Source organism: Beta vulgaris, chromosome 4 (genome assembly GCF_026745355.1).
Source record: "Beta vulgaris subsp. vulgaris cultivar EL10 chromosome 4, EL10.2, whole genome shotgun sequence".
Taxonomy (NCBI): Eukaryota; Viridiplantae; Streptophyta; class Magnoliopsida; order Caryophyllales; family Amaranthaceae; genus Beta; species Beta vulgaris.
Genome location: NC_079205.1, coordinates 14272433 through 14344521, shown reverse-complemented (window position 1 = coordinate 14344521; position 72089 = coordinate 14272433). Strand labels below are relative to the sequence as shown.

The window sequence follows — 72089 nt, the reverse complement described above, 5'->3', positions numbered from 1 at the left end:
GAACAGAGGCAAAATCATGAAAGTTCCTAAGTGGATTGAGAAACCACAGACCAAAAGGAAGGAAGGTCTTGGTTTTGAAAACTACAAGAAAAGGAACAAGACAAAGAAATATGTTGATCTACCTAGTGATAAGTTCTGTATGTATTGTGGCAAGGTAGGTCATTACATAAATCAATGTCAATAAAATCTGAGATGATTGGGAAAAAGTGACAATAAGTAAGAAAAAATGGGTTGTCAAAACAAATCCTAGTCAAGAACAGGAACCCACGAAAGATGGGGTTCCTTCAACTAACAACTAGTTGATTTTTGCAGGTTGGAGTGAGGGGGAACAACACTTGGTATCTCGATAGTGGTTGTTCCAAGCACATGACAGGAGACAAAACGAAGTTTCTCTCACTCACAACCTATGAAGGTGGCAGTGTAACATTTGGTGATAATAAGAAAGGTAACATTGTTGCTATGGGTAAGGTCGGTAAGTCACCATTACACTCCATTGAAAATGTATTTTTAGTTGAAGGTCTAAAACATAATCTATTAAGCATTTCTCAATTCTGTGACAAAGGAAATACTGTAAAATTTGATAAAGAAAAATGCTTAATCATCAACATTAAAACTAAGAAGGTTATTTGGAAGGAACAAGGAAAGGGAACACATACATTGTGGATCTAGACCTTGTTCCTCAAATCAATTTAACTTGTCTTAGTGTTATTGAAGATGATTCACTTCTATGGCACAAGCGTCTAGGACATGCTAGCTTTTCATTCCTTGAGAAACTTAGATCAAAAGACCTTGTTTTAGGATTACCATCCATAAAATTTCATATTGATCAAGTTTGTGATGCATGTGCACGAGGTAAACAAGTAAGATCCTCTTTCAAATCTAAAACGATTGTAAGTACCACTAAACCATTAGAGTTAATTCATATGGACTTATGTGGACCATGAGAATTCAAAGCAGAAGTGGAAAGAGATATGTACCTGTTATTGTAGATGACTATTCTAGGTACACTTGGGTTATTTTTTTCTCTAGTAAAGATGAAACTTATGATGAGTTCCTTGTCTTTGCTAAAAGAGTTCAAAACCTAAGTGGACATAAAATAATGCACATTAGATCAGATCATGGCAAGGAATTCGAAAATTATAAATTTGATGACCTAAGCAGAGATAATGGCCTAGATCATAATTTTTCTGCCCCTAGAACACCACAACAAAATGGTGTTGTAGAAAGGAAAAATAGAACTTTGGAGGAAATGTCTAGAACCATGTTAATTGCTAGTGAACTTCCAAGGAACTTTTGGGCTGAAGCTGTTAATACTGCTTGTCACATAATTAATCGTGCCATGATGAGACCTATCATTAATAAAACTCCTTATGAACTTTACTTTGGAAAGAAACCAAACATCACCTATTTTAGAACATTTGGATGCAAATGTTATGTGCATAATAATGGAAAAGATAATCTTGGAAAATTTGATGCAAGGAGTGATGAAGCAACATTTTTAGGATACTCCTCACATAGTAAAGCTTATAGAGTATATAACAAGAGAACTATGTGTGTTGAAGAAAGCATTCATGTAATCTTTGATGAATCTGACAAACATAATCCAAGCATACAGGTTGATGACTATGAGATAGGGTTAGCGCAACCAGTCAAGGAACACAGATTCACAAGAAGAAGAAGAAGTGAAAGAGGAAAGGAACGAGGAATTCGAAAATACAAGATATTCCTGTTCCTCAAGGAGGAGAAGATGCTCCTGTTCCTCTAAATGAAGGAACTGAGTCCACCGAGGCTAACAGAGGAACAACTGAGCAGAGTTCCTCATCCACTCAAGGAACTCATGAGGAACAACATGTTCCTATAAGAGAGTTTCAACCAAAACCTTGGAGATTACAAAAGTCACATCCTGTGGAACTCATAATCAGCGACATATCCAAAGGTACGCAAACTAGATCTCAGTTAAGGAACTTTTGTGCATTTCATGCGTTCCTATCAATGATGGAACCAAGAAATCATGAAGAAGCCTTAACTGACTCTGATTGGATTATTGCAATGCAAGCTGAATTAAATGAGTTTGAAAGAAACAAGGTATGGCATCTAGTTCCTTCATCTAAACAACAAAAAGTAATTGGCTTAAAATGGGTGTTTAGAAACAAACTAGATGAATATGGAACCATTGTAAGAAACAAAGCTAGACTTGTAGTAAAAGGTTATAACCAACAAGAAGGAATTGATTATGAAGAAACCTTTGCTCCTGTAGCTAGATTAGAAGCCATTAGAATCTTAATTGCATTTGCTGCTTACATGGGATTCAAATTATATCAAATGGATGTTAAGTGTGCATTTTTAAATGGCTATCTAAACGAAGATGTATATGTTGAACAACCCCCTGGTTTTGAAAATAAAATCTCCCAAATCATGTCTACAAGCTTGATAAAGCTCTTTATGGGTTAAAACAAGCACCTAGATCATGGTATGAGAGATTATCTAAGTTCCTTTTAGAAAACAACTTTAAAAGAGGAAAGGTTGATAAAACCTTGTTCCTAAAATCTAAAGGAACTGATATTTTGCTTGTTCAAATATATGTTGATGACATCATATTCGGAGCTACTAATGAAACATTGTGCAAAGAATTCTCAAGTCTCATGAGCAATGAATTTGAAATGAGTATGATGGGTGAGTTAAATTTCTTTCTTGGACTACAAATCAAACAAACTGAAAAAGGTATAATTGTTCACCAACAAAAATACATAAAGGAACTATTAAAGAAATATGGCCTCGAAAATTCAAAGATAAATCACACTCCTATGGGAACTTCAACTAGATTAGATGAAGACTCCATAGGAACAAGTGTTGATCAAACAAATATAGAGGAATGATTGGTTCACTTTTATATCTAACTGCTAGTCGTCCAGACATAGCTTTCAGTGTTGGTTTGTGTGCTAGATTTCAAGCAAATCCAAAGGAGTCTCACCTCACTGCTGTGAAGAGAATTCTTAGATACCTTAAAGGAACAGATGATCTTGGACTCTACTATCCAAGAAGTGATACATTCGAACTAAAAGGATATGCAGATGCAGATTATGCTGGAGATCTTGTTAATAGGAAAAGCACCTCAGGTATGGCACAATTCCTTGGTCATAGTTTAGTTTCTTGGAGTACCAAGAAACAAAACACAGTTGCTTTATCCACTGCTGAAGCAGAATATGTAGCTGCTGCTGCATGTTGCTCTCAAATGCTTTGGATAAAACAACAACTTAGTGACTATGGAATAAACTTTGAATGTGTTCCTATTTATTGTGACAATACAAGTGCTATAATATATCTAAAGATCCAGTGCATCATTCTAGAGTAAAGCATATACATATTAGACATCACTTTTTAAGAGAAAATGTGAAAAAGGTTTGATAAACTTGAGTTTTGTCAAACTGATTATCAGATTGCTGATATCCTAACTAAGCCTTTGCAAAGAGATAGATATGAAAATTAAGGCTTGAGTTAGGCTTAATAAAAATTAAATGATTGTTCCTATGTCAATTCCCCATGTTTGAATCAATTTGAGTGACTTTGTGTGCTAAAAATAATTGTGTTTAATTGCCTAAGACCATTGCAAATTGGAATGTTGCAAAACATAACCATGAAGTCAAAGAAACTAAACAACTCACAAATGTCACATAATACTCCCCTTACTGTTCCTAAGGTCAAGAAACATGCATAGTATGAAGGATATTGATATGTAGCATTAGTTGTTCCTATAGCACAAGTTCCTTAGCATTTATTTTCTTTCAAAAATTAAAATTCATAAAAATCCGAAAAATCCGATAAAATCCAAAAAAATTAAGGGGAACCAGTTTAATTAAATCTTGGTTCTTTTTATCTTTTCGTTTTCTTCTTTTTATTTTTTTATTTTTATTTTCTTTCCCGCGTGTCATAATTACTATTACATGCAAAACTTCCTTCTTCAATTCATCTAAGAAACCGTGTTCCTCTCAAACGCTTCATCTTCACCAAATCCGAAACCTCATCACACCCTTTGATACTCCATAAAAACCTCCAAACCTTCATAAATCATGGCAAAAACTTCAAGAAACTCACCTTTTCCAACACCAAAAACAACCGACACTTCAAAAATGGAAATTTCTTCATCTCCAACTAAAACCCTTGAAACCGACATAATTCAAGAAAACCCACAAGAGGAACACAATTAGAATCTCCTAGAAGGAGCATGAGAAGAAGAAAATTGATTGGGGAAGACGATGAAGAAGAAACCCCGGAACAATCTCAGGGGGAAGAAGAAGAAACTGCACCTGTTCCTTCCAAAGGAACTGTTTCTTCGTCTTCCAAGAAAAGGGTCGAACGAAGTGAATCTAGGTATGTCTTGGGCTTTTGCGTCGATTTAGAATGGGCAAATAAAATTGAATTTCTAGAATTAACCTCCATTCTAAAGGAACAAGGCATGGAATTCTTGTTTGAATTCGCCTTTAATAATGCTCTTGTTCCTCTAGCTATGGACGAGTTTTGTGCAAATTTTGTTAATACTAATGGAACTTGCACAACTGAAGTTAGAGGCAAGAAAATAAGGTTTAATCAAGCAACTTTAAGCAAAGTATGGGAAGTTCCTTGCAAAGGAACTGATTTGTATTTTAAAAGGAAAGGAACTGTTTCCTTTCCGAATTTTCCTCAAGACAAAATCTTAGAATATTTTGGAGGAACAGCTGGCCAAAACAAATTAACCATAACCTACTCTCTCCCCTTCACAAAGTACTGTTTAACTTGGTTTGGAGAGCACTCATTCCTCGAACTGAAAAGAGGAATGAAGTGGGTCTCTTGGATATGTGTTACATGTTTTGCTTGACCACCACATACAAATCAATTTCCCTTCCTCTTCATTCAACATTTAACTCACTGTATTGAGAACATTGTGTATTGGTACGGTGCCTAATAACTTCTTACTTCATCATTTTAAGTAAGACTTTCGGTTGGACCACCATAGGCATCAAACAAGGGAACATCTTGAATGAGAAGACCCTAAATGGACTTGGCTTGTCTGTCCAAGAAGGTGTTCTCATTCAAGGAAAATGGTTCCAGTTCCTCAGGAAAAAGAAAACTGCCCAACTGATTAGAAGAGGAAATGATGTAATTTGGATAACCTGTTCCTGTTCCTAACCGAGGAACAAAACCTAAGAGGCGCAAACACATTGCCACTAAGCCTAAACCCTCTGTTCCTTGAGAGTGAGAAAGAGCACTCGTCGAAAAATTGCTTCGTTCCTGTTCCTTCCAAGAGGACTCTCCTTTAGTCCTTTCGGATAATGAGGAACAGGTACCCTCACTCTCAAGGAACCTACTCCACACCATCTCCCAAACTCTCTGTTCCCACAAAATACCCTCCATTTCACCTTCGTCCTTCTCTGTTCCTTCAGTTTTGAGCAGTTGAAGGATGAAATAAAAGGACCAAATCCTTTTGCTTCCACCTCCACAACTCTTCCACCCACACCACCATTTCTTCTCCTCCATTTATCACCCTTCACCTTCTGTTTCCATTCCTGGAACAGATGAGCCTTCCACTCAAACCTCCCCAGTTCCTTCACAAATCCCCATCTGCCTCTAGTTCCAAGGTAAGGAACAGGAAATCCGGATGAACTAACTGGGTTAATGAAGTCTGCCTTCCTGCACAACATATGATAAAATTTTACAATCATCTTCATTGGACTTTGGATGCCAAAACTGATACTATGTAAGTCTTATGAAGAAATTGAGTGATACCGTGGTTGCGCAGCAAAAGAAGATGGACACTATGGCTCGTACTTGGAGGAGCTGAAGGAACAGGTTGACTACATCATGGGGTGGTGATGAAAAATTGGAGGATGTGGTTGAAGAAGAAGTTGTAGAGGAACACCATTCCCCTTCCCTTTCTTAGTTTCTTTTATTGTTTTGTTGTTCCTGTTTCTTTCATAAAGGAACACAACTTTTGTTTCTTCCTTTTTCTTTTCTTTCTTTGTTTTGTTATGGAACAAGTGCTATATAATCAATGACTTTTGCTATATTGTCTATGTTTCTAAATGCTTTGCATAATTTCTTCCTTGGAATGGCTAGTATTATGTGATTGATGTTTGAGCAAGTTTACTCTTTGATTTTCTAACTTAACCACTAATGGTGCTTGCATATTGGTCTTAAGGTGTTAAATCAATTCATCAATTCATGCAGAGTCTATTCTTTTTGAGGATGACAAAGGGGGAAAAGGATTTAAGGAACAAACTGTAATAAACTATAAACTTAAAAAAAATGAAAATAAAAAATTAAAAATTGGATAAGGTAAATGAAAAATCAAAAATAGGTTAAGGTAAATGAAAAATCAAAACTTCAGTTACTCATAATTGTGTTTTATTTTTCATTTTCTTCTTTATGTTTTTATTCATTCACTTATATTATTTGTTATTTTCCTTAGTTTGTACCTTTGTTGTCATCATCAAAAAGGGGGAAATTGTTGAACCCTAGTTTTGATAATGACAAAGAAACAAAGGAACAAACTAAGTAGTGAACTAATGAATTATTTAAGTGTATGGTGTCTAAGGTATCAATGCAAGGAACTGGGAGAATACAAGTCAATGAAGAAGTCAAGAGAGGATTTCAAAGGCTAAGTAAAGAAGTTTCTATGTTGATACTGGAGCAAGCATTGGATCAAGAATAATAGAAGCTAGGCGTTTTATTTTCTAGTTCCAATGTAAAGGAACAAAGAAAGAATGGTAAGGAACTGTGGCAGAATATTTGAGAATGAAGCGTTTGTTCTCTGTAAGGAACAAACTCAGTGGCACTTAGCAAATATGTTAAAGGAACTGAACTAATATAAGGAACTAGACTTAGGCGTGTACTTAGTATAACGATTAAAAGATAATGGAGTAAGTCATGCCTAGATTATAGGAAATTAGTTATTTCTAATTTCAAATGATAAAATCAGTTTTAAAAAGAAAATCTGTTTTGGAAAAGATTTTATTTTTCGAAAATAAGAAAATAAATATCCGGTTTGTTAGAAAGATTTTATTTCAAAGATATTATTTTCTTAAAGATTAGAAATTCAGATTTAAAGATAAAAGAGTTTATAAAAACTGATTTTCGGATAATGCTCAAGGAACTCCTATTATTTAGGAGTAATGGCTGCATTTTATCCACGTTCATTGTTAGTTCATGGGATCATGGGACATGATGTAAAACGTGTTCCTTAGGGGAAGGAACATCATGGGTAAATGGATTAAAAGTGTACTCTAACATTAATCCCACGTTCTTCATGATTAACCCTATAAATATAGAAGTCTAGATAAGTTCCAAATTGTGTCTGACTAAGTAATTAAGTGAGTTTAACTTATTAAGTGTCAGTGCCTTCATTCTCTCATAATAGCCATTTGTTCTTTGCCTTCTTACTCTAATTCCACTAAGCTTATTTCGATCAATTGTATTTTGGTTTTTGGGGTAAGGGAACTTTGAGTGAAGTTCTGTAAGAGAAAGGCTTTGAGTGAAGCTTGTATGTGTGAGAAAACTTCGAGTGAAGTTGAGAGGAACTGCTGTTAAGGGAACAGTGGTTCAGGAACTTGAGTTTAGGAACTCAAGGTAGGGCTCGAGTTAGAATTAGGTTGTAACAGAGTTGTTTGGCCTAATTAGTGAAAGTGTTGAGTTTAAAATCCCTAGTGGTCGAGGTTGTTTCTTCTTGTTGGGCCCAAGAAGTTTTTCCCATAAAAATCCCTTGTGTTCCTTTAGCTTGTTTATTCGTTTAAGTTTTAATTTCCCCAAAAAGTTACGTTTATTTCTACACCTACAATTCACCCCCCCCCCTCTTGTAGTGTTCCTAGGGAAATAACACTAGGGGCTACCACCACCCTTTTGGGCGGTTATAAACCTCTTTTTCTCCTTTTGTTACTAGTTTTTTTTAAGTTTATATTTATTATAAATTTCAGTCTCTCTCTAATGGAGAGTTTTCCTACCCATATATTGGGTTATATCTACCAATATATTGGGTTTTATCTTTCTCCATGTGAGAGTTTGGAGAGTTTGTTTTTGGATTTTTGTGTAATTCAAGATGTTGATTTGTTGATCGAAATTTGTGCTGAGTTGCAACAGATGTCAAGACTTCATCTAAAATCACTTGAATTAAATCTAGTTCTACTTCAAAACTACAAAAGATCGACAGACCCCCTTGCAGAAGGCTGCATCAGACAACGATGTGAAAGATGAGGGTTTTCAGAATTGTTAGATCTACTCAACGATCGTGGTTTTGTCATATTAGAATTGTATTTACATTATTTTGATATGTATTTGTTAAGTTTCCTACTTCTATTGTAGATGTTGTATGATTTGAATCAATGAATTAATGTTAATTTCAAAAAAAAATTATTATATTATGTAATTTGTGTATAACTTTTGCTATGTAATTCGAAATATTAAAATTTTTGTTTCATTGGATAGTGCTTGAAATATGCTTCCAAATTAGATCCATATACAATATAGTTCTAAACTTATGAATAGACCGCGCCACATAGGATTTCCATGTCATCAATTTTTATTTTTATTTTTATTACAAAAGTAGAGTTCTACGTAGATTTAAATACATATAAGGAGCTTTGGATAAGCGAAATAGAGTTTCGTGTTGAATGAACAACTTAAATTATTATATTATATAATTTGTGTATAACATTTGCTACGTAATTTGGAATATTATAATTTTTGTACCATTGGATAGTGCTCAAATAAGATCTATATACAATATAGTTCTACAACTTATGAATATAGAGTACTACGTAGGATTGTCATGTTACTAATTTTATTTTAAATATAATAAAAAAAAATAGAACTCTACACATATTTAAACATATAAAATGAGTTTTGAATAGGGAGAAATTTACATTCGGTTTTGGATAAACAACCTAAATTATTATATTATGTAAATTGAATATAACTTTTGCTACCTAATTGAAAACATTATCATTTTTTACAATTGGAGAGTGCTTGAAATATGCTTCAAAATGAGAACTATCTACAATATAGTTTTACAACTCATGAAAATACATTTAATTAGATGAATGATAAGATATTTTTTAGCCTTTCTTTTTTATAAATATATTAATAATTAAGCTATAAGTATAGTGTACAACATATGATTATAGCATTTTATAATAGGTCCAATTTACAGAATTAGATATATTATCTTTCAAATCTCTGCCTTAATTGATCCACTGAACCAAAACAATTTAGTATTACAACAAAATTTATTAAGTAAAATTTATTGTGTGTTACAACAAAAACTAAAATCTATAGCGATAAAGTTACATATATATTAGAATTTGGGATGATGAAAAAATTAGAGTTTGATTTTAAAAAACAAACTTAGAATATTATAGAGAGCTCTTGTTATTGTTTTAATTATTATAGAATATTAGAGAGTGCTCGAAATATGTTTCGAAATAAGTTACATATACAATATAGTTTTACAACTTATGAAAATTTATTTATTTGGATGAAAAATAACATATTATTTATTCTTTCTTTTAATTACATGTAAAAATTACTATAAAATAGTGTATTATATGTGGGACAATATCAATTATATCTTTGAAAATCATACTTTTAAAAATTGAGTTATATAAAGATAAAAATACATATTTATAATTTTGAACCTATAGCATACCATGGTGGCATTACATGAATCAAATGAAAGTTTGTCAATGACATTGCAAAGATGCAATTCACTAATTATTCTATTCATAGAATATTTATTATATATGTAATTACTCATTTTTTTTTCCCACATATATCTATATATCATATCTTATTCTTTTCTCCATGAACTTGATTCTACTAAACTAATTGGAAAATCAAGGTTCACGTTTCTAGACTATTTGAAGTCACGAATAATCATAAAAAAAGGATGAGAAAGTTTGATAAGTCTTGATATGGTCATGATGGATGAAGAATATTTTTCTCTTAAACATTATTTTTAATTATTAGTAGAGGTTAGTTTTATATTTAATTAATTATTTTTATGATACCGTCATTATGATATTTTTTCACTTTTTCATCTTCCATTCTATATGCGTATTTATTGGCTGACAGCCTGACACTCATGTTTTCTATAATTTTTTGTCATGCATCTATTAAATAAGTACCCTCTACTTTATTCAAGTATCATTGGGGGTGTTCTTCATGTTAAAATTGTGTTAACTATGTTAGTCATACCAATTTTTAGGATATATTTAATAATAGACTTAGCTACAATATTTATTTAATATTAAAAAAATATAAAATTTATATATCGCAATAAAAAATCTGAAAATAAGAGTATAATGACAAATACTTTATCCGTTCTTTTTCTACTACAACAATGGGTTTGGGCATGATTTTTAAGGAAATGTAAAAATGGGTAGTTTAGCATAGAGGCACCCCTTTAATTAACAAGTATAGGGATAAGTAAATCCTTAATAAAGTAAACGCAGCTTTATGAGGCAATTTGATGAGTAATTAATGATGACTTTATTAACAAAAAGTAAAGACAATATTGTCAATTATAGTAATTTTTTTCACAAAAAGACATAAAGTGAAGTAGTCCAAATAGATAAAACTATCCAAAGTGGGTATTATTGCGATATAAAAAGAACACAGAAAGTATGTAAATATAATGGTGTTGAAAAATTTTCTTTTATAGCAATACAAAATCAACAATGTTAACCAATTAGTGGACAGTGCACCTGGCCCAAACGACTGGAGGCGAAGAGGAAAGTTCAGTCAACATGGATTAACTATCCACTAGTATTATACGCTGATTAGCTTTTTTTTTTTGATCCAAGAGAGGTAACAGGTACCAAAGCAAACAAGCAAAAACAGAAAAACAAACTACTCACTACCCAACAAAAATAAAAACCAAAACTAGGGAGGAATAAAACGGGGAAGAACAACACCCCTCAAATCCTCATCTAAAATAGAACGAAGCCCAGCAGGAACAGTAGTAATAAAAGTAATGGGGAGGAGCTGATTAACTCCATGGTTAGCCAACCAGTCCGCAGCGCGATTGCCTTCCCGATAGATATGTGAGATCCTCACTTCCCAAGAATTTTGGTAGATCATTTCAATGCATCGTTTGAGCATATGAGAGCTTTCATTGCGACCCCAGTCCTTGTTATGCAACATTGTGATACACGCCATATTATCCATCTGCACTATCAGCTTCGAAATTTGGAGTTCTTTCGCTAATTCCAACCCTTTCATGAGGGCCACTACCTCAGCTTTGAATGCACTACAATGGCCAATGTTGATGGCAGCAGCCGACACCAATCCTCCACAATAATCTCTAATTATAATACCTCCCCCTGCTGGTCCAGGGGAACCTTTAGCTGCCCCGTCCGTATTTAGCGCATACCAATCACTGGGAGGATGTTTCCAGCTGACGCCCACTTCAAGTCTTCTACCTCGCACTGGAGGTTGGGTAGAGATCTCAGCTTGATTCTCGAAGCTACGACGAACCTCATTGTAGCGCACATGGATAAAAGCTCCCATATCTTGCGGCACCTCATGACCTCTTCCAAAAGTGATGCAATTCCGCCAACGCCATACCCACCAGATGGCAATACAGAAAAGCGTGGGCCATATCGGGTAGCCCTTATCATCTTCATGTTTAAGATTTGCAGTAATCCAATGTTTTAAATGTTGTTGGTAGAAATCTGGCTTGTCTGCAGGCCCTCCCAAAGTTCTCCAAACCACCCGAGGTAAGGGGCAATCCCGCAAAATGTGAAGCGTGGATTCCACCTCAGCGCCACACACATAGCAGCGCGCATCATCTGCTAGCTTGCGGTTGTACCGCAGCGCATTACTCATCACTCTGTCGTGGCATGCTACCCAAAGGAAAGCCCTTATACGTTGTTGAACAGGAGCAGTCCAGATCAAATCCCAGCAGGTTTCATCGAGAGTATTAGCCTCATTTCGCATAATACTTAAAGCTGATTTAATTGAGAATTTACCTTTGTTACCCGATTGCCAGTAGATCAAATCGCCTAATTCCGTATCCTCCTTGAGCTCAATGGCTTGGATTAATTTTAGAGTGTCTTGGTGTAGAAAAGGTGCAAAAGTTTCCCACTTCCATCCAGCTACAGAATCCCACATTTCATTCACCGTGGCTCCCTCCAATTCCCTTGGAACCGGGTGAATGGCAAGATTAGACAATGGCGTATTGGTGACCCACTTATGACTCCAAAACAATGTTCTATTCCCATCACCAACTGCCACCTTCATACCTTCGCAAAGAAATCGAGCATTATCTGTAATGCCTTTCCATACATTAGACATCCCATGTTTAGGTTGGAACATATCCACATCACATCTTCCCTTACAATATTTAGCCCGGAGCACTCTCGCCCAAAGCGAATTGGGTTCCGTTAAAGTTCTCCAGCCAAGTTTCGTTAGAAAAGCATCATTTGATGCCCGAGATGCAGCTATGGCTAAGCCTCCTTGGCTTCGTGGTTTTTGAAGAGTGTCCCAAGACAGCAGATGGATAGCACGATGTTCTTCGGAACCTCCCCAAATGAATCTTCGTACCTTTTTATCAACATTATCACATATAGCTCTCGGAATTTTTGTAGATTGGAAGGAGTAATTTGCTATAGTGGTAAGGGTAGATTTAGCAAGAGTGATTCGACCCGCGAGAGACAAATATTTCGTTTTCCATCCACCAAGCTTGCGATCGATTTTTTCACAAATATGCTGGAACGTGTCCTTAGTAATGCGGCTTGTGAGGGTAGGCATTCCAAGATACATTCCCAAATCCTTGGTGGCTTCAATCTGTAACGCCGCACTAATCCTTTCTTGTTCATTAGTAGATACATTTTTTGAGAAATAAACACGAGACTTAGGAAGACTCACTTTTTGCCCCGAAGCAGCGCAAAATCGTTTAAGAACGTCATGGATAATATGGGCTTGGTCGACAGTAGCCTCCGCAAAAAGAACTATGTCATCCGCAAAAAATAGGTTCGACAGTTTTGGACCATTACGACTTGCATATATGGGCTTCCAATGTCCCGTCACAATCGACTCTTCAATCGTCTGGTATAAACGTTCCATGCACATCACAAATAGGTATGGTGAGAGAGGATCGCCCTGCCTAATGCCCCTACTTGGCTTAAAAGATTGGGTGGGTTCACCATTCCAAAGTACTTGCAAAGAGGAGGTTGTCACACATTCCATGATCACGTTAATGAGTAAGAGGGGTAGGTTCATTTGTTGTAGAGTATCACGAATGAAACTCCAGTTCAACCGATCGTAAGCCTTTTCAAAATCTATCTTAATCGCCATATAGCCTTTTTCACCTTGCTTACGGCGCATGGTATGTAAAACTTCCTGCATTATTACTATATTATCTGTAATCTGCCTCCCAGGAACGAAACTCGCTTGTGTATTGGATATGAGCCCGGGCAAAATTGGTTTGAGGCGATTCACAATCACTTTTGTGATGATCTTGTACGCAACATTGCAGAGACCAATTGGTCTAAATTGAGAAGCGAACTCCGGATGATCAATCTTAGGTATAAGAGCAATATACGTGTCGTTCAAATGATCCGGGATTCCCCTTCCTTCCAAGACATCCAAAGCTAATCTGTACATCTTAGGAGCCACTAAGGCCCAATTTTTTTGATAAAACAAAGCCTGGAACCCATCGGGTCCAGGCGCCTTAAGAGACCCCATATCCTTCACCAATTAGTTTGCCTTTTATTTATTGTTATTTTTGATAAATTTGTTTTCTCTCTCCAAAATATCTTAAGATTTCATGTAAATACTCTCATTTTTTTGCCTTCCATCCATAGATTTTACTTGTAAGTAAAAAAGAAAATAAGGTCGTAATGAAAAAAAAATAAAAAAAAACATTATTTTTATTTGTTTTACACAATGCGCGACATAGGTCATCAAAGAACGTTAATAAATTAAAAGAGCATATTTCATAGATAAAAATAATACATAGTTCAAAACTTAATAAAAAAGAACATAGGTCATAATGGATAAAAATTTAAAAGAACATACTCAATAACATTAAACGAACATACCTAGGTAAGAAGAACACGTAGTTTAAACTTATCTCATTCCATAAAAAGAACATAGGTCATAATGAAAAAAATTAAAATAAACAACATATCTAATTACGTTAAAAGAACATATTTTCTAGGTAAAAGAACATATAGTTCAAACTCATCTCATTTTATAAAAAGAATATAAGTCATAATGAAAATAATGGAAAACGAAGTAAAAGAACAGACATAATTACATCAGAAGAACATATTCTCTAGGTAAAAGAAAAATGCACAAACATTCATTAGAACATCATCTTCCGCAACTTTCATAACAAAATTCAAATTTTGTTTCTTTCCATATTATCTCGAGATTTGAAGTATTTTTACTATGATCAACTATAATTTATTTGTTCATAATTGACATATATCTTTAAAAAATATTTTAAATCTATAAAAGAACATGTCTAGCTTATAAAAGATCATACAATTCAAATTTAAAGAATATATTTCTATGTAAGGAGAACATGTCTAATTTATAAAATAATATGAGTCGTAAAAGAAAAACAAATAGTAGAAGAAGGTACGATTAAAATAAAGATTATGTACTTTTATAAAGTCAAGTAAAAGAAAAACAAATAGTAGAAGAAGGTACGATTAAAATAAAGATTATGTACTTTTATAAAGTCAAGCGAACATACAATTCACAATACACATGTCTAAGAATATAAAAATTGCAAATGTATTTTGAAATAAAAAATAGTTGTCTCTCTATAATTATCACGGTGGTGTAATACCTGGTTTGAAAGCTAGAGTGGAAAAGTTCATTCTTTATGCTATTGAACTCAAACACGCACCCGACCATTATGAACAATAATATGTTCTATAAGTATATTTATTAATGTTGTTTATAAATTACTATTATGTTCTACTTCCATAAGATGTATGTTTTTTTTTTCTTTTATAGTTGGAAATTATATGCAATTTATTCATTAACTATATATACGATGTCCTTTTCATGCAAATATATATTTTTATTTAACTTGTAATATGTCATTTACATAATCACATTGTAATAATCAACCAAATGCAAAATAATAATATTTACTACTCCATTCGTTTCATTTTAATCTACACATTTATAGTACTTTTCACGCATGCCAATGCAAAACTTTGAAGACATATATCTTTAGTTTTGTATTTGTAAAAATTATAAAAAGTATATGTTAATAAAATACATGTTATGATGAATCTAACAAGATATCACATTACTATATTTTCATCTGCATATAAATCACAAATGATGGTCAAAGTAAAATTTGTGAATAGAGTAATATATCAAAGTGTAATAATTAAAATGAAACGGAAGCTAGGAGTATATAAGAGGAACAAGTGAACAACATAATAACTAACCCATATAAGTTAATTTCATATTATGTTCTTATTTACAAAGGAAAGAAAGAACATTGAATATATAAGTTAACTGCATATTGTGAAATGGTAATTCACTAACTATGTTAATAGTACAAAAAATAGTATATATTTTTTTAATTAGTGGAAAAATTCCTCCATGTAATATGTGGGAGAATATGAAATAGAAGAAATTTTTGTTAATATATATATAAATCTCCACAAATGCCGGCAAGGAAGATGCTTCCTTTTTTTATACTTCCTCCGTCCCATAATATAATGCTTGTTTCTTTTTTACACGGTCTCCAAGACATAACTTTGACCTTTACAGCCCGTTTGGTAGTTGGTTATAAATGGTGGTAATGGGAATGAATTTGTGTGTAAATATGTGAAAAATATCATTGTCCATTCCCATGGTAATGCTAATTTATCCTTAAGTGTCCACTTTCCTTCTTGAATTTTCATTCCCATCCAATACCACCTTGTAGGTGGTAAAGAGTGGTAATGAAAATTGCTTCCTCTTGGAGACAAAAACACAAGTTTAGGGGTGAGATTGCCTGCTCATGGAGAAAAAAAGTCTCTCCATGGAAATTTTAAGGGTGCTTCCCTAATAAAATTACACTTAAAATTCATTCCCATTATCGCAATTTATTAACAATTACCAAACGGACCGTTAATATCTTCAATTTCGTATTAATAAAAAATATAAAAAGGTGATATTATGAAACTATACATGGAGACGAATGTAACAAGATCCCACATGAATGTGTTTTTTTATATATACAAATGAGAATATCGGTAAAAGATTTTAAAGTTTGACCCATCAAAAAAAAAATAGATACTATATTATGAGACGGAAGGAGTATGTTCTAATGTAGGATTTCACAGGAATATCTCCAACAAATTTGTTTGATTTAATTAGCTGTGATCATGGGTCGGACCAGGCCGCGGCAAAAAAATTTTTGCCCATGGGTCGGTCGGGCCTAAATTCGGGCCAAAATTTTGTGCCCAAAGCCCACTATTTTGGGCCTAAATTAGCGGGCTTTTACGGGCCAAAATGATCAACTCTAGATTTAATAGTTATATCAGCGATTGATATTACTACCTCCATTTCATATTAATCTACGCACTTTGCTTTTCATTAGAACCAACGCAAAAGGTGAAAAGTAGGAGAGAGGGGCAAAAAATTCAGAAAAGTGGCAGGACACAAGTACAAAAGAACAATAAAAAAAAATGGAGGAGAGAGAAGTAATCAGCACATGGGATACTTTTGGGGAAAAAGTAATCAACTCAATTACCATTAATCTGCACGCGTTACATTTACAACTTTTGAGGGAAATTTCAATATCCTCCAATATCTAAATATTTAGTCCTTATTTACAATAGTTGATTTTGGAGGGAAAAAATTTCAAACTCTTTTACATTTCAACTTCCTCAATTAAAGGGACCATTTAACGCACAGTCATTACTCCACCCAACAACTTTTCTTCTCTCTTCCTTCCTTCCCCATTTATTGCCTCTGTTTTTTCACTCAACGAAATTTTTTTTATAAAAAGGGATGGGGTGGGTTTTTTTTGGGCCTCAGGTGCATTAAATGGTAGTATCACAAATGAAGATGTCATTATGCTTGATGAGCATCATCCTCGGCCTTGGTTGAGCGATGAACAAAGGCAACAAATGGCTGAGCTTTTACTAGCACAAGCAAACGGGGCTGAGCTACCATATGGGGCAATCACTAAAGCTGCTGAAAAATTTCATGTGTGCCGCAAAACTGCAAGTGTAATCTGGAACACAATCAAGAACCAAATTGGTGAAGAAGAGCAAATCAATGTGAAGAAGAAGATGGCAGGCATAGTGGGCAGGAAACAGTACGGTTTACACTTACAGAACAAATGTTAACTTCAATTCCACTTAGGGACAGAACAAATTTAAGAGATCTTGCAAACAAACTGGGTTTGAGTGCCAGCACTGTGTGGAGACTTGTAAAAAAAGGTAGCATACGACCACACAGTAATCCAATGCGTCCAAAATTATCACCAGAAAATCAGATTATAAGGGTCATTTGGATTCTATGTATGCTACAACAACCACAAGTAGAGGGAGGGTAACCAATGTTCAATGATTTCTTCAACTTCATCCACATCGATGAGAAGTGGTTTTACATGCATCAAAAAACACAAAAGTTGTATTTGCATCCAAATGAATTTAATCCACACAGAACATGCCAATAAAAGGCATATAATTAAGGTGATGTTTGAAACCGCGGTGCGTAGACCATCATACAACATGTTGGGTCAATGCACTTTTGATGGGAAAATTAGTATCTTCCCATTTGTGGAGGAAGTGGCAGCACAAAGGTCATCTAACAATAGGCCAGCTGGCACATTAAAGACAAAAGCAATCACCAATGTCACCAAGGAAAGAATGAGAGATGTGTTAATTAATCACATCTTACCAGCAATCATGGCTAAGTGGCCACCACACAGGAGCAAGGTAATATACATCCAACAGGACAACGCTAAGCCACATATAACTGCATCAGACCCATTATGGATACAAGCAGCTAGCAGGCAAAATGGGTTTGTTTTTCATTTGGTGCAGCAGCCACCAAATAGTCCTGAGCTAAACATGCATGTTGGATCTTGGTTTCTTTAGGGCATTACAAACACTCCAGCATAAGGAAAGGCCAAACACAATACTAAAGCTATTGCAAGTAGTTAACAAGTCATTTGAAGAAATGCAACCAAAGACTTTAGCTAATGTGTGGCATAGTTTTCAGTGCACATGATTGAAATCTTGAAAGTTAGGGGGAATAACAACTACACATATCCACATGTCAACAAACAAAGGTCAGAAAGTCTTGGCCAACTTCCCTTACAAGTTGAAGTACCCCCAAACACTTTTAAATGAAGCAAGAAATTGGTTACATGGGCAGGCAGCACCATAAGTACAGGCAACACCACAAGTACAGGCAACACCACAAGTACAGGGAACAGAACAAGTACATGCAACACCACAATTCGAGGCAATACCACAATTAGAGGCAACACAGGAATATTAGAAGTTGCACATGGAATGTATAATGAAGTTGCACATGGAATGGAAAATGTAATTTTTTGTCAAGTTTTCAACTAAGTTCAAAAACATTCTGCAGTAAGTTAGGAATATTTTGTAAATCATGGGATATCTTAGGAAAGATCAATGGCAGCCCATATTTTGTAAAGCATAGTTGCTTATTTTGTGAAGTCTTAATGAAATACAAGTATGAAAACTTTTGGTTCTTTTAATTATTGTCCTCTCAGGCTTATTAAGATTATGCACTGAATACAACTATATTCCATCTCCCGACTAAGTTACCATGTGCCTCGTCAAGTAGCATAAGCTGTTGGTGGCTCTAGGTTAACCTGGCACAGAAGGGTACATAGTTTATTCCTACAGGGGCTGCCTTCATCATTGAGGAACATAACTCAAATCAACAATTTCCAACATCAATTACACAAAAACAACACAACAACAACATGAATCAACACACTTTGCTTTTCATTAGAACCAAGGCAAAAGGTGAAAAATAGGAGAAATAAGCAAAACTAACAATTACCAACAAAACTTACACATAAACAGCAAAAGAGGACATGATTTAAGAATGAACTAAGACATATCAACAACCACCAACAACAATTACACAAAAACAGCACAACAACAACTAAAATAGGCATGATTGTAGTATATTTCACCCATAAACAGCAAAACAGGCATGGTGTAAGCATCAATTTAGACAAACCATAAACTATCAAACACAATTACACAAAAACAGCACAACAACTAAAATAGGCATGATTGTAGTACATTTCACCCATAAACACTTGAATACGCATGAATTAACCATGAATTAAGAAAACTCAAGAACTATGAACAACAATTAAACAAAAACAGCAAAACAACATAAAATAGGCATGATTTAACAACAAGAAGAAATCAAACAACCTAAACAGCATGCGAATAATTTTTCTAAGGATCAACAACAGACAATTCCCCCAGATAAGCAGATCTAAAAATAACTACTTAAATTTTGCCGAAAAAAGAAAAGGGAAAGGAAACTTATCTCATATGGTGACGTTTTATACATGGGATATATATTTTCAGTAGATCAAAAATGAAATCTTTGGACACAGTAAAGGGGTAGCAAACCTCTGTCTCCTCCACAACAACTTTTTCGTCACTTTTTTTCTCTTTGGTTTACATACATCTTCAGATCCATCTGTGACAGTTGAAGAAAATCCACACAACCCATAACTTTCGGCATCAGGAGTATCTGGAGCATAATATGGACCCATATCATATGGATCTTCTGTATCTTGAGCAAAATCTCAAGGAAATGGCGAATCAGTAACAGGAACAGAGATGGAAAGAAGGGAAGAAGATTTGCTCTTAATTCCACTACTCCGACGCTTAGATCTTGAAGAACTCGCCATGAAACACAACTGAGTTCAAGAATTACCCAACAACCCTAAAAAGAAACCCAGAATGTTGAAAAAGTTGGAGGAGAGAGAGAGAGAGATCCGAAAATAACTGGTAAAAAAAGGTGAAATTGCAAGCGAATTAATGTTGTTTAGCATAAATTACAAAAGAGAGATGATTTTAGCCGAGAATTTTAAGGATTAGTGTAGATCTAGAGGAGAGAGAGAGAGAAACACAAAATTACCAAGAACTTGGAGGAGAGAGAGACCCGAAAAACAAGAACTGGTAAAGAACTTGAATTTTTGTGCGAAATTGTGTTGCGTATTAGAAATTATGAAAATGAGAGATGATTTTTAACCCAGATTTTTTAGGGTTTGAATAGATCTAGAGGAGAAAGAGAGAGAGAGAGAAATCCGGAATGTTCAAGAACTTGGAGGAGAGAGAAATCTGAAAAAGAAGTTGGAAAGATGGAGGGAATATTAGGGGGATTAGGGGGGTTTAATTAGGGCCTCAGTTTATTAAATGGGGTAGGTGGGGGGTTAGGCTGGGATTAAATGTTATCTTTGGGAACCACAAGGGGGACCAATAGTGGGGAACAATCATTGAAAACTTACCTTATGTAGAAAAAGTAATAGTGTAACTATTAAAAAGAAACGAACTAAAAAGGAAACCGTGTAGATTAATATGAAACGGAGGCAGTATAATTTAAGTGGTTTCCTTTCGGTTTTTCGAGAAAGAAAATGGTAGACACACCACACACCAGTGGCGGATCCAGGAATTGAGTCACATGGGTTCGGGGTTGTTCGAACATAAATTCTAAATTAAATATTACTATTTAGAGTTAATTTTTTTTTCAAAAAAAGGATAACTTTCAACAAATATACTTAGTAGAGTTTCCATTCTTGATGAAATTAAAAAATAATAACTGTATATCTATGATATGAAACATGAAAAAAAAAAATTAGCGACTAGCACAAATGTTAAATATAAAATGACTAATTAGGAACGAAACAACACAATAATAATAACATCTTTGCATTTTAGAGGATATTGAGTTATGAGAAGAATTTTGTTTAGAAGTGATGTATTAAAAATTTTCCATATAAAAAATTAATATTTTTACTTTTAGTTTATAAAATGCACATGTAAATTTTTTAAAAATATATAAATATACAAGTAGTGAATCGAATGAAAAATGTAGTAAATTTTTTTACTAATTACTTAGTGCAGTTAGTACTCACCTTCCATGTATATTTATACAAGCATTATTCTTCAGACCAAGAATAAAAATGAAATAAAACTTCCACTGAAAGAAATCCCTAGCCAAGTATGGAGAAGGGATGGAGAATAGAAAAAGAATTAAAAATGAAATGAATAGAAAAAGAATTAGAAATGAAATGAATAGAAAAAGAATTAAAAATGAAATAAGACTTCCACTGAGAGGAATCGAACACGCGACCCTAGGTTCACACCTTGCACGCCTATAGCCACTGGGCCATATTAGTATATCTATTATATTTATGCGTGTTTGTAATATATCTTGTATTTATACTTGAATTGGGCCAAAGTAGGTGAAACGGTAGTGAGAGTTTAAAACCTAGCCCAATTACCCATTACCCACCAAAAACCTTATCAGCAGACAGAAGACAGCAGCAAGAGATTCACATGTGTTTCTAGTTTCTGTTTCTCTTTTCCCCTCTCTTCCCCCCTCTCTCTCTCTTCCTCTCTCTCCCCTTTGATTTTCTTCAAAAATGTTGACGAACAACAAACAATTTCAATTTCAATTTCTAAGATCTGGTTGCCTAATGCACCATGGAAAGGCTTTCTTTAATTTTGGTAGGATTCGACTTTTAAAGTTTCAGATCTGGAGCTTTGATGGTCGAATTCAACCATTTTAAAGTCAAAGTTAAATTGAAGGAAGTATCATTATGATTCATGAGTATGTCTTTTATTTCATTTATGTTTTTTTTTAATTTTATTTTCTCTATGCTTTTTTTTTCCTTACGTGTTCGATTTGAGCCACCACGCTTCTATTTCATGTTGAGTTGAAGCGAAATATTGAGTTTATAGCCAAATATTGAAATTACCGAAATACCCAAATATTTCAAAATCCAATAGACATCTTCATCTTTGAGATACACTCTTCCGATTCTCTCCTCTCAAGGTCAGTACACTTTTTTTGCATTTTTTTTATCTCATTTTTAAAACTTCTTTTTTTCTGTTCTAAATCAACATTAGAAGCTGCAAGAATCACTGTAGAAATCATCAAACTACATAGGTCAGTTTTTTTTGCTGAATTAGATTTTGATCTTCAAATCCTAAAATCTTGTTCTTATATTTTCAATCTTCAATTTCTGAAGAATTGAAATCAAAATTTGATCAGATTTGTTCAAATTAGTTTTATTAATCACGAATGATTCAGAAAGTAATGTTACAAGTTTCTTTCTTAGTTTATTATGATGGAGGTTTTTGAGTTGATTTTGGATGGAACAATTTAGGGTTTTAGTAGTGCCTATTACTTCTCGTTCGACGCGCCATCTTGTCTGCATCGTCGTCGACATCTGCTCGTCGCCGGAAGCGTAGACCACGGTCTATTTTCTTTGATTCTTGAATTTATTACTTCCTCCGTTTTTTTTAGATGTTACACTTTCTATTTTAGGAAGTTTTAAATTAGATGTTACACTTTTATTTTGGGTAATAACTTCTCTCTATCTCTCTCCTCTCACATGTTCACATGGGACCATTTTGTTTTTCATTCTCTCTATCTCTCTCCTCTCCAAAAATTACCTAGGAGTCCGTGATTTGAAAAGTGTAACATCTAAAAAAAACGGAGGAAGTATATCATATTTATTACATTGAATTCAATGTTTTTGCGGTCGGTTTGATGCAAAATCTATGTGTTGTTTGGCTTTGGGTCAAATTGGTTTCGAGTTGCAAATATTGTTCAAAACGTACATTATTCGAAGGGGTTGTAAAACAGATTTACTAAGACCTTGTCTGGTTGTATATAGGTAGTCATACTTCCTAGGAAGATATTTTTTCATGTATTTGAAATTCCTAGGAAGTGTAAAATTGTGTTTGGTTGATAATGGGAAGTAGAACTTCCTATGGGAAGTTCTACTTACCTAGGGGGTCCTAGGTAAGTAACTTCCTCCATTTTGGAGGAAGTAGAACTTCCTAGGAAGTGCAAATTCCCATGGTTTTGCCAACCAAACAACTTCATATGCTTCTACTTCCTAGGAATTTGCACTTCCCATGATTTGTTTTGTCAACCAAACAAGGCCTAACAATACTTCTGTTCTCCTTTTCATTAAAAAGCATTTGATTATTTACAATCTATACACTTCTGAAATTTACATGCTAATAGCATTGTCCCCCTAGTAGGAAAAACCTGACAACGGACAGGTTCTATTTTAAAAGCAGTTGTTGAATCAATTATTTACATGGTTGTTATTATTATGTGACATAGGACTTGAGAAATATTTACTTCTTTTTAATTATAATTATGATGGTATATCAGATGTCAAATATTAGAGAAAGAGGTTGTATTAGCCAGAAAGATGGAAATAAAGGAAAAGGCGAGAGGCAATTAATTGACACTTAGTGGTCGACTTGGAAAAAGAAATGATAGAAATCGAAAAGGTGTTACAATGTCTGCGAGAGCTAGGGCTGTGAAAGTTAGAGAAGAAGTTTTAGCCCCTATTAGTTGAAATGATCGAGAGTAAACTCTATGCATATAAACCTTTCCCAGTGTATATTATAATGTATGTGTAGTTTTTATTAATTAGGATAAGTCCCATATGTTTAAGATACCATAGGCGGCATAATCTGTGACACTTGGAGTTCAATAAAAGCCAAAGGACCTTATAACATTTGTTTATACTTGTCTAGCCAATTCTCTTCACCTACTCAAATACACGTAAACTTCTCATATATGGATTTATATGGATCCCCATTATAGTACATATAATCGCAGTCTGAAAAATATAAAATATAACCTACTAGTTTGAATAATATGACAATAAATTTGAAATTTAAACAATTGAGTACTCACCGAACTGTTGGTATTATTATTTATTAATGCGACCTCCATAGTTGCAGCGACTAGAGAGTAACAACGTGGTAGAGGGAAAAGTGTTTGTGGTGACTGAAATTAAATTCTCAAATTTGCTTTGGGGTGAGTAATAATTGTGAAATTATATTATGAAATTTAACTTATAGTAAACAATATAAATGATAAGTTTCTTTAAAAATCTCTATTGTGTAGCTTACCATCTAAATAGATAATTTAGTTTTTGTTAAGTTGAAGTATTTTGATCTCAACTAAAAAGATAAGAAGAAAAAATAGGATAAATGAATTATTTTTTGTAGATCGTCTTGCAACGGAAGGCGGATTCTTGCACTTCTCCATGTGAAATTGCCGAAATTGTAGTATCATATCTGGAAGAACATATCTGGAAGAACATGGATACTTGCAGGCGTAATTCGAGTTTCTCCTTCAAAATTGATTGTCTTAAAAAAAAGAGGGTTCGAGATGCTTAAGTCAGGATATCATTAGTCGCATTTATTAGTAATGGTTTTTTCACTGGAACAACCTATTTATTACTAATATGCATATATATTAAGTTTCATATAATCTTTTTTCTATGTCAGATGGCGAAAAATTCTTTTCGTCGTCGTGAGAGGCAGTTACAAAAAAAGGAGGGTTATAAAAAGTGCAAAATTTGCAACAGTTTCTTCGAGCCTGATGGTAGAGAAGAACATGTTAAGAGGGTGTGTTTTGAGCCTCCTTCCTAATCCTGAATTGATCATTTAATTTGCTAAGATTATAATTTGCTGAGTTTGAACTAATCTGAAGGTTTTTTTCTGAAATTCTACCTCAAATCTTTCCATTTCTTAAACCTGATGCATAGGTACATAACCAGAATAAAGTTACTGTATTTATATGTGAAGTATGTGATGAAGTTGAAATGATTGAAGAGCAAGTCAATCACGGAGATCAACTTTGCAAGAAAGAGGGACAAGAGGACAAAAATGAGGTAAAGTGTCTGCAATTAAATTTTCACTTTTACTATTTGTCATAGAAACATTTTCTGCTGGGTAGTGAGGTAGGTTGAATGATTGTTATTTTGATAAATATGCAGTGTAGGAGGAAGAATCGCAAGAGAAGTTAGCAATTAGAAGCATATGGAAGAACATGTCTCACACTTGATTAGCTATACACTGTTTTTTTTAACTTTTAATACCTTAGATGTCAAAGTTTATCTGTAGACAGTGGACAGGAGGACAAAAATGAGGTAAAGATAAGATTGGATAATATTAGATGTAAAGGGATAATATTATATTGTAAAGGGTAGAATGGTACTTTCATAGTCATAAGTCTGTATTGTAAACACTATATATATTGAATGCCAGGTTAACCTACAACAGGTTAATACAATTATTTCCCACACTTGTACATTGTATCACAGCCAGGGAGTTCCTAAAAGATTTTTTTTTTCAGCCAATATTCTTTTCCACGTAAAAAGGAAGTTTTTTTTCCCATCAATTATTTTACGCTCTTCTCTTTCCTGGCCATGGAACTCCAGCCTGCTTCCGCTAATCCCGCTGCTTCGCAGCCCTTGTCGGTTGTTCTCTCCGCCACCCTGCTGGCCTCGTCGGCTCCGGCCGCCGCCTCACCGGCCATCCCCGGTATCTCTGGCCAGCAGCACTATACTGCTTTTTTTTAGTTTTGCAGCCTCTGTTTGCTGCTGGTTCCTACTCGGCTTCTCCGTCGACGTACTCGTCGTACTTCACGACCCCACCGACGACTGCCCCGCGCGCCTCCCTGGCGCCCCTACATGGCTTCTCCCCCGCCTTGTAGCCAGTCGGCTCACCCGCCTCCTCATCGCGCACACCTCCTAGGTTTCAGCCGGGTTTTCCCCATGCTCATGCGTCGCCGACCACCGACGGTTTTGGTAACATGTTTTCTCTGCCATCATCTTCTTCCGTTTTTGCTATGCTGCAAATATCTACCCCTAATCTAAGTAATCTGGTTACTATCACCCTCTCTTCCCCTGAAGATTATTTACTATGGAAAACTCAGATTACTTGTTTATTACTTTCACATCAACTGCTTGGTATGGTTGATGGTTCTGCTCTTATTCCTCCTGCTACTCTTCTTGATGATAATGGCATTACAATTCTCAATCCTCACTTTTATGAATATTTACATGTGATCAACAAATAAAATCATGGATTTTTGCCACATTGTCTAGGGATGTTTTTGTGGATGTACATGATTTATCTACTTCTGTAGAAATTTGGACGCGTTTACAAACTAGATTTATGCATGCTAGTATGGTTAGGTCTATGATATTAAAGGGTCGTTTAACTCGTATTGAAAAGACTGCTTCTCAAACAATGGATGGGTATTTACGGAAAATTAAGGTGATTGTTGATTCCCTTACTGTTATTCAGTGTCCTGTTTCGAACCAGGACTTAGTGCAGTATACTCTGTTTGGCCTAGATCGTGTTTCTGAGTATGATCATATAGTCACTACTACTCTTCTGCATTATCTATTTCCGATTAGTTTTGATGATTTGCGTCCGAAGTTGTTACCGCATGAGCAGAGATTGTTAAATTCTAAGGATGCATCTGATCCCTCATCCCATCATGCCTTACTTGCCGTTAAATCTACTGGTACTGGATCAAGTTCCTCCTCGCAGACTAGTTCTGGAGGGAGAAATCAAGGAAGGAATAACAGAAACAGAGGTGGTAATAATAATCGTGGGGGCAACAATAATCAGAATGCTCGGGGTAATAATGGTGGGAATGGAGGAAACAATAATAATCGTGGCTCTGGAGGAAACAACAACAACAATGGTAATCGGGGACGCTCAAATGGTATGAGTAAATATTCTAACTTGTCACCCTTCAGTATGCATTGCCTAGATTATATTACTAATAATTTGTCGTCTGCAGGGAGTAATTCATCAAGTAGTAACAATGTTACCTCTACCCCTACTTCCGACACATGTGGTTTATGTTGGTTTCCAGGTCACCAAGCTGCCTATTGTCCTCAACGTTTCAATTCCAGCTTTGTTCCCTTCTCTTCTGAAAGTGTCACTCGAGCCTTAGCTGCACTGTCTATTGGTGGTGAAGCTAATGACTCGGTCTGGTACCCAGATTCGGGAGCTGCATCTCACATGACTCCTCAGGATGGTATGTTTTCTACTAAAACTCCTTATACTGGGTCTAGTTTTGTGTTCTGTTGTAGTTGGTAATGGTACCTTACTCCCTATTGAAAGTACTGGAAAATTAACTTTAAAAACTGCAAGTCATCCTCTCCAGTTATCATCTGTCTGTCATGTCCCTAATTTAAAACATAATTTATTATCAGTTAACAAATTGTGTCATGAAAATGATTGTGTTGTGAGTTTTGATAAAAATTCTGTATATGTTAAGGAGTAAGGACTAGATAATGGGGGGAAGTTCTGCTTCAGGGAACCAGTAAGCAAGGTGTCTACCCTCTTCAGCCCAGCATTGTCCCTCCTGAGCCTTCAGTTCCTGCTTTCCTAGCCATTAAGGAGTCGGTGGACGTGTGGCATGCTCGTCTGGGTCATACATCTTCTAGCATTTTAGGAACTTTATGTTCAAATAAATACACCATGTACCTCTAAATTTCATGATGATTGTGTAGGATGTAAGCTAGGAAAGATACATCGTTTACCTTTTGATTCTGTTGAACATATTTCTACATATCCATTATATAAATTTCATAGTGATCTTTGGCAATCTCTAGTTTTGTCAAATAAGTTATTTCGCTATTATGTTGTGTTTGTTGATGATTTTTTGCGCTATTCCTGGATTTATCCTTTACGTCGAAAATCGAAAGCTTATTCAAAATTCCTTATGTTTCAAAAGATGGTTGAAAATCTTTTTAATTGCAAAATTAAAATATTTCAAAGTGATGGGGGAAGGGAATTTGATAATTCTCCTCTTCTTCAACATTTTTCTGACAATGGTATTATTTTTCAAAAATCTTGTCCCCATACTCCAACTCAAAACGGTGTTGCAGAACGCTAACATCGTCATATCATTGAAATGGCCGGCTCGTACTATGATTATTCATTCTGACTTTCCTGCGGAATTTTGGGCTGATGCATCATATACTGCCACTTACACTATCAATCGATTACCCAGGTCGGTTTTAGGGGGTGTTTCTCCTTTTGAAAAATTATTTCATCGTCCCCCTTCCTATCAATTTTTGAAAACATTTGGATGTAAATGCTTTTCTTTGTTTCTGAACTCTAAAAATCACAAACTGCAACCTAAATCTAAAACTTGTATTTTTATTGGATATGCATTGGAATATAAAGGGTATCGATGTTCTGATCCTACTACCCAAAAAGTCTACACTAGTCGTCATGCCTTGTTTCATGAACATAAATTTTCGTACCGTGCTCTTGTTGGCTCAGCGTGAAATTCCCGTATAGTTCCCATTTGGTTTTCATTGTTGACTGGAATTTGACTAACGTTGCTAGTGTGTCTGCTGTTCCATCCCCCTCGCCTCGCGTTGTGTCTCCTGACCCTGAGTTTCTTTCGCCTACGCCTAGTGTGGCCTCTGCAAGCCCTCGGGCCTCCTCTCCGCCCACGCCAGCTTCCACTTCTCACCCGCTTGCTGGACCGCAGGCCTCGTCCTCTACCGAGCCTCGGCTCGCTGGGCCGTCTTCTCCCGTCACCTCGCCAGCTCGCCCAGCAGCCTCGACGGCTCTTGCTGGCTCGCCCAGTGCGACGGCTTCGTCCCCCGTGTCCCCTCGACACGAGTCTCCCCCCATTGCCTCTCCCCATTCCTCGCCTTCTAGTCTGATGTCTCCCGATCTCTCCCCTTGTCCAGCTCCCCTAGTTGTGAACCATCACCCCTTGGTTACTCGTCTTAAAGATGGAGTGTCTAAACCACGTGTCTTAATGAACTTAAATACTGAAATTGTTGAGTCTGAACCTACTAATTTCAAACAAGCTTCTAAAGACTCACATTGGCGTCAAGCTATGTTAGATGAATATAATGCTTTGATTAAAAATGACACATGGGAGTTGGTATCTCGCAACTATGATAAGAATCTACTTGGTTGTAAGTGGGTTTACAAGATTAAATATCATTCTGACGGTTCTGTGGAGCGTTTCAAAGCCAGACTTGTTGTTTTTGGCAATCACCAGCAGGCAGGTATTGATTACTTTGAAACCTTTAGTCCTGTTGTTAAACCTACTACTGTTCGCTTGGTTCTTACTATTGATGTTTCTCTTAAATGGTCTATTCGCCAGTTAGATGTCAAAAATATGTTTCTTCATGGTTTTCTTAATGAAGAGGTTTATATGCGTCAACCTCCGGGTTTATTCATCCATCTAAACCTACTCATATTTGTCGTCTTCGTAAGTCCATTTATGGTTTGAAACAGCCTCCTAGAGCCTGGTTCTCCAAGTTTAGCAACTTTCTTTTATCTATTGGTTTCAAGTGCAGCAGTTGTGACACTTCTATTTTCACTCTCAAATATCATGGTCATCTCCTTATTCTTCTATTATATGTTGATGACATTGTCCTTACTGGTAGTAGTCCTCCTCTTGTTGCCAAATTCATATCTGTCCTTTCTTCTCAATTTACTATGAAGGATTTAGGGGATCTTCATTATTTCTTAGGTGTGCAGGTTGTGCGTACCCCCCTGGTTTATTTTTGTCCCAACATAAGTATGTTTCTGATTTACTTCGTAAATTTCATCTTCATATTGTTAAACCAGTTACCACTCCTGTTGTCTCTAGAGTAACATTGTCTCTGCTTGATGGAGAACTTCTTGCTGATCCCATATATTATCGTAGTATGGTCGGTGCATTGCAGTACTTACCTATGACTCGTCCTGATATTGCTTATGCTGTTAGTATGGTGTCTCAGTTTATGCATGCTCCTCGTACTACTCACCTTCATGCTGTGGAAAGAATTTTCAGATATCTGCAGAGCACTCTGAATTATGGACTTTATTTATATAGTAGCAATTCTCCTACTGTTGTTATTGCCTATTCTGATGCAGATTGGGCAGGATGTCTTGACATACGGCGTTCTACTACTGGATAAGCTGTTTTTCTTGGGAAGAATTTAATTTCCTGGTGTTCTAAAAAGCAACCTAGTGTCTCCAAATCCTCCACTAAAGCTGAATACAGGGCAGTTGCCTACACAGCTGCAGAAACTATTTGGCTCAAGCAACTTATTGCTGACATTGGCCATTTTCTCCATCGTCTTGTGATTGTCTATTGTGACAATGTCTCTGCTACTTATCTCACTGCTAATCCAGTTCATCATGATCGTAGCAAACATATCGATGTTGACTATCACTTTGTTCGAGAAATGGTTGCCAAGGGAGGTCTTTTTGTTCGACATGTTCCTACACAGTCTCAGGTTGCAGACATTTTTACTAAAGGCCTATCTACTGACTTGTTTACTAAACATCGTACCAATCTATCCGTTGTTTCGCCCCGTAAAGATTGAGGGGATGTATTGGATAATATTATATGTAAAGGGGTAATATTATATTGTAAAGGGTAGAATGGTACTTTTATAGTCATATGTCTGTATTGTAAACACTATATATATTGAATGTCAGGTTAACACAATTATTTCCCACACTTGTACAGATAACTTGTCTGCAATTAAATTTTCACTTTTACTATTTGTCACAAAAATATTTTCTGCTGGGTAGTGAGGTTGAATGATTGTTATTTTGATAAAACAAATTAGGTTAGCTTCACATGAGATAAAATTTGATGATCAGGTTAGAAATGAAGAGAAGGAGAGAGTATGAACCAGAATTTGCAGAAAACGGAATAATCAATGATAAAATGACGAAAACCATAACCTAAAGCAAGTAGATTTGGTTTTGGAGAGAGAAAAAATGGGGAAGAAAATGAGAAAATAGAAGAAAAAGAGAGACAGAAAAAGAAGGTAAAAGGAGAAAAAAGGAGGGGAGAGGAGGTACCTCCATAATTCATTACGAAGAACGCCGTTGGTGAGGATTGCTTCTCCATCTTGACCACCACCGGCGGGCGGGCAAGCTTTCGATGTCGAATTATTCAATCAATACGTCAACAGTCGAGATGAAGATGAAGAAACCAAGAGGATCAAATGTCCGGTATTTGTTGATCTCCCAAATTACATAGTTCTTTGCAAAAATTCCAAAACCCAAACCCTAATTACACGATCAACCGTAAAAATCCTCAATTTCAGATCAACTTCACCCAAAAATCATCAAAGAAATCAATATAATAGTAAGGAAAGAATTACTAGTAAAAATTTGGAGGAAATTGACGCATTGAAGATATACGTGAAGAATACCTGAAGAAGAGGAGAGAGGAGAGAGGAGAGAAGGAGAAGAGAGAGAGAGTAAGAGAACTTGTGGCTCTCACGGAATTGGCCACATCTGGTAATCACGTGAAGGACGCGTGGGCCTGAAGCTTGCCCCATCACGCGAGGTGCACGTGCAACGGAAATGAACAGTGAATTTCATGGATTTGTGACTCAGACCACTATTGAAAGGAATAATGTATCATCTCCAACTTTTAAAAGGTCTAATATATTCTCATTAATATATACAAAAAAAAACATACTCACGTATGATCTTGTTAGGCTCGCCTCAATCTGTACTATCACAATATTAACTTTTTATATTTTTTATTATTACAAATTGAAGATATTGAAGGTCAAAACTCAAAGGTATACCTTTGATATCATACAAAAAGGAAACAGGGATTATATTATGACTATGGACAGAGGGAGTACATTTTATTTCTCCAAGAAGTTATCTTTGCATTTACTTTTCCCCTAATTTTCTCTTTCATAAACTAGTGCATCTTTTGTTTCTCTCTGAATCTGTCATTTCCTTAATTCGTGTGCCTTACATATATTTATTCAGGAACGTCGGACTAGGAAATAGTTAGTACTCCCTCTTTTTTCTTTTTAATAGTTACACTTTCAGTTTTGACACAATTAGCAAATATATGTTTGACTATCATTTGTGATTAAAGGATATGAAAAATATTATATCTTGTTTGGTTTGTCTCGATATGTATTTTTGTAATATCAACTTTTTATAAGTTTTACGAATACAAATTTAGAGATATTAATATTCAACCCTTTACATTAATTGACAACCGTAGAAAAGGTAAAGTATAACTATTAGAAACAAAAGTATATAGTATGTTATTGGGAAAACTAAGAACAGTGCCTACATACTCCCCTGATGAAAGTAGTCCAAACTTCAATTCAATACTCCGTCTCAAAATATAGTTCCCATTTTTATTTTGGGTGTCCCAAAATATAGATCCATTTCCATATTTGGTTCCACAATTTTTTCGTAATTTATCTAGAAAAACCGTGTCCCATCATTTATTTGCTTCTTAAATTTTGTTTATTCAACCAAAATGTTATAATTAATGCTTTTTCACCAATTATTCTCCATTCTCTCTCCTAAAATCATCTTTTTCCGTACAACATTTATTTAAATAAACAAAAAATCTTTAATATTTCTCTTAGATTCTACTTGTATAAATTACCATGAAAAAGGGAAATAAAAACTATATTTTGGGACAGAGAAAGTATTAAATAGTCACAACTCCCAACTTTGACCCCCCTTGTTTACATTGGTAGTTCGATAAAGTTAAAATAGGTAAACTTGGTTGTTAACTTTTTTTTCCTATCTTTTTCCTCCTCCTCCTATTTCTTCCAGCCTTCCTAACCTGCCACCAATTCCTCTCCCCCCTCTTTACCACCCCCTCCCTTTCCACCCCCAGAACCCCCTCCATTGACACCTCGAAACACCCCTCCATCCTCCTCTTTCGTCTCCCCTACAACCCCATTATTCTCTTCTGTCTCTCCTGCATGAAAACCATGGTTTTCTTGCCAATTACTCCAAAACAACTCAAATACATTGAATCAAGAAACCAAGATTTTAGGCTTCAACCGAATTTCTCATGTCCATGTTTCTTTAGCTACCATAATTCTTGTTTCTTCTTTCTCATTGAACCTTCATTTGACATTACAAAATTCCAATAACCATGGAAGCTTCAAGCTGAGCTCATGAATAACTTTAATGGTAGCCAATGACTATATAAATAAGGGCTACATATAAAAAGCTAAAAAATGGAAAAAATAAGCATTAACTGGTCATTTATTACATTGATTAATGCAAACTTTTGTCATAAATTTACAACTAAATTTCGTTTATTACATAGATTAATGCCCTTAGGAATTTGCTTAGGAAAACATTATATCTTGTTTGGTTTGTCTCGATATAATCATTTAAGGGCTGTATATAACATAACCCTATAAATAATATAGAATTTGTTCAAATCAACAATCAAAATCACCAAATTAAACTCAATAAAATTTATAAGTTTTCCATTTCCACTGTCTTCCTGTAATTACTAGAACCACCACTCCCAATGTCAACCACCGGCCTCCTAACTACACTAGTAGAATAATTGTTTATTGTTGCGGTGGTATTGCTGCAGTTTTACCCATACGCAACAATATATCACGTAAAAAAAAAAGGTAAAATATGAAATAAAGATATTGATGCGGTTTCGGCTTAAAACCGCATCAGTATAGTGTTAGTAGAAATTTTTTTGAAAAAGTTGACTATTTAACCAGACATATTACTGCGGTTTTTGACAAAAACCACAGCAATATCATTAAAAAAATTTAAGAAAAATATATGAAGGCGTGGCTTGTCACTTAGGGTTTTTTTTCATCTCACGCCTCTCACTCCTTTCATCTCTCAGGTGCCTCTCTCTCCTCTCTCTCTCCTCTCATCTCACGCCTCACTCCTTCCATCTCTCAGGCGCCTCTCTCTCTCTCCTTTACCTCGTCGCCATCATCACCGAACAACATTCTCTCTCCTTCGCCGCCGTCAGAAACTGCTTCGCGTTCATAGATCTCAACATTACACTTTTGCTCCTCCTTTTTCGTCTCTTACTTTCGTCTCTCAAAGATCTCGAAAGTTTTGCACAAATTTCAGTTTCGTCTCGTCGGAAATTGTTCGAAATAGATCGGCTTCGTTGTGCGGTTGTCGATGTCGGCGGTGGTCGATATCGGCGGTGGAAATTGTTCGAAGGTTTCGCGTTCTCTCCCCTCTCCTTCGTAGTGGTCGAATTCGGCGCTGGTAACGGGTCGCGCGGTGGTGGTGGAGATCTGATATTTTCCCTTTTTTTAATTTAATTTTTTTTTAATTCTGTAATTCTGGTTTATTTTAGATTTTTGTGTATCTCTATTTTTTTCTTTTTGGTTTCTTTTAAATTTTTTTGTATTAGTCTGTTTATATTTTTTTTTATTTTGTAATTAGGGTTTGTAAAATATTATTTTTATTGAATATATATATATAGTAGTTTGGTTTAGTTACTTTTGTGATGTTATTGTACTGCAATAGCCTCCTTGGATTTAAAAATGTTTATATTATAAGTGTATTATAACTCCCAACAATTCACGCCTTGAGTAATTGGAAAAAAAAATTTACCTGCCGTGCCTATATTGCTGCGATTTTGGGAAGAAACCACAGCAATAAACCTGTATTTTTAATATTTAAAAAACACATATTGCCGCGGTTTGGCCTTGAAACTGCAGCAATATAATTATTACCTATTGCTGCGCTCCCAAAACTGCAGCAATAGGCCACTTTTTAACTGCAGCAATGAGCATTTATTCTACTAGTGCTAGAGATGGCAATTGGTCTTCGACCCGACCCTTGGGTCTAGAAATTTTAGACACAATGGTTTTGGATCGGGTCTGGGTCCGAATTCGGGTCCACATATGCTAGATACAAACCCGACCAGCAGACCCGTTTAGATATTAGAATATTTTTTTACCTAAATTCTAAGGTTTTATGAGTTGTGATTTTGTGAACTCGTTAGTGTTGTAAAGATTTTATGACTGAATTTTTAAAATTTTATTTAGATAATGCTTTAAGTATGGATGCAGGATCTGTATATATTAGGGCAAAATTCATCAATTATATATATTAAAAAATGTGATGAAAAGTTAAAAATTAAGAGGACCCGTTTAGAATCTGTTAGACCCAGTGAATTTGGATCTGAAAAATCTAGACCGAACAGATTTGGGGCTGTAAAAAATTAAACGGGTCTGGGTCTGGTCCAGGTGGACTGGTCCCAAACTCACCCCATTGCCATCCCTACTCCTGATATCGCCTACCACTGCCAAGCCCTTCTCCCACCTTGCACACCCTACAACCCGCCTCCCTCAATTCTCGTTGCTACTTCTCGGCAGGGGAAAGGGTGGCAAGGGAGAGTGAAGACTGGAAGAGGAATTGGAGGGTGGCATAGGAGGAGAGGGGGTGTTTCGGGGTGGCTGGAGAAAGGGGGTTGTGGGGGTGGCAGCGAGGGGGAAGAGGATTTAGTGGCATGGAAGGAAGGAGAAAGCTAAGAGAAAGTCGAAAAGAGGAGGAAGAAGAAACCGGTAAAAAAAAAAGTTAAATGGGTAAATAATGGGATTATTTTTTTTTTCCGAGCAAGTCACTTGTCTACTTGTACCACATGTGTAAAATACTTCCCAAAATTAGAGTTACTCAATGTTAAGCTGAAGTTGAGACTATTTTTGTCAGGGGAACCATAGTTGGAACTATCCTTGTCAATTTTTCTTTATATATATCTGGAAAAATTGACATTATGGGTCTCAATTATGGACTATTGTCTAATATATAGGTCCCAAATATTGATTCTTCTCTGTAGAACCTAAGTTTCAGTTGTCGTAATTTTTAATAGGGTCTAAACTACTTGTAAGCGTTTGCATATGATCGAAATATCAACTATTGTGATTTTAATTCGCTCAGAGAATAATCAATAGTTGAGACTTATAAAAGACAATGACTTATAGTTAGGTATGAGTCATTTTTTCTTTAGGAAGTCTTGAGTTTTATAGTAAGTTTTGTATAAGACCGTCTTACTAAAAATTAAAAGAGATCACTTTTGAAATAAATTACTGATCACCCTCTATCTAAAAAAAGTCACTTATACCATATCATGTCATCATGGCAATATGGTGGTATATGACACTTTGAGTAAACAAGCTTGCTTGGTGGAGATGGTGGAGAACTCACCTTGTGACCTGTTCGAACCCTGCTATCTACTTATCCTTGAAAGTGGGGATTACTTTATATAATTATATTCTCCCTGTTCTAGGTGCTGATCCAGTAGGGTCCTTCTTCAATCTAGTAGGGTGCTAACACTTTTTAATTTTTTTTCTTTCGTTTTCCGCTTTCACAAGTCACAACATAGGAAAAATAATTGAAAGTGTGCTTTTAACTTCTTCCCAGCACACTAAGTAGGTCAATAAATAATGTCAAAATGTTTGTGGCAAATTTAATTATGTTCTGTCATTCAAAGAAAGGTTCAACAAATTAGACAGTGTGCGACTCTTCGTCCTATCCTGAAAAGTCAAGTTAGTTTGTCATTTAATTTTATCATTCTCTTGGTTTGATCATTTGAAGCTGTAGTTGGAATTATTCTTTTTCTCTCTCCTCTAAATTTTCAACATTTTCTAATATTTGAGCTCTTAAACCATCATCTTTACTACCCATCTTCATTGATTTCCCCTAAAATTTCTGACTTTGTCTCTTCAAACTCTCCTTCAAAATCCCAGGTAAGATTTCTTAATTTAAAAGCAGATTATGTATAAATTTTCAATCTTTTGGGGGTTTCATTTCAATTTTTGGCATATGCTTACTTCTTGATTATTGGGTAATTTATAATTTTCTAATATTTTCACATATACCCATTTAATTTACACTTAAAAGATGAAAAATAAGTTAGTATTTTAGATTTGAGCTTTTTGGGTGTCTGAATTTTTCTTAATATTGTTGGTTTAGTGCCTGCTTTTTTAAATTAACTTTTCAAGTGAGCAGTGAGTTGATGTCCATATCAAACTTTCTAGGGCTGAATTTTTTCCTGCTTTCTGCTTTATTTCCCTTTTTAGGAAGTTAATTGAGCTATCAAATTTAGTTGAATTTACTTCCTGTAGCAACAAGTTTCGTCTGATGTTTTAATTATCATTACTGAAATTGAATCATCACTTATTTTTTGTGCTCATTCTATGAAGTTCTGTGTTTCTAGTAAAACCATCCATGCTTAACCACTGCTTTGATTTGCTGCACCTGATGAACATTCTGTTATATGCACTGAAATATATGTGGATAGTAGCGAGCTTAGTTGGTAAAGTTTTAGGATTGAAGGATTAAATCCCGTCGATATCTCGATAGACAAAGAAATATATATTGGCATTATATTTGATTAATATTTGGAATTATTCTGTTCATGAGAAAGGAAATAATCTATTGAATATTCTACTTCCATTAAGGTGTTAGTTTTTAACAATGTCTCTTTGTGTGGCTAACACTATTATGTGCTGTCAAATGTAAGCTACTAAGCTCCAAAATTATGCAAGTTGAGTATTTATATGTTGTAATGAAGAACATGCCAACCGCGCTCGTTGTTTTGATACTTTTTTTTTTCTCTCTTAACATTTATGAAGGGAAAGATTGGTTGATTGCATTTGGTTGGAGTGAGATATAGTTAGTTCGGTAATGACTTGTTTCCCTTTCACTTGTGGAAAAAGAGCCACATCTTGTGCTGAACCAACTATACACATTGATGGAGGTAAGAAGCATTTTCTTAAAAGAATGTGACATTACAGTCATATGTCTCATACTCACCTCTTTGTTTTCATGGACTTTCATGTTGCTGCTTCTATCTGCTTACTTGCTTCCTTCCTTTGACCAATGAGCTATTATATTTTGCTTTGGCTATTAGTGGTCTACTAGTACCATTAATTTTAGACCAATTGATTGTGAACACTTCTCATTTGATAGTAAAGAGTTAGCATAGGTCGAGTCTTTTTGCATTACCATTTGTCTTCCTAATCCATAGTTCGAAAATACGATTTCGGTCACGGTTGAGGTAATGGTCACGGTGATGCGGGAACAGGGATGATGCGGTTGTCGTACCTCTGAATATCGGCTTAAACCATGAAATATCCCTAAAACCCGCCTAAAATGCGGTTCTTTTACACCTTTACGATGCGGGTAATATCGGTTTGATAGATTTGAAAACCTTTATGACACGGGCGATACGATGAGGCCTTCTTTTGACACCATATTTTAATCACTTAACTTGTGTAACTTGCGTCTCATCAAATTGCTGAAAGGCCCGCCTTTGATAGATAAGTTTTTTTTTGGTTAAGGAAAGCAATTGGAATCCTCGAAGAAAAATGTGAATATATATTCTTTCTTGATAGCTATGCTTTTGAAGCGCTTACACGCACACATACACACACAAACATATCTGTTATAATTAAGGTGTAAACCAAAGCTTCGAGTCGCCAATAAACTGGCGTGCAACGCGTAACATAAACGATGCCTAAAGGATGAATGAGAAACAAAGAGAGTTCAGAGCCCATGAACAAAGCTAAGTGATTAAAACCATTGCCAAGAGAAGGGTAGCACACGTAGGTTATAAACCAAAAGCTTGGACTTTGTCGTCATTGTGAGACGAAGTCTTCACACTTCAACCGAAGACATACATACGTGATGATTGGAAAATGCTTTTCTAATTTGTTCCACTATGGTGTGTTTTTAGATTAAAAAATGTCATTATAATTCTAGAATTGGACCAACCGTATGTTTGGCAAATATCATAATTTAAAATCGGTTTTTATCCACAATCTATGAAAATTTAAAAGCCCTTCAGAGTGAGTAATTGAAATTTAAATCTAAGCTTTCAAATAGTCATTTAATGAATTGGCAATAATTAGATCCAGCTTGTGGTCATCCGCTTCATATCAACAGAATAATTTAAGACACTTTCTTACTGCTTTACGGGATTTCGTACAATTGGTGAAAACTTATAGATCCTTTTGTTTCTTTATTTATTTATGTGAAATTGTCAACTACTTCCTCTCCAATAGGTCACATTGTGACTTACATTCCTCAAATAAAATTTGCGAATTTACTACCTTTTCAAACACTGTGTGTACCATTATTGTGTTTTGCTAGGTTTTGGCTGATTTTATATTGTATCAAAATAAGGTAATATTGTGCTTCTTGTGTATAGATGCAGCACTTTGATTTTAGTATTATCTATATACTACTTTTGACCATATCTTTTTACTTATATACAGAAAACAAATGTTATATTAGTCTCAATGTATGTTTTCTATATACCTCTTTTCTACTATGTTTACTGATAGATTATCAAAGATATCTAGTCAATGTTGTGCATTGACAAGTGTGGTAGTTGAAGTGTTGCAACTATTATGAAGCTGAGGAAGTATCTCTCAATTCATGAAGTCAATTAAGTTATTTTGTACCCAAATTGTGGTCTTGGCCTACCTTCTTTTTTAAAAGGTTATAAGTCGCAAAGTGACGTATAGAGTAACTGAGTAAGTAGTAGTTGACAAACTTCTCTTCAAATTTTATGATATCCCTTGTTTGTTTTAAATTATTTACAGCCTTAGCTTTTAATTTATTGTAAAATATATCTTCCCAAGGATATAATACTTTTCGTAGATATCTTTCTTTAGTGGGCAGTAAGCATCTCGTATTTACAAGGTTTATTGAAGGAAAAGCATTTTCAATATATCTGCTCTTCAGTGGAGGTGTTTATTATGATTGCAAGACTTCTCGAACACTTGAAATAGCAATATGAACTTTGTAGAATGACTAGAATCAGCACAAAGAAGCTTGGCATGAGGTCCAGATCTTTTTTTTTTTTTACAATTTACAACTTTATTTTTGTGGCGAAGTAAGATTTCATTTTTTAGGATGTAAAAGTTCAAAGAATTTGGCTAGCTGTGTTGTTTTACCTTAACTGTCCATGGTGATTATGCTAACGAACTAGGCATGATATTCCAATTTATCGAATTCAGAGTTGTTGCCCTATATTATGAATAGCGTGGAATTCAAAGTTGTTTTTCCAGAATTGAGTTTGATATATTCGATTTAGTTCAAGTGTCAAGACCATGGAAATAAAATTCAGCATTCCTTTACATACCGGTGATTATGTAACAGATTTTGGGCTTGCTGTTCTGAAAAAATGGCGTATCATTATGCAAGATAAAAATCATGTCCTTCTGGCCATATAGCCCTTTATGTGATGATAACTTACTGTCTAAAATGTTCTATTTCCTGTTACATCTGTTCCTTGTCAGAATTGGCTCTATAAAAAGGGAAAGGAAAAACAACTATTGCAACAGAAAGGCAACATGGACACACCAAATAAGGGAGAATAATGTGACATGGGGTTTTAAGTTGGGTACTGTATACTATATTATTGTCTATATTAGTTATATGATAGGGCATTAATCTTTTAAGTCTTTGTCACAAAATATATACTTCGGGCTGGTCATACTATGTTCAAAGAATACTTTCTACAGTTAGTGCAAGTTTAAGGTTAAAAATCCCTTAATGTGTTTTTTTTAAAAATTCACTCCGTATGTCTTCTCAATAAATCTGGGAAGATGCTTCTGGACCCCTAGAATGTAGATAGTACATTGTGCATCTTATTATTGCACACACAGTCAATTTCTCCTTGATATACTGGTGTGATTCAGAAGGAGTATCTTCAGTCCAAGCTACGTGCCTACGTTAACTAGATATAAATTCAGTCCCAGTGTTAAACTCAATCGAATCTTCCTAACTTAATGTGTTCCTGCTATAGCTTTTGGTGTACCAATGTTCAACACCTATCAGAAATCAGAGTATAAACAAAGATTAAATTTCATCTTCCAGAAAGTCAAAGACAGACTGAACTGAAGTCCCCAGGGCTAGGACTTGTTTACTCAGGTTGCAGCTCCAAAAATCTTAAGCATAGAAGAAGAATGTGTTTTAACCATATGTTCTCTCTCAATATCTGGCAGAAAGAGGAACTCATCTCATCAGCTCTTTAGACATCTATAGTACCCAAAGTTGTTCTTGTCCCAATCAAAGAATTGATCAATAATGCTAGATGATCTCAGACAACATGGAGGGAGATAGACAGGGGTAACCTCTACAGCTCTATTTGACTTATTGTTGTAGCTGCATGTACAGGAATTAAGGATTTTGAACTACCTGAGAGAACAGTTTATTGGGATCCAAGAGAGCTTCTATATTTTTTGGCTAGTAAAATGAGCAGGCTTTCCCATTATTTATATATCGGATGTCAGCTGCTATCGAATATTTTTAGAAAATTATTGTCTTTGAATTTGACTCCAATCTAACAACCCAATCCTCATTCTGGAATATGAAACCTTAGCGGAGTCAAAAGTCCAAAACCCTAACCTAGAAGCTAAAGCATTTGAAATGAAACAATGAAATTCCCCATTCAAGGGAAATATTTTGGATGACAAGAGTTTTGAAATTTTTAACCAAGGATGATTTTCTGGGTAAGTTTGAATGAACATAGGTAGATTTCAGGGCATCCACTGGATTTTTTTTTTTGCATAACAGTATAACCTTGATGAATGCAGATTATCTGAGGGAGGATTGGAAAAAAGATGAATGAGAATTCTAAATAGGATTGTGTTTTATAATTTTGTACTCCCCCCATTGTATCTATGTCTAGATTGGTAAAGTGGTACCGTTTTGGATTAATTTTATAAAACTGGTTTGCCGTACCCAATTTGTATCCTGAACTGTAATGGCAATTATGCAACACTTATTATGATCAATTGACCAGAGGAGGTTGAAATTCATGTTCATTTTGTTTTTTGATGAAGACAAGCTTGCACTCCTAAATTCCGGACACGATCCCTGAAATTCTTTGGGGGACGGGATTATTATCAGGGAAAATGTTGAATGACTGTTATACATGAATGTATGATTGGATATATTATTCTTTTGTCAATATTTTACCTTAGTTGCTATGTAAGAAAAAATCATTCTCACATCATTGCTAAGTAAAGCCTGAATTGCATGATTCTATAGAAGCAGTTTAGATCAGATAAATTTGGATCTTACTTTATAATCTGAGGTTGCTTGTTGTTTGGTGCGTCATAATTGATTTATGATCCTCAACTTCACTGTAAAGTTGCTGATTGCTCTTTCGTACATCATGAGTTGCACTCCTGCTGCAGTGTTTGCAATCTTAGATCATGTTGTTTTGAAAATATGCGTTTGAAGGATGACATTTTTATTAGAGGGTTTGAGCTTCAAGCCTCTATCACTCTTCTGAAATTTTCGAATATAACGTATGAATGAAACTATAAGATACTGACACCTGCACATGGTCAAAATGTTTGAAGAACTATGTTTCGTGAATGCAACTCCTTTAAGGCCCTGCTCCTTCTAGTTTCAGGTGTAGAGAATATAAAGTTCTATACTTACAAGGAAGTGCAGCATGCAACGGAGAACTTCAGCCAAGCAAATAAAATTGGGCAGGGAGGTTTTGGGCTTGTCTATAAGGTAATTACTAGAGATGCATAAGTTATAGGCTGCCATATATCTTGTTTTATCATAGAATAAATCGTAGTTGTAGAAACAGTGGTAATTATGAACTGGCTTTACATCAGTCTGTTGCCATCATGGCTTGAACTGACAAAGCTGAGAATCTAACATTCAATGTTGTACTTGAGTTGGTACTTATTTTAGTTTTTAAGCTATGTTTTCTTTGTAATAAAGTTTTTTCTTATGTTATTAATAAATGAGTACAAAATAAAAAATTATGAATTAAGAAATTTCCTATACATGAAATGCAATAGCAGTGGTAGTTGTATAACCGTTAATGACCACATGTAACAGCCTATGCTGTAATATAACAATGCAATTTGTCAAAGCATTTAGCTGATGGTCTATTATGTTAATGGAAGCTGAATTCTTAACATAGAAAGAGCCACTACTTTATCCTTATATAATACTGATACTGTAGATGAACACTTGGTTATCCCCAGGGAAAGCTCAGAGATGGAACCTTGGTTGCTGTTAAGGTGCTTTCAGCAGAATCAAGGCAAGGTTTGCGCGAATTCGTTACAGAATTGACTGTCCTTGCAAATATAGAGCATGAAAATTTGGTTAAGATTTTGGGTTGTTGTGTGGAAGGAAATCATAGAATTCTGGTTTCTGGATATCTTGAGAATAACAGTCTCAGTCAAACTTTACTTGGTAAGTTTCTGCTCTGTTGCTAATCTAAGGGCTAGAATACTATCTGCTTTTGCTTTTTCTAAATAAAGGTCCGTTGAGTTATAGGTCAGAATCCCAGCAGCATTGATTTCAACTGGAGAACAAGGAGAAACATATGTCTTGGCCTTGCAAGGGGGCTTACGTTCCTTCACGAAGAAGTCCAGCCACGTATTGTGCATAGAGATATTAAAGCAAGCAATATCCTCCTTGACAAAGATCTTACAGCCAAGATTGCAGATTTTGGCCTGGCGAAACTTTTACCAGCTAACATGACGCATGTTAGCACAAGGGTTGCTGGGACACTGTGAGTCAACTGATTCGTGTTCTTGTGTTTGGCAATTTTCTTGTCTTGCAAGATGCACTATTGTACTGAACTCTAATAAAAGACACACCTCGTTTAAGGCTTAATGAAATACTAAAAGGCTGCTCAGATGTGAATTTTCTTCATCTTTGTTGCATTGTTACTTGAATTGAGTGCGTTTCTTGGCCACCCTTTTAAACCTTCTGATATTACCTCCTCCAAGAAGAATATCTTACCCCCCAGTACAACTTCTTTTACCATCTTTTGCGAGTCGCCTATAATAATAAACAAAGAATTTTTATTGAACCTTTCTGCTTTTCTTAAGACCCCTCTCATTGAAGTCTTTAGTCATCTTATTTTTGGGAACCAATAAGTCCAATTGTTAAGCTATTTCAATGAGATATCTTTGTGGTCTTTGTCCATTTTTTTTTTTCAGTATTTAGCTCTTTTTTCTCTAAATACTGCTTTTATTTTACAACTTTGGTTTGCTGCACTAGGATGCTAATTTAGTTATGTTAACCGTAAAGTAGATTAGTTTTTGTGTGTAATTTAGTTGATAAAATCAACTTGCATTTCTTCGCTCCGTGACCTGATCATGGACTGTTATTGGCAGAGGCTATTTGGCGCCTGAATATGCACTTCGGGGTCAATTGACAAGAAAAGCTGATATCTATAGCTTTGGTATTCTCCTTTTGGAAATTGTCTGTGGTAGATGCAACAGAAATAGGCGGCTGCCTCCTGGAGACCAATATCTTCTTCAGAGGGTAATGAATTTTGGCACTTGGCACTTCATGTATCTATTGATCTTCATGTATCATGTTTGTCTAGACTCTATGTTGTATACATGATTTTGAGTATTGCATGATCGAAGAAAGAGAAATAACTCACGAGTGTGTGCTGTGTTGAAATGTATGTTTTGATAACTCAATTGCTGTCATTCTGGGCTTCCATCAGTTACATTAGTTACTCTTTATGTTTGATTGAAAGTTTTAGAGGGAAGGAGAGGGGGAGAAAAAGAAAGAGGGGGATAGGAGGGGAGTAATGGGCTTGCATAATCCTTTTAAATCTTCCTAATATTGGAAAGATTTGGGTTATCAAGAAGATACTGAAAGTAGATCCCACCAAGATACTGAAAGTAGGCCCGGGCTATGCCCCGGGTAAGGAAAATTTTCATTTATTAATATTGTACTTTAAAATAATAACACTAAATATCACTTGGTCTAGTGGTTAAGACTTTAATATATAACCTTGAGATCATGGGATCAAACCTTGTGCTATGCAATTTCTAGTTTTTTTTATTGTATGTGGATTACGTGGAGTAAAATACTTTAGGGAGAGCGCCACGTGGCACCGTTCCACGCTTAGGAACGCCTTTTAATATATTAGTATAGATAAGGAAAAATGGATCTCCCTTTTTCCTGCTGTTCTTTAAAAAAAAAATCATCCAAGTACACTATTATCCTTGTTGGCCCTATGCACATACAATTCTGTTGATTTATTTATCTCTTGGCACTTGTGTTTCTTTTCATTACCATTTTGCCTAGTAAAACATATGTTTTCAAAGAGTTGGCTAGAGTATGTTGTCCGCTTTATCTCTACAGAAGGACATGGTTATATCAATAGGCAAGACTAAGAATTTTGCTAGGAGTGATTGAAGCTCTTTGATAATTGTATGTGATATTGCATAAATTGTCAGGATGGTTCAAACTTAAACCCGGAGTATTTTGCCTAGGTATGTCAATTTCGGTGTGACACCAAGTTATGATATGGTTGGGAGTTAGTCCTGTTAGTTCAGATAATTGATTTCCACTCGCATTACTCAAGCAGTGGGATACCATATTTTCTCCTTTTGTTCTCATATGCTCTTAGGCTGTCAGGCATCGGTCAATATTTGCCACTGAACACAGGACTTGTTTGGAAGTCTAAGGATTCAAAACCCTTTCAATGGTGATGGCTACTTGATTGGTGACTTTTTGCAATAGAATGACATTTCCTGTATAGGAATTTGATTCAACGTGTGACGCTGCAGACCTTTTATGATCTTATACCATAATTTGCTACGTGGTGTTTGCATATCTGGTTTTATCTCTTGACATCTGGTTCCAGATTTGCTACAGGATTCCTGAAAAGGCTCATTATATCTTTTTTGGTTTCCAGAAAGTCTTTAACATTTACTGCCTACAATAATTTCTTGATTTCTCTTAAGATTTAGATTTAACATTGCAGCTAGCTCTGCTAAAGAAGTAAAGATTCTTATTTGTAGGTCTGACCAATGTTTCTTAGTAATGATAAATCCTCTAATATAGGAAGCCTGACTATTGTTTCCTAGTTTCTCTTGCCAGTTAGCCACCCATCATATCACTTCTTCCTTCTAAGTTGTATCTACTACTTACATCTCCTTAAGTATTTCCTGCACATATTGCATTGATTTTTCCCATGAACTATTGCTAATTACCTGGAAAACAAATTTTGAGATGACTGCCGGCATGAAGTTGGTCCAGCCCTCGTCAAAGCAATATTGCAGGGCCTTAGGCTATAAAGAGAAGCCATAAGCTCAGCTATTGAGGGAGAGTTAGGGTTTTGGAGTTGGTCCAGCCCTTACCAATATTGAGGGAGAGTTAGGCTTATCCATTCATCTTCTAATTTTTAATTTTATAATTAATTTGGAATGTCCTGAACGTCTTATCATTCTGCAAGTTTTTTTAGATAACTCAGTCTTTAATACTTGCTGCTAAAACCTGTATCTTGGCTCAATCTTCTACAGCTGCCCAGAGCTTGTTCTTCACCAATGTGTTATGTTCTGTCTGTCTTAAAATATACGCACCCTTATCCATATATTGATGTCATTTCAGCGGTGAACACATATCAAAACTTTGGTTAATATAATTTAATTGGTATTGTAAATAAATGCAACATCAACTTCTATTTATTTATTTTCTAATAGTTATTTTGATGTTATAATGTGATATTTGATGTTACTTTGCTATTGTATTTTGGGCCTTCTTAGAATGCTTGTCTACTATCCTAAAACCTGGCACTAATGACCAAATTCTTGCTTGACTCTGTGCTTCATGAAGTATCTCACTAATTTGACCTGATGCAGGCATGGAGAATGCTTGAGAAAGAGACACTTGTGGAATTGGTTGATGAAGCATTTAGAGAAGATCTTGATATTCAAGAGGCGAGCAAATTCTTGAAGATTGCTCTTCTTTGCACCCAAGAAGTACCAAAGCTACGACCAACAATGTCTGCTGTAGTTAGAATGCTTCAGGGTGAGGTAGATGTTACTAAAGCGAGCATTACACGACCAGGATTACTCTCAGATTTGGATTCAAGAGAGAAAGAAAGCTCGAAAGGGCCCACAGACATGAGGAATACTTCTTCCTTGTTCTCCCCTAGCTCAGGCTCCTCATTACCGTCAGAGCAGACAGATCTGACTTGTGCAAATATGACCTTCACATCAATAAGTGCCCGGGGAGACTGAGAACTCCATAACAGGTAGATATTGCTGCTCTCCCCTCTTTTTTATTTTTTAATTTTTTGTAGATATAAGAAGTAAAGATTAATGTAAAAAAGTGATAAAAATTGCCACTTCTTACTTGTTTGATGATTGGAAATATATAATGGATCTATAGAATTTTTTCATTGTATCAATGTCAACATTATGAACTCATAGTTATTCTTTTTTTTTTTATTCCAACTTGTGTAAATGCCATAACCTTCAATGCAATTTCTTGATTGCTTTTGTGTATCGTCAAATTTCTTGTAGGACTTTCTTCTTCTTACCTTTTTATCTTTTGACTTCTTATTCGTCCTCTGTATATTCCTTGTTTCTGCTCTTTTAGGTGTCCTTTCCTGTGCCCCCAAAAGGTTAAATAGTGTACTAAAACTCGATAGAATAAGAAAAACTTTGTCAATGTCCAGTTCTGTGTAGAAATATAATCTGTTTTGTTCTTGGGAAAAGAAGTGAATTTCTTCAGTTACTGAACTGGTGTTGCTTTTGACTCTTTTTGCTGATTAGCAGCATGATTGACTCCTTACTACACGATTTCTTTCCGAAATAAGTGAAGAAACTAATCTGGAAGACTAGCTGAACGTCTGACCATATATGAGGGAGATTTGGTGAGATAATGGCATCAGCTTGCTAGATGAACCAAAACATCTTGGAAAAGGAATGAAAAGCTGGCGAAGAATTCACAATAGGAACAACGTCATCACGATAAGGTTTTAAATTTTGAAATATAATATGATGAGATATATATAAGCACCGTACATTTTAATCCTGAAAGTGAAATAATAGATATGCTTCTTATTTGTCTATATATATTTGTCGATATATATAAATAAATAAATAAATAGAAGGGTATTAATAAAGTATTCTGTTAAACTTGTAAAAAAAAGAATGGGAGGTGATGATGGCAAAAGGTGAAAGTAAAGAGAGAAAGAAAAACCTTCAAAATAAAATGACTTTAACATGTTTAATAGGTTAAAAGTCTGTTTTTGGAAGACACTCCTAAAGATGATATTGTTCTGAGTTAATCAATTGTTTGGACTGTTTAACGAAGATGGGTTTTCCTTTAGAATAAAGGCACTACGGGATGAAACCGAGCAAGATGACGGTAATGATTGGAAAGAAGTAACTAAAGGTGGTTGTTTTGGAGATGGAGTTGCAGTGTTGCAGTACCATGAATCATGATGTAAGGAAGATTATAAAGCTAAGAGAAAGGCCCAAGACATGGGCTTTTAAATTCTAATTAGAAAGCTCCCTATGTTCTTTTATGCAACTATCTTGAGTGAATGACAATATTTGAAATGATGTTTTCTCTTCTACCTCCATCATATAGATCCTTTATCTTTCTCCATCGCGACTCTCTCTTTTACTCGTATATCTCTATCTATCCACTTCGAAGTTTTTCCCGCTTTCGTTACTGATCTTTTATATATTTCCAACCCATGTGAGAAGAATATTGAAGGACACAGAGAATAATATACAAGAAGATCAAACCAGTTCCAAGCATGCTGTCCACATAGTAATTGAAGGAGAAGATTCAAATTTGATCTTTATGTCTTGATTTTATCCCTATAAGAATGATTTCCTGATCAGATTTGGGTTCAAATTGCAAGGACATATTTAACTTGACAGTTTGTAGAAGTATATCATAAGCGATCTTCACGTTGTCTTTCTGGTTTTATGTGATCATCTATCTTACTTCCTTCGTTTTCCCAAAGTGTTCGTTCTTCCACTTTAATATGTTTCAAAATAATTGCTCCAGTTGTCATAATTTTCTTTATGCATTTGATGAGTTCTCAATTGTAAGTTACCGTTAATGCTTTTTATGTTTCTTATTCTTAATAGATAGTCAAATAGGAAAGATATTGTGAAACATGGAGAGTGTATGAGCCTATTTTTGTTCCTTGATGCTCACCAGCTTGCAGATTTAGATGCTAGTTGAATTATCATGATCAGAAGGCTAGTCAAGAATTAGGGTGATCAACTATAGTGTTAGTCGGTTACAGATTGGATTATCTCTCTACTTTAGATCTGTAGTGTATAGAGGTATGAAGGAAGCATCAATTTGCTGGTTTTTCAAATGTATGATTAGTATTTAGTAAGACTACTCAGTACCTTATTTACATAGACTCTTCCATTCACCTCAAGTACCCGTGTCAGATCCTTTACACTCGGACGTGGACACAGACACTTGTACACTTCATTTTGGCCCAAAATCATTAAAAAATTTCATAGAATAGCCGAGTTAGACACTTGGACACGTACTGTGCCAGACATGGGTATACGAGTCCAGAGACAGGGTTCTAGAAAATACAAGTTAGAAATAAAAAGATAATTTGGGTATTTTATTGCTTATCCTTAAAAAAAGAACTTGTTCTAGCAAGTAATGTGAGAAAAGAGTTGCATAGCCTTGAAAAAGTAAGGAAAGCTTGAAAAAGAAACTATAGTAAGAAAAAACAGCAAAAAAAAAATCAATGAAAGAAACCTTTGCTTAATTTCCTATTCCTGTGTCAATTTCTAATCTCTACTCCTGTAGCATCTGTACCGTAGAATCAGATAAGATAGTACTCTGTAGCCAAATATGTACCCCAACATAACAGCCAGATATGTCCACTTCTGTGATTCTTGCAGACCTTGCTGCCTTAAGAACTCATCTCCATACAATATACATCCACTTACATCTTTTGTTAGGCATCTTGTCTTTCCTTGCTTGCCTCCATATTCGTTCATCATGAAGCACTCAAATGGATATTTGAACAGGCTCAAATAGTGCATAAATTTCCAATACTTGGGTATCCTGTCTTCTTCGATGAAGTATCCGGAGAAGAGAAAGAATGACCCCATTAGCCCTGCTATTACTGATGTTCCCATGATGAAATTTGGCACCAGGGAACTGAAACAAGCCACAAATGAGTTTGCCATCAGCATCACCATCCACACCACAAGGGAGAAGTACAAAAAAGCACTGACATCTCCTCGTAGACCAACTAGCCAATACACTGGTGTAGCATAGAGTAGACTAACTATGAGAAGAAAGGGAAGAAATACAAGGGTATTAGCTACAACATAGGAACAAACTCTGTAAGCCCCTCTGGATGTTTCTCTCATTAGTATTCGTCTCTCTTGCAAGAAAACTGGCAAGCCTTCAGTTGTAGAAGAAAGCAAGAAAGTGAGTGTAAACGCAAAGAGCCCTAATCGGGTTTGCAACTCAAGTTTCCCTCCAATATCTTCCTTTTTCAAGTAAATTGTTCCTAGTACAAAACCAGTTATAATGGCTTGTATTATTCTTCCTGCGAAAAGTTGCTTTGTTCTGAATATGTTCTTGCCAAATCTTTCCCCAAGGATTTGAACTTCTCGATATCGAGAATGTGGGTAAGCCACACTCTTCCCTGAGCAAAATATAGGCTTCAGAGTTTTTGCCTTTGGCTTTTGTTCAATTTCTCCAGGTCTTCTCTTGTCAATTGAGGATTGTATCCCCAATGCCAAAGTGCTCACAACATCGATAGAAAACTCGAGCACATTGACATGTGGAGGGATCTGATGGCCCACGACTCGAAGCTTCCTTTCTAGAAGGCTTAGAGCACCATTATGGAGGACGAGGCCATCTGAGAGTAAAACAAGTCGATCAATCAACTCTAAGATTCGGGAACCAGGCTGGTGGATGGTTATAGCTATTGTCTTGCCTTGTGTGATTGCCATAGTTTTAAGCATTGACATGATATGAAGGGCTGAAACTGAATCCAACCCTGAAGTTGGCTCATCTATGAGCATAACAGAAGGGTTATGTACCAGCTCGACCCCAATAGATACCCTACGCTTCTCCCCACCAGAAATCCCATGATTTGGACCTCCACCAACCCTTGATCTCGCCACCTGATCCAGCCCTAGCTCTGTCATCAACTGTCTTGCCCTCTGAGCAGCTCCGCTTCTTTCTCCTGGTAACCTTAGAAGGGCACTATAGATGAGTGTTTCTTCAACTGTAAGCAGTGGAAATAATGCATCTTCTTGCGTAACATGCCCTGATACCCTCCGAAATGATTTAGGGTCAATAGGGAAACTGTTAATCAATACTTTTCCTGAAGATATCTTGCTTGGTGGAATTTTTGCGGCAAGGATTTCTAGCAGTGTTGTTTTCCCAGCCCCACTTGGCCCTGCTATTGCCGTGATCTCCCCTGGTCTGGCTTCGAAGTTCACATCCTGCAATATGAGCTTTGACGATGTTTCCTTATTTTTGTCAGAAGAAAACCAGCTGAAGTTGTAACCTGAGGAGCTATGGAGTTTGTATGACAGATTTTGGGTCTCAATTTTGTATGATATGGATTTCTGACCTCCGGAATCCGGTGCCTTCACTGGAAGTTCCATGGATGGGAGAAGAGAGAGAAAGAAAGAGGGGGAGGACGGAGATGGTAGGAATGTAATCTAAGATAAGAATGTATTGTGAGAGAGTTGTATTGGTAGAGTAATAAAAAGAAGATGAGCAAACTCACCAACTTTGGCTGTTTCAGAAGTTAGAAAGCTAGTTTACTTGTTTTAGGATTGATGATTTCTTGTGAAACTCTAGAATTTTAATTCAGGTGAGCTATATATTGACCAGGCAGCGTTAATGTTAGTTGTAGCATACAAATCTAATCTTCCAAACTTTTAAGTCTTTCAACTTTTAATTTATGGAGTACTTTCTGCAGATATTTGGGATAGTTGTGGAATAGAAGTATCAGAATTTCTTGACCTTTGGCATATGAAACGCCAATTTTCTAACCAAACTGTTGCATTGAACTACTAACAAGAACTCAACAAGGCAGTGTTTGGTTCCAGGGAAAGAACGTAATTGTGGGTTAATAGCGGGTTTGCATTACATAGTCACACACACCGTTATTTCATTAGTTGCGGGTCAATAGTAGGATCAAATTACTAATGTGGGTCCGTTTGAATTGTTTTAAGAGGCTAAAATTGTGAAAAACTGGTACTAATATACTTCCTCCGTTCTGTTTTAAGTGTAACATTCGGTGAAATGTTACTATTTATTGATCAACTTTGATTCCGCTTTATCGTGATTATATAAAGAAAAATATAGTCAAGTCTTTCGTTGCATACTATCAAATTATAACTTTTTTATGTTTTTTACGTGTGCACAACTAAAGATATTAATGACTAAAGAAGCGCGTTGAATTGAGTGAAAAATCAAAATTTCATTTAAAACAGAACGGAGGAATCATGATGCATAGCTTAGATAATCATATAGATGCAAAAAGTTAGATTATTATCCTAATGCATTTGTCCAACATTTGTTAATTTAATCAAGTAATTATTGATGAACTAGGACACTACTATACCTACTGATCAGGTAGACAACCCACATAAAGCATCAAAATAATAAATTAAGTTGGATTTCATTACCACAGTCTTTGACAAATCTTTATTAATGGTGGATAATTTATCTGGTGGGGTAGATAGAGTTTTTTTCATATAATTATAATCTATCTATCTATTAGCATTTATTTACTATTTTATTTTCCCCACCAAAAACATATGCTACACTTCCTCACTTTCTTTTTTATATACACACTTTCTTTTTGGTCTGTTTTTATTTTTAATATACACACTATTACTTTTTTTTGAGGGGATACATACTATTACTTTTTATATTTATAGTAACATGTCTCATCTATATTCTCCTCTTTTTCAACTCATGTAATCCACTTTTTAATATAATAATTTACCTTACAATTTATGTCTCCACCTTTTTAGTTTATCTTTCTCACTTTTAGATAATATCTCCATCTTTTCAGTTTTCACTCTTATTTTTGGACTTTTTCCTTAGTTTTCCCATAATGTGAACTGAGTAACTTAAAAATAAACAAAGTAAATATTCTATAGAATTTCATAGATTTGGTAACAAATAATCCTTCTATATCTTTCTATATTTTGCCCTTGTATAATATCTAAACTTTGACTATGTTTAGTTACTAGTTGCATATGCACGCGATGCGTGCGTCGACAATCTTATGTAGTTATATATAAATGGACTTATTTTTTTATCTAAAATAATTTAAATAATGATGTAAATTATTGAGGTTCTTTTGTACATGTTATTATTTTTTAAATTAAAGATGAATGATTTTTAACTGTTCAATACCGCCACCCTTAAATTTGGTCGATGATTTAATAATTTTCTTTTCAGCGACTTTAGTATAGTTCTTTAACAATTATAGATGTTAATAAACCATATTGTTTGAACTTTGTAAATATGAAATATTATTTTATCACGATATGTTGCTAACTATTTTTGGTTGAAGATTCTAAATGATTTCGTGAATTGATTGTGTCAATCTAGTTTGTCAAGTTATTAATGGTATTGCATATTCCATTCGTATGGCAAGTTTTATTGATTCTCATTTTTCAATTTTTTACAAAAAGAAAAATATTATTTTAAATTATTAAAGGGTATTTTAGTCACTTCAAAAGAGGACACCATACCTCCTCCCTTGGCTTATATAATAGAAATTTATATGTAAGAAAATTATAATCATGAAAGATCTTGTTGGTTTCGTCTCTATACAAACTTTTAGAATATCAACTTTTCATAATTTCTAATAATGCCTAGTTAAAGATATGTATGGTTTAAGACGAGTAGTAGGTGAGTACATGCATGGTACAATCTTGTACAATGCTCATGGTACACCCAAGAGCAATTATGTATTAAATTCTTTAAATAAGCAAAATTTTGTACATTATTAATCACTTATTTCTATTTATTTTACCCATTTCTTTCCTTCTCTTCTTTACTCCTCTTCTTCATTGTTTCTCTTATTTTCAATTTTCTCTCTCCTCCATTTTTTCTCTTACTCCAAACTTCTCTCTATTCCATTATTTATCATCTCCAAATTCCTCGTTCCTCAATTGTTTTTCACCTCCAATATTTCCTCTTACATCGTTTCTCTTGGTTCTTCAAATTTGCAACCTTCAATGAATTTAACGAATGGCAAAAAACAAATATTGGAGCTCTAAATTTCATCAATGGTGGAATTGATTTCAAATTTGAGAATCAATATTAGACTTTTCAAAATTCTTTGAAGGCAAAATTAATTATCGATAATACAAAAGATAATTTAAGAATTAATACTAGTTTTAGATTTTCCTACCTTAAAGTTTCTCTCTCCTTCATTGTTTCTCACCTCCAAATTTCTCTATGGTCAATTAAATGGATGAATTATAAAACATGATTTAAGAAAGTTGGGCTTCATTAATGACAAAAGCAAATACTGAAGTTTTGGAGTTCGTAAATGGTCGATTTATCTTCACTATTTAAATCAATATTGTAGTTTTAAATGAGTCAACACTTGTGCTCATCTAGGAAAATGAGCGAAAAAGTTTGCTCATTTGGGAAAAAGTGTTTGCTCATTTTCTCAAATGAGCGAAATGACGTCCATCTGAGAAATTTGCTCATTTGGAGAATTTCAAATGAGCAATGAGCAAAAAGAATATATAGTCTTGGGTGTACCATGAGCATGGTACACATGAGTATACTACAAATTTTCTCGTTTAAGACATGCACTCAAAACTACGCAATGTAAATGAGATAAAATAATATATAGAGCGATTATTATAATTATAACAAAATTTTATGGACTCATTTCTAAAATTAAGATTATATAATACTTCCTCGATTTCTTATTACTTATAACTTTTGTAAATGGTACATGAACCAAGGAGGAGGATAGAGTGAAACATGGTTCATGTGCTTCAATAATAAAATAAGACTTCATTTATATAAGAATTTGCCAAAAAGAGAAATGATATATATATATATATAAACTAGATTTAACTATAAACATATATTTATCTTTATTATATAAGTACAAAGGGGGAGGAAGATGGTGTCCCCTAAGTGCATTCATCATACACCTAGGTGTACCATGTGTATGGGACACCCCAAGGCTATTTGTTGCTCGTTTGCTCATTTGGAGCTCTACCTATTATGTGATTATGCTCATTTAGAGATTTCAAATGAGCAATGAGCCAAAAAAATAGCATTGGGTGTACCATTAGCTTGGTACACCCGGGTGAATGATATAAGTGAAGGGAGGAGGAAGATGGTGTCCCTCGAGTGCATTCATCAAACACCCAGGTGTACCATGTGCATGGTACACCGTACACCTAAGGCTATTCTTTGCTCGTTTGCTCATTTGAGCTCCACCTATTATGTGATTATGCTCATTAGAGATTTCAAATGAGCAATGAGCAAAAAAAATAGCATTAGGTGTATGATATATAAAAGTTCCTATGTCCCCCTACAAAAGTCTGATGTATCCTTCATGAATTCAAATGACCATATATATTAAATAATATTTCCTTCTTCCTACTTATCATATATATTGAACAAGTTAACAATGAAATTGAATTTCAAATTTGAATTAAATATTAACTTAAGGAGAATGATTTCCTCTTCTTCTCAACGACGCCTGATTTGAGGGGGAACATCGCTATGGTTTGCGATGGTGAATTGGTGGTGGGATGTTGGTAACTTGGTAGATAGCATTTTTAGTTTTGGTGCTTGTAGTTGATTCCAGATTCGTGGGTGTCTAAGATATGTTGTTTTTGAAATGTTGGTGATGTGATGCGGGGTTCACGTTGTTGTAGTTGATCAAGTGGAGGTTCCTATTGGTGGGTGGGATTGTTCTTCCAGTATTAAAGGTGGTGGACAATGGCCAAAAGAGATGGGGACTGGTGAGAGAAGAAATTGGGTATTAAAAGTTTCTCAAAGGGGACTGGATTTAGTTAAGGAATTTTAATAATTAGTTACATATTTCTCAAAGGGGATGATTTTGTCATTTTCAAGTTATAGTTGTAATTTTTCCATTAGTTAAGGAATTTTAATAATTATTTACATACTTTTGGCTCTTAGTTATGGTTTTCTGATTCATAGTTAGCTTTTGCTTAATAGTTGTGAAATTCGGATACTTTATATAGTTATGATTTTTAGTTTATTAGTTATTAATTGGGGTTAATAATTATTGTTTTATGGTTGATAGTTGTGATTCTGGCTATTAGTTATTGTTTTCTGATAAATAGTTATAATATTTGGGTATTTAATTATTATTGTTTTTTACATTAATCATGACTTTTTTTTTTAGTTCCGGTTTTGTGGCTAATATTTTTAGTCTAGAAAAAAACTGAAAGATTATAATTATAACATATGAATAATTATTTATTAATTTCATGAGTAACAATGATGCATGGTTTTATTGTTATAGTTTTGATATTTGGTTAACAATTATACTTTAAGGGTTGATAGTATGGGAGGTCAATAGTTATGATTTTAAGGTCATTAGTTTCATTTATTGTATGCATTAGTAAAAATTGTTTTTGCATTGGTTATTTGAGGTTGGCATAACTAACGCAAAAATGCGATAGTTATTTAAGAAAGAGAGAATTAGTGCATTAGTTTTTTTTTGAGAAAGACGGAATTATTTATGCGTGATACTGAAATTATGGCCAATAAAATGTATTATAATCAGATTTCTATGATATAACTAATATATACTTCGGCGCTTAACTAATATACTTCAGCGTTTAACTAATATACTTCAGCGTTTAACTAATTCACCCAGAAGCAATTTAAGGCTAGCATAACTAATAGGTGCAAACGATTAACTAATTCTACTGCTGGTTTGATGCACGCGCGTGATGTCAGCATCACATCAGCAGTCTCACGTTATCACTAATGTGAGATCGTCTCTCCAGAAACAGACTCAATGACAAAATATGGTAATGAATCAATTTAAATCTAATTGTTCATGCTGGATTCAAAACATGGATATATGGTAGTACTAATGACAATGGTTGTGGATAGATCGAGTTTCTGGTCTGATACCGGATTGGATGTCTGATCTGATAATATTGAAAAATTAATACTCATACCTAATCTATTTATGTTAAAGTATGGAAAAATTTCGAGCACTCGTATATAGGTATGAATTGGATCTAAGTAAGAGTTTATAATTTACTCACAACAAAATCTAATGTTTGAGTAAAAATTTTACGAAAAATATTGAGAGTTTAGGAAATTGAAATAACAATATAGTAAGTTTTTTAGATGCTCCTTAATACATATAAGTGAAAGTATTGTGTCAGACCGTCTGACGCAATACATTTGGTCGGACCAAACAGTGCCGTCGCGGGAAGGTATCGTCATCGCCGTCGTCGAAACTGTGATTTCTCTCTCCTCTTGCTCTTCCGCCATAGCCGAAGAAATTAAGGACTAAACATCAGCTTGATTAGTACTAGCTGTACAGACGAAACATCAGCTTCTACAAGATTGGATTTACCAGCAACCCAGATAACCCCAAAATGAAAATATTTGACAGGTATGCTCCAATAGGACTAATTATATGCAACCAAATTAATGTTGTTTCAGAAGAATCCTAGCTTGGTGCTGAAGCTGACTAAGCATGGCGGTACTTGAATTTGAAGAATGATAGTTTTTCTTTTAGTCGAATTTTTCTTTTCAGTTAGTCGAATTTTTCTTTTCAGTTAGTCGAATTATTCTTTCAGTCCGTTGGTTTATTCTTTCAGTTGGTTGGTTTATCCTTTCGTTTGGTTACTTTATTCTTTCAGTTGGTTATTTTATTCTTTCAGTTGGTTCCTTTATTCTTTCAATTGGTTCCTTTATTCTTTCAATTCGTTCCTTAATTCTTTCAGTTGGTTCTTGGTCAGGCTGGTCCGACCACTTCCATTGTGTCAGACGAGTCTGACACAATATCTTCTCTCATATAATTGCAGTTAGTTTTTTTATCGACTCGAATACCCAATTTTTTAATCACACATCGGATGAAGTTTTAGGTATTCCAACTTTTTATATACAATCTTATATAACACCCAATACCCTAGATCCTAGGTACCCCAGTAAAACGAGTAAAAATAGTAACTTTGAAATGAGTAAAAATAGATTAAAAATGTTCAAAATGAGCAAAAATATAAATAAGCACAAATAGCTTCGAAATAAGGAAGAACAACTTTCAAATGAGCAAAGCGAACTTTCAAATGAGCAAAGCGAACTTTCAAATGAGCAAATAACTTTTCAATGAATAGGAAAAAAACTTGAAATGAACAAAAATTGACTTTAGATGTACCCACCTCTATGTAGTCCCCTAATGTAAACCTTATGCAATATAAATTGACTTTAGATGTACCCACCTCTATGTAGTCCCCTAATGTAAACCTTATATATTGCATATAAAACCACCTTATTGTTAAATTATACAGACATGTCGTTCATTATTGACACTCACATTAATAAAGTTAATTTCTATACATTAACTCTGGCAATTGCAAACATCATCAAAACATTTAGATGCTCCTTAACTCCTTCATTAATTAGAGTATCAAGCACAACTACAGAGAAACAAACATAACCGCATATTGATATCGAAACATTGGTCACATGTTAGTTTTTTTATATATTAAAGATTGTGATAACCCTCCTTTAAACTCTATCCTCGAATAATGTATATGACACATTAAGAATTTTCTTTATGCAAAGGACATCCTAATTCTTTTCCTACCTACCATCATTAAAACAAAAAGTTAATTTCCATAACATTTAAATTAACATTCTCAATAGAAAGAAAGGATCAACACTAAAACTAATAAAAGTATTTAGGAAGTTTATAGAAGATCACTAAATAAGTGGAGAAGTCATTCATTATTTCATTACCACATCCACACCACAACAAAAACAAAGTCAAAAATAAAGATAACACCGTCACTTCCCCTAATCAACAAAAACCCTCTTAAAACCCTCACTCCTATACCCCTTTTACTCGCTCTCTATCACCATTTCCATTTCCACACTTTCTCTCTCCTCTAGGGTTTTCTCCAAACCCTCATCAATGGCGGCTCCTCGAATCCTCTCTGTCTCTCGCACTCTCTTCACCACCACCACCAAACAAACCCTAGCTTCGTTCCTTCTCTCGCGCCCTTTCTCCGCTGCAACAACCACCTCCTCCGCCCTCTCGCGCGCACATTTCTCTCTCCTCCGCGCCTCCTCTATCGCACTGTGCGGCGCCTCTCTGTCACCAGCTTCTTCGTCAGGCGCTTTCCGAACTTTCGCGACTCGTCAATCGCAAACTTCTCTCAGTGATAATAACTCGAATTGGTCGAATCGTCCTCCTAAGGAGACTATATTGCTTGATGGCTGTGATTTTGAGCATTGGCTTGTTGTTACTGAGCCTCCCGCTGAAAATGCCACGCGAGATGATATTATTGACACTTACATCAAAACTCTCGCGCAAATCGTTGGGAGGTATTTCTCTCGCAAGTTCTTCAATGTTATTTGTTTGATCACATTTTGAAATTGTTCTTCGTATATCATGTGATGAAATGAAGATATTTGATATTTTGTTGATTCGTGGTTTATCTGTTGTGTTTTGATGAGATTTCTGGAGAATCTTATTGAGATTATTGATACACGTGTAAATTATTGGAAAGAGAAGTTTTAAATCAGTGGAAATTTAAGCGTTATTTCGGTTGTGAGTCAACTTTTGAAATGGTTTAATAGTTTTCTATAAGTTGAAATTAAATCTGTGCATTAGCTGTGATGTCTGGTTATACTTACCGGTCCTTTTATGTTGTTAGCAAGCTTAATTGTTTACCAATAATTGGGAGACTGGAGGTTGCAGGAATAAAGATGAGTAAAGATTTGGTGAATTTGGGGGTGTAGTTGGTATCTGCAGACTGGTTCGGTCTATGGATAGTATTGTCTTTATCTTAAGTCTTTGACACATCTAGGTGCTTTCAGAGGCGTTTGTTTTTATGTAGATTGGATTAGTTGTGGTTATCTGTCACGGGCCAGTTTTGGGGTTGTATTACCGGTACGTTATCTTCAACCGTTCACCTTAATAGATAAGTTTAGCGGCTCATCAGGTCTTTTGAGGTGATGAGGTTCAATATGGTGTAACATAAGGGGAAATTAGAGTGGATCAGATCTAATAAGTTTGATTAATCAGGTTGAGATAACACACCCTTAGTTTATCATGTATGCACATCATAGTTCGAAAATACGGTTTCGGTCATAGTTGCGGTAATGATCACAGGTGATGTGGGAACGGGGATGATACGGTTGTCATATCGTGTATATCGGCTTAAATCATGAAATATTCCTAAAACCCGCCTAAAATGCGGTTTTGTTACACCTTTAGGATGCGGGTAATATCGGTTCGTTAGATTTGAAAACCTTTACAATACGGGCGACACAATACAATGCGGACTTGTTTTGACACCATGATACCCATGCTTTAAAATGGAGAGAGTAAGCTAAATACTGTTGTGTTTCCTCTTTGTCCGTAATCTATTGGTCTAAGAATATGATGCATGGTGGGACTTAACATCTTTATTAGAATTTTACAGAAAGGACTAGTTTATTTTTCAGAAATTGTGTTCTTGAACTGGCGTAGATTTTGTTAGGTGTGCAACTCTATTGGCAAGGGTTTATGCGTTGTGCTTGTTGACTGTGTTTTGTGTCTCTTTATGCAAACTTACTCGAAACTATTTATTGACTAGCCAGATAGCCAGCTGCTTCCTAAGCTTGAGTGATTTAACAATTGACATGACGGGTTATTATGCTTCATGAGTATATGAAAATTTGCACTTTTTGCGGTCCTTTTGGCTTCTATTCCTGTTTAACTTGCTTTTCTGATTTCTGTTTTTGTTATTACTTGGTTGTCTGATGATTCAGTGAGGAGGAAGCAAGGATGAAGATATACTCTGTCTCTACTAAACATTACTTTGCATTTGGAGCCTTGGTGTCTGAGGAGCTATCTTACAAGCTTAAAGGTTTGTCATCTGCTCAATTTTTTTTTGTGGTCAAATATTTCTGTTTGTTAGAATCTAATGGTTTTGAATCTATTTGATTTATGCAGAGTTGCCAAATGTTCGTTGGGTCCTTCCTGACTCATACTTGGATGTTAAAAACAAAGATTATGGGGGTATAGACACGATGAACTTGACAGCCTTTTAACTTTTATCTGTTGTATAATTGAGATTCTCGTACATGCTCTTATTGTTGTCTCTGTTTTCATTCCTGTTATAATTTATGCTTGTTTTGCTACGAGCAGCTCTAATTTTTTTTTGAATCACTTTGCAATTTAGACCCTTCCTCTCCTCTCTTACTCTTATTAGAGGTTGGGAGGGTGCATTAGAGGCAGTTTTGTATTTTTAGGCGGATAACAAGAAATTAACCTCTAATGCCAGAGGCTTGGATACTATGATTGGATTGTTGAATTTGAACCTAATACGGCTCTCTTCCTTTCCCTCTAATTCTGATTCGCCTCACTGTTATTTCCTGTACTCTTCCTCTGGTGTTCAATGTCCTCCCCTACTCACCCCCATCTGTAGCAATCTCCAGCATTTACATGTTTAATTTCAAAACTGAAAGTCTGAAACATGCTACACTTAAATTCTCTTTCAACACTGTGTTACCTGTCACCTGTATTGTGCTTGTGCTATTGTTAACATTGGTTTCATATTATTCTCTTAGCTGTTCATACAACCAGATGGTAAATTCGTTGATGCTATGGCGTTTCCTTTCACCTTTTTGCAAAGGAAGAGGTTTTGTGTATTGTATTTTGACTTAAATATTTAGTTACTGCAGTTTTTCCTTACGTTTTGGGAATCTTACAGGGGAACCATTTATCAATGGCCAAGCTGTTCCGTATGATCCCATATACCATGAGGAATGGGTAAGGAACAATGCAAAGGCACAGGACCGAAACAGGCGAAATGACAGACCAAGGAATGCAGATCGTTCTAGGAACTTTGACAGGAGACAAGGAAGGCCAGGAGGCAACATGGGAGGTCCAGGTGGCAACATGGGAGGTCCTGGAGGGAACATGGGAGGTCCTGGAGGGAACATGGGAGGTCCTGGAGGGAACATGGGAGGTCCGGGAGGGAACATGGGTGGTCCGGGAGGCAACATGGGTGGTCCGGGAGGCAACATGGGTGGTCCTCCAAACAGAGGTGGTCCACCAAACGCAGGGGGTATGCCCAACTACCCTGGTGGTGCACCACCTAACATGCCACCCAACAATGCTGGATATGCACCTAACATGCCACCCAACAATGCTGGATATGCTCAGAATATGCCACCCAACAATGCAGGTTATGGACAGAATATGCCACCCAACAATGCAGGCTATGGACAGAACATGTCACAAAATATTCCCTCAAATAGCGGGGGTATGCCTCCTGCCAACTATGGGGGTCAAGGAAATCCTGGATATGCAAGCAACACAACGCCAAATTATCAACAAGGTGGTGGGATGCCTTATCAGAATACGCAAATGAGTAATCAAAACTATGTTCCACAGAATAGCAATATGGGAGGCCAGCCTGGTGGTGCCTATCAGCCTCAGGATGTGCCTGGAAGAGATAAGCCGAACTATTAGTGATGCTGTTGTAGATAATTTACTGATGTCTTTTTGAATTGCCTAGAATGTTATGTTACAATCTGAGTTGTTGCTTTGGAGGTACAGTTGCAGTCCTCTTCCTCCTGAGTTAATCTCAGGCACTGAACTATAAAATGTATGGGTGGTGACGCAATATTTTGAAGCGATCGTTAATCATTCATGGTGTTGATGCTATTCACCTGCACTTTGGTGATTTAATAGGAATCTGCCAAGTTAATCATTCTGAGCTGTTTTGGGGATTATTTATATTCGGGGAAGGGTAGGGTAATAGTTGGGATAATTTCGTGCTAAGGAATAGTTAGGAAAGTAGTTGTTGGGTTTGTTTTAACTTGAACTATAATAGGGTAAATTTGTATTATTCTTCTCTGATTCGATCCCTTTATACAAGGTCCTTCTAGGTTTAGATTAAGTAACATCATAGTGTTAGAATCTTTTTCACCCCACTAATCTCCATCTACCTAAACTAATACAATATTTCTTTTGAAACTCGGCTCTCATTTTTAATCTTTCTTTTTAACCCTCTAAACAAACGCCTCGTAAAAAGAAATATTGCCCAAGATAGTATGTCAAATGGCTTTGTAGTGCCAAGTTCATGTCGGGCTAATTGGCAGGTGGATTGAATTTTTGCAATTGTAATTGATCTTGTTTATCATAGTCAATAGTTCTTAAATATAACTTGGTTAATTTATTAACCTGTTTATCAAGAGTGTGCACATATTTTCTCTATTTCACTATTTTACCCACTTTGGCTTTTATCAAAATCAAGGAAAATTAGGGTAAATTTGGTGAGAGAGACAATAGTGAAGTGATGAGAATTAGTGTAATATGATGTTGATATGGTGGACCTCGTGTTCCAAAGTTAAAGTAAGGTATATTCCGATGAAACGTATCAAAATGAAAAGTGAGAAAATCTTTGTGAAATATAGTATGCATGAATCAAACAAGCCAACGGTGAATTTTCTTATCCCATTTATACATTAATATCACGTCGAAGATGAACCAAATACAAAAACAAAGAATAAAAATATTTCTATGCATAAATTTTTTAAAACATTACGAGTCACATCAATAATACTTCATATGTTCTTTACTCACAGTTGCAGCACTTGCATTATCAAGTATTCCAACACACTTTTTTAGTCATTAATATCTTGAATTGCATACTATAAGTAAATATTATATACTTTACAATTCAGTGTATAGTTTTCTCTCTCTAAAAAAGAGAGCATCTCTCACTAAAACACGAGAGTGACAAAATCAAAAAAAAAAGAGCAACCAAAACCACAGCACATAATCATCCTCATCCAGAAAATGGAGCCACCAAACATACAATATGTAAATCTTCATTTGCCAGAAGAAATGGAGGCAAGCAACCTAAGACGAATGGGGATACAAATTCAACCAGAGGAAAATGATGTAACCCACGAAGACTACATCCTTTACAACACAGTTTTAGGAAAAATAAAGGATCTCCGAGACTTCACAGAACACCAAATCAACGAATGGGTCTCTCAACTCTGGACAACTCATGATGATATCCAAGTTAGCAAAGTCGGAAAACTATTCTTCTTTTATGTTCAGATGCTAGGGATAGAGCCAATGTTATAAGCTTAGGATCAGCAAATTACCAAGAAGCCTTAATGCTCTTCACAAAATGCTCACTACACTACTCCTATAGATCCCATAACTTCCAAAGAATCCCTATTTGGGTCAAAGTGGAGGGGCTCCCTCTCCTCTACAACAAAATAAGCATAGCTAGAAGAGCATTAGAAAGGATAGGGAAAGTTTTACACTTTGATAATGAATCCACAAATATAGGATTCAAGGATTTCCTTAGAGTAAAAGTAGTAATACCAATTAATAATCCACTAGTGCCTGGGTTCTATCTCGACATGCAAGAAGGATCCAGGGACCTGGGTGGATTTTAGGTACAAGGGAGTTTTTGTTTACTGCACCAAATGCGGAAGAATAGGTCATAGAAGAGCACGTTGCAAACTACATATAGTTGTTGCTCAAAGGCACTTCGAAATGGTTATGGTTGATATTGAGCAAGGCGTAGACCTTCCGATAATTTCTCAGACTTTCATCCCTCTATTTACAAACAAACTAATCGGGCTGAAAAGAGTTGAAAAAAACATAACCACTAATGTCAACCTCATGGATTATTCGTGGGAAAGAGATGATGAAGGGGACAACCTCTCAAAACAAACACTACCAGATGATGAAGGAACTGATAACAATTCTGACACCATCGAGTCCACAGACTCAGACAATTCACCAGGTTCAAGACATATAAACCAGGAGGATCAACAATCAGCGGGAGATGAGAATTAAAGCAAAGAAGAAAACTAGACACGCACAGATGACAACCAAAGTCTCAAAAGAAAAATGGACGACCAAGCATCAAATTCATCTCACAACAAGAAAAGAAAATTCCAGCCAGATGTAGAGAATCAAAGGTCATCCAGACAAATAATCAGGAGACAAAACCTTGTGCTACAATAAAAAAGTTAGTAGGGGTAAAAACCATTATCTGAAGCAGAGCCCAAAAATCATCTGCTTTTAGCTCGGAAAAAATGCGCATCAACCACCGGTCAAGGCGTTTCTTCAAAGTCCAAGGGAAGAAGCATTCAATGCTAAACCAACACCTAACTCTCGAGATATTAATCACAACTGATAATGTGATTAATACGGACTCAATGACCGAGAAGCTGAAGAGAAAAAAGAAGATGGGAGTAATGACGAAAGAGGATTACAACCTCTAGGCTAAAGCCTCTCGAGCACATTTTGCGGGTAATTTTAATGCATTGGCTGCTTTGTTAGCACTTATAAGGGTTTACCACTATACCCTTATCTCACAAAAAAGGGCACAAAGGTAAATCCTTATAACAATTTTCAAAAATAAGCCAACCAGTACTTCTTCCAAAGAGTATTCGAATTTTTCCTTCTGACATTTCACTTAAGAGTAAGAAGCTCTACTGAAAATTCTTTCACATCAGTCCTACTCCACTCTTGGTCATTACCCTGTTTATACCTTACTTCCATCAAAGAATGCTCCCAAAAACAGCCTAATCAGCCAAAAATAAGCAAAAAAACAAGAATGGCCTTCCAAAGCAAAGTCCACCCCTCATCCTTCCCCCCCACTTTCGGAAACACCCCCTTTGGACTACCAGATTTCCTTTTTCCCTCCCTACGAGGATGTCAATCTTCCTAAACCTTTCAACAACGTGCAAAGTTCTGAAAATGATAGAATTTACGTACCCTCCGACCCTTTCAGTGACCCTTTCATCCCTTTTGGATCACTTTCCTACTTGAAAACCAACAACATCTTCAACTCACCCACATTCCAGGAGAAAGCCATCGATAACGAAGAAAGTTCCATTAGAAACCCACCTAACTCACCTGAGTTCGACTTCAATGCTACTGTCACAAATCTCTTTGACCCCCTAAACTTAACCATCTTCAATGAGAGCTTGATACTACAAAATCCCCCTGACACTAAGACAAGTCAGTCAACTCTTTTGAGCCTAAATTTGAAATCAGTTTGGCTCGCTACAAACAAAACAATTCAGCCATCTCAGCAAACAAAAATTGACCCCAGGCTCGCTTTCTTTTCTAAGGAATCTCAGCTAGATCATATTTTGGCCAAATTACTTGTCTCAACAAAAGAAAGGAAAGACCCACTAGTCTCTCATTCTCAGACTGGGACGAACTGGGTCAAGTTGTTAAACAAGCCGAATTGAAGTCAGACCCACAGGAAAGAAAACCAACCTCTTCCAAGGCTAATCAAGCCCACTACAACATCATTAAAACCCTCGAAAAAACCCAAAACACTCCAAGTTCATCCTCAGACTCCCACTCGTTCTCTCAAACTCCGCCTATCACACCAAACTCTCAAAGCTCCTTCAATTCGGCTCTTTAGGATTTCCTTTTGGAAGAGTGGGAGTTCACCATAGATCCAATGGACCTAAACCTTCCCCACTCACAAACTGAAACAAGCTCTCAAATTAAGGAACTCCCCACCCCTATACAAAATGTCAAAAGGCAAAGGAGAAAGAGAGCATGGAGATCTACGAGATTTTTATCCCAACATTTGCGAGCTTTTGAAAGAGAAGCTATTAAACTAAGTGCTCAAAAAGCTTTTGATCTCAATCTCCCTCCAAAAGACGAGATCACCAATCCAGTGGAAATCAAATCAAAAAGAGTGAAGATCCAAAACAACACCAAGGGCAAAAGAGTACTAAAGTTTGGCCTTAGCACGGAGGAAAATTCTGAGCAAGGAGCATCTGAAGAAGAGAGCTCGAATGTCCGCTGGAACAAACACCCCGGTACGCAAAAAATAAATAGAAAGAATAAAGGTGCTAAAGGTGAGGTTGACCAACAACCTTCTTTCAAAGGATAAGTCTACTAAGCTGGAACTGCAGGGGGCTGAAGAATCTTAGCTCCCAAGTATTAGGGTTCATCTCTAATACAACTAGTACTAACAACCTAGACTTTATTTTTCTTTCAGAAACTAAAACGCAGGTCTCTTTGCTAGAGCCAATTTTCAGTATGATGGGTGTACGGGGTTTAACTCTGAGAACAATAGAGGAGGACTCTTCCTCTGTTGGACTAAGAGGGTAGTTTTCTCAGTCCTTTTAGTTGATAAGAATATTGTATGCTGTAAAACTGAGGATATGGCTGGTAATGAATATTTCGTAGCTTTCGTTTATTGTTCGCCTACCACGCACATAGAGCAACAATTTGGAACAATGTCGCTAGCTTCAAAAATAGCAATGCAGGAAGATGGGTCCTCATAGGGGATTTCAACCAAGTTGAAAATGGCAATAAAAAATAGGAGGTTCTAGCTTGATTCGCGGAGCCACTACCTTTCGAGAATGGAAATTTGCTAACCAACTCCTTGATATCCCACATCATGGGGTTAACTTTACTTGGACAAACAACAGAAAGGACGAAGAGGTAATCTATGAGACATTAGATAAAGCCTTTAGCAACAAAGAATGGAAAGATTTGTTCCTAGATGCTGAAACTTGGAACCTTCGAATTTTGCTTTCGGATCATTGCCCCTTTTTCCTACACCTAAAAGAAAAACAAAACTCAAAAAAGAAAATACCCTACAGATTAGATGCATGGAGTCTAAAGCATGAAGAAGTAATCAACATAATCAAGGAAGAATGGAGTTCTAATCACTTAGGGTCTTCGGCTCACATACTACAATGAAAAATTCAAACAACAATGAGAAGAATAGGCATTTGATACTTGAATCAAGGATATCAATGATAGACTAATGGATCAATAGCAAAACATCACCTTCCACCAACAATCAAAGCAGGACCAAGATTGTAGAGCTAGAATACTGAGTGATTTGGAAAAAAAAACTTCATATTGAGCAAAATTAAGATGGGACGACCTGGGTGATAAAACTTCAGCTTTCTTTTATAAGTGCGTCAAGGGGAAGAATTCAAAGAATGAAATCAAAGAAATATTGGACAACAACAACAAGTGGACTACTGATCAGCAGCTGATACATCAACTTTTCCTAGGCAACTTCAAAAACCTGTACGCAGTTGCACCACCAATAGTGAGAAAATCTCCACAATGACCCCTTCGTTGCTACTCTCCCTTGCCTCTCAGATCAACATATAACCCTCTTAAACCTCCCTTTCACAAATCAGGAAATTAAGGAAGCCTGCTTCGGCTTCGATCCACTAAAATCCCCAGGACCAAATGGAACACCACCAATAATCTTTCTTCCAAAAAAAACTAGAATATAGTTGGCCAGGATGTAATTAACAGTGTTAAAGCCTTTCTATCTTCAGGTAACCTATTAAAAGAACAAAATAGGACGTTCATAACTCTTATTCCAAAAAATATAGACCCCAAGAAATCAAGGATTTTAGACCTATAAGTCTTTGCAACTCCACGTACAAGATCATATCAAAGACCCTGGTAAATAGGCTAAAAACCATACTAGGAGATTTGGTGGACAAATATCAAAACGCTTTCATCCCGCGAAGACAAATGACGGACAATTGCTTTATATCACACGAGATAATAAATTGGGTTAAGAGAAGAAAAGGAGGGAGTAGCTTCGAGGGTATTCTGAAGGTTGACCTTAGCAAGGCCTACGACAGAATCAAATGGGATTTCGTGGAAGCAATTCTCAGGAGAATGCAATTCCCATAAACTTGGATTCAATATATTATGCAGTGCATTACTACAGTCTCCTATTCAATCTAATCAACGGGGAACCCTCAAGAGTACTCAAACCATCAGCAGGCCTCAAACAAGGTTAACCCCCTCTCCTCATACATCTTCATTCTCTGCATGGAAGTTCTCTCAAGAAATCTTACATATCTGCAATCACAAAAAAAGTTGGAAGGTCTACCAAAGAACTGTTGGGTGATTAAGGATTTGCTTGCCCCAAAGATAACACATATTTTCTTTGCTGATGACGCGTTGTTTTTCTTTAAAAATCTACCAAAGAACTGTTGGGTGATTAAGGATTTGCTTGCTAAATTTTGCGACAAGTCGGGAGAGATGATAAACTTTGATAAATCCCATGTCATCTTCATCCCTAATACTCCTAATAAGTTCATAAAGATCATGAGAAAACCTCTAGGAGTCACAAATAAATCAAAAGTTGGAACTTACCTAGGCTTCCCTATGGAGATAGATGAACAAAATACCTCACAATTCAACAATATTATCTCCAAAATGGTAGACAGAATCCTCACATGGAAATTCTCCAACCTATCTCAACCAGGTAAACTTATCCTTATCAACACCATACTCACATCTCTAGCTTCTCATATTATCTCCATCTACCTACTTCCGACAAAAAAACAACAAGAAAAATCACTTCCATCCTGCTAAAATCTGGTGGTTCTCCAGTTTCGACAAAACTCCAATATACTGGAAAAAGAGGGAACTACTCGAAAAACACAAAAATAATGGAGGTATTGGTCTAAGGAACATAGATTATACCAACAGAGCCCTTCTCTTCAATCAAGCATGGAGGATTCATAAAAATAAAGACTCTCTCATCCATCATCTTTACATAGCAAAGTACAAGAAGGACCCTCTTCAACTAGCTATGAATAATTCATCCCAAAAAAATTGCTCTTTTGCTTTCGGAAGCCTTTACAAAGCTTGTTCCTCAGTCAAAGAAGGCCTCCACAAAAGACTAGGTAATGGCAAAAGCATCAGTCTTGATGATGATAGATGGAACCCAAGCAGAGAGATAAAGCCAATAAATCAAGCATCATCCGACTCGCACAAATCTACTGGTAGTAGCAGACCTAATTGACGCAAACAAACCATGGAAAGCAAGCACCATCTAGAAAAATTTCTCAACGGAAGATACCAGAGAAATCATGGCTACCCACATCCCAAAAGAAGAAATAGAAGATGAAATTGAATGGAACTTCACTAAGTTAGGAAGGTATACAGTAAAGTCGGCCTATTGGTTCCTTTCCAACAGGAACAATACACCTGACATGAAAACACAATTCTGGAAATCTCTCTGGAACTCAGATATTTTCCTGAAGTGGAAACACTTCCTATGGAAAATAATGGTCAACGTTGTAACGCCCCGACTTCTAAGCATCACTATTAGGTTAATTAATTACAAAGATTAGCAGCGGAAGACCATCCTAGCTTAGTCGGTGCGTCACCGCCGTACTCTCCACCCAGGAAAGTACAAGGCAACATTCTTTCATATAACTAAACCTCTATAACAATTATAGTAATTCTAGAAATATATATAGATAGCTTAAGCATAACTAGTGTTACGTAATTTAGTGATCATAAACTTGGATTACGTAACCGTCATAGTCACATGAACTAAAGTAATTTAATCCTCACTGCCACGTCATCCCATCTTCGTATGCATACCTAAAACAGAAAAACAAAACATCATGAGTCGAGGCTCAGTAACATACTATTCTAACAATGTAAATTCATTTTATTTGCAAACAGGGAGAAGAGAATATAGTAAAACCATTTCATAATCATACACTTCGAATCATGAATTTAAAAATTATTTTCAGGAATATAATCTCCATTGTCACATTTCATTATCAGAAAGCTTTCTTGGTTACTTGGCGAGTACAACAGAAGACATAGCCACCGAGAATATTCATCCCCCATCATAAGGTGGCATATAATGCCATAGATCATAACAGAAGGCAAAGCCACCGAGGATATGCATCCCCCATCAGAAGGTGGCATATAACGCCATAGATCGTAACATAAGGCAAAACCACCGAGGACATTCATCCCCCATCATAAGGTGACATATAATGCCAGTAGTCACGTAAGCCACCGAGATATGCATCCCCTATCAGAAGGTGGCATATAATGCCAGTAGTTACATAAGGTAAAGGCACCGAGGATATGCATCCCCCATCAGAAAGTGGCATATAATGTCAGATAAAGCGACCAAGGACATTGTCCCCCATCAGAATGTGGCATATAATGCCATAATGCGGGTGCCACTGAGGACGTTGTCCCCCATCAAAAGGTGGTGTTGCCGCCAAATAACAGAATGACACGTGCACGACCCAGAGAACATAGCACTACCATTCACCATCTTTTACTTTCATTTATCATGTTTCATTTCCTTTGAGTAATTTTCAGCAATCATAGTAAATTCATTTCATAATGTCGTCAAATCATTTGCATAGTCAAACATTTCATATCCCGCACACCATATAAACATAGCATAAACATTATATAAAAGCACCATAAAACATAGTTGGAAAGGGAGTGCGGGTGTTAGCAGTAGACGCTACCTGCAAGCCCGCTTTACAACTTTGATCGTAGGGGGAGGCCTGTAATATCTCTTCCTTTTAATATAATAATCAATTCAGGAATTAATAAAAGACTTATTAATATTTTATTCTGAATTATGAGTTTATTGATCCATTTCCATCATGTGTCCATTTTAGGAGTTATATATATATTTAGGACTTTGGTGGTTGATAAAAGCCATAGGCATTCTTCTTACTTAACATCCTAGCGTTTAAGTTATAATTCATCGTTTGTGATTATAGAACCATTTCGTATTTTACAATTTCAAAACGTTATAATTTTGTTAACCTTTGATTCAGAACTTCATTCTATTAGTCATAGGATCCCTTTATACATATTCATCATTTTAAGAATTAAATCAGTGAACATTAGTCTTATGGTTCATGATTCAGGCTTAATAATTTGTGATTATAAAACTAGTAATAGAACTCTTTCATTCTTGTAGTTTAATTAATATATAATTGTCTGCTACTTTAACATAAATTTAACAAGTAAACTATACTTAATTATTCTTTAGTTGATATATATATTAGAGTTATAAATAAATCATTGTTTCATCATTTATTAGTCATCTATAATCTTATCCCAAAAATTATAGTGAGTTCTTATAGCTAAAGTGCCCATCAATATTCAAATATTTCAGCAACTAAAAGTTTAACCATTTTTTTTAATCCATTTCATATACTGATTTAATGAAATCATCCCAAAACACTAAGCCCAAGAGTAATTTACCATGTATACTTGGGCTTAGGTACATAAAATAAAAGAACATAATTGTTCAAGAGGTATTTCGTTACCTCTGCTCATTCGAGTAGTCCCGAGAACAGAGGGGAGCCGAAGGCTGGGAGGTGGTGGCAGGACAGAGGTGGTCTGGGTGGTGCGACAGCGACAGTCAGGCAGAGAGAACACGAGAGAGGGAAGAAAGA

General features: G+C 35.6%; 3 protein-coding genes across 7 annotated transcripts; 2 read left to right on the top strand and 1 right to left on the bottom strand.

The window, feature by feature from the left end:
* The first annotated feature begins 36298 nt into the window (after nucleotides 1–36298).
* LOC104891419 (cold-responsive protein kinase 1) lies at nucleotides 36299–51497 on the top strand. Of its 5 annotated transcripts, XM_048642821.2 has the most exons (8): nucleotides 36300–36568; nucleotides 37457–37581; nucleotides 42250–42362; nucleotides 42848–43058; nucleotides 43143–43380; nucleotides 43991–44141; nucleotides 46481–46875; nucleotides 51127–51497. In XM_048642821.2, the coding sequence occupies exons 2-7, from the start codon at nucleotides 37509–37511 to the stop codon at nucleotides 46859–46861; spliced, it is 1167 nt and encodes a 388-aa protein (XP_048498778.1). In that variant the 5' UTR covers nucleotides 36300–36568; nucleotides 37457–37508; the 3' UTR covers nucleotides 46862–46875; nucleotides 51127–51497. The 5 variants fall into 5 exon arrangements, with proteins under 5 accessions (XP_010675411.2, XP_048498778.1, XP_010675415.2 ...); XM_010677109.4 differs by lacking the exon at nucleotides 51127–51497 and having other exon boundaries at nucleotides 36299–36568; XM_010677113.4 differs by lacking the exon at nucleotides 51127–51497 and having other exon boundaries at nucleotides 42256–42362; nucleotides 46481–47067.
* On the bottom strand, nucleotides 49213–51250 carry LOC104891418 (ABC transporter G family member 10). Its single transcript, XM_019249110.2, has one exon. It carries the CDS (start codon nucleotides 51248–51250, stop codon nucleotides 49406–49408), a length of 1845 nt encoding a protein of 614 aa, XP_019104655.2. The 3' UTR covers nucleotides 49213–49405.
* Nucleotides 51498–58666: 7169 nt separating the features above from the next.
* LOC104891420 (hypothetical protein) lies at nucleotides 58667–62569 on the top strand. Its single transcript, XM_010677114.4, has 4 exons — nucleotides 58667–59189; nucleotides 60621–60718; nucleotides 60805–60870; nucleotides 61565–62569. The coding sequence occupies exons 1-4, from the start codon at nucleotides 58777–58779 to the stop codon at nucleotides 62326–62328; spliced, it is 1341 nt and encodes a 446-aa protein (XP_010675416.3). The 5' UTR covers nucleotides 58667–58776; the 3' UTR covers nucleotides 62329–62569.
* The last annotated feature ends 9520 nt before the right edge of the window (nucleotides 62570–72089 follow it).

What these genes read in the sequence shown, in the direction of transcription:
- LOC104891419 (XM_048642821.2), top strand. Translation starts at nt 37,509, where the DNA reads ATGACTTGTTTCCCTTTCACTTGTGGAAAAAGAGCCACATCTTGTGCT. An exon ending in GTTTTGGGCTTGTCTATAAG is followed by an intron (nt 42,363 to 42,847) that starts GTAATTACTAGA and finishes GGTTATCCCCAG; the next exon opens with GGAAAGCTCAGAGATGGAAC. An exon ending in ACAAGGGTTGCTGGGACACT is followed by an intron (nt 43,381 to 43,990) that starts GTGAGTCAACTG and finishes TGTTATTGGCAG; the next exon opens with AGGCTATTTGGCGCCTGAAT.
- LOC104891418 (XM_019249110.2), bottom strand. Translation starts at nt 51,250, where the DNA reads ATGGAACTTCCAGTGAAGGCACCGGATTCCGGAGGTCAGAAATCCATA.
- LOC104891420 (XM_010677114.4), top strand. Translation starts at nt 58,777, where the DNA reads ATGGCGGCTCCTCGAATCCTCTCTGTCTCTCGCACTCTCTTCACCACC. An exon ending in CTCGCGCAAATCGTTGGGAG is followed by an intron (nt 59,190 to 60,620) that starts GTATTTCTCTCG and finishes CTGATGATTCAG; the next exon opens with TGAGGAGGAAGCAAGGATGA. An exon ending in GCTATCTTACAAGCTTAAAG is followed by an intron (nt 60,719 to 60,804) that starts GTTTGTCATCTG and finishes TGATTTATGCAG; the next exon opens with AGTTGCCAAATGTTCGTTGG.